Source organism: Rhinichthys klamathensis, unplaced genomic scaffold, assembly GCF_029890125.1.
Source record: "Rhinichthys klamathensis goyatoka isolate OS25496 unplaced genomic scaffold, OSU_Roscu_1.1 h1tg000115l_1, whole genome shotgun sequence".
Classification (NCBI taxonomy): domain Eukaryota; kingdom Metazoa; phylum Chordata; class Actinopteri; order Cypriniformes; family Leuciscidae; genus Rhinichthys; species Rhinichthys klamathensis.
This window is the reverse complement of record NW_026606652.1, coordinates 2879900-2951988: the sequence shown is the minus strand read 5'-3', so window position 1 is coordinate 2951988 and position 72089 is coordinate 2879900. Positions and strand designations below refer to the sequence as shown.

The 72089-nt window shown below is 41.6% G+C and overlaps 1 protein-coding gene across 2 annotated transcripts; it reads right to left on the bottom strand.

Moving 5' to 3' along the window:
- Positions 1–42664: 42664 nt before the first annotated feature.
- On the bottom strand, positions 42665–62182 carry LOC130088295 (uncharacterized). Of its 2 annotated transcripts, none has more exons than XM_056255014.1 (16): positions 61209–62182; positions 61042–61092; positions 55067–55167; positions 54799–54928; positions 54383–54432; positions 53672–53780; positions 53113–53271; positions 52890–53007; positions 52702–52763; positions 52462–52587; positions 51923–52002; positions 51680–51811; positions 51062–51258; positions 49044–49173; positions 46429–46613; positions 42665–42871 (listed from the first exon to the last, which is right to left on the bottom strand). In XM_056255014.1, the coding sequence occupies exons 1-16, from the start codon at positions 61984–61986 to the stop codon at positions 42685–42687; spliced, it is 2595 nt and encodes an 864-aa protein (XP_056110989.1). In that variant the 5' UTR covers positions 61987–62182; the 3' UTR covers positions 42665–42684. The 2 variants fall into 2 exon arrangements, with proteins under 2 accessions (XP_056110989.1, XP_056110990.1); XM_056255015.1 differs by having other exon boundaries at positions 53672–53777.
- Positions 62183–72089: the final 9907 nt, after the last annotated feature.

Sequence of the window (72089 nt, the reverse complement as noted above, 5' to 3'; positions counted from 1 at the left end):
CTTTCCCTGGTGGAGGGCCGGGGAAGAATCCTTATTCCCAGAAAGAACTGACTCTCCCGTCTCTGAGCACACAGAGTTCTCGGACGACACGGTGTGCCGCCCCCGGGCCGTGCACCCCTCGTCCTCCTCTGTCCCAGAGCCGGATGACAGTGCGCGCCGTCCCCGGACCGTGCCGCTCTCATCCTCCTCTGTCGCCAGACCCCTGGCAGAGCAGACCCCCGTGGAACATTCGTCCTTCCCTGGTCTCCTCTGTCAGGACGCGGCCTATGACTGTGCCCCCACACCGGGCCGCTATGCCGTCCACGTCCGGGCCCGTCATACCGCCTCGCTGCCCCACCAACGGGAAGTCTGTGGTTCGCGTGACCCCGCTGGGACAGTTCTTGGGAGCCTGGCTAGAGCTTCCCAACCTGTCCCGCTGGGTCGCACGAATGATCAGGCTCGGCTACGCGATTCAGTTCGCGCGGTCCGCTCCACTATGGTCGGTGGCAATGCCCCTATCATGAGAGCGGAGGTTGCTACCCTGCTGGTGAAGGGTGCGATCGAGACTGTCCCTCCAGCCGAAATGAGGTCCGGCTTCTACAGCGCGTACTTCATTGTCCCGAAGAAAATCGGTGGGTTACGGCCAATCCTGGACCTGCACGTGCTGAACCGCTCCCTTCACAGGATGCCGTTCAAGATGCTCACTGCCAAACGCATTTTCGAATGTGTGAGGCCCCAGGATTGGTTTGCAGCGATCGACCTGAAGGACGCCTACTTTCATGTCTCCTTTCTCCCTCGACACAGACTGTTCCTACGGTTTGCTTCGAGGGGCAGGCATATCAGTACGCGGCTCTCCCATTCGGGCTAGCCCTGTCTCCTCGCGTCTTCACGAAGGTCGTCGAGGCAGCCCTTGTTCCCCTTCGGGAACACGGGGTTCGCATCCTAAACTATCTCGACGACTGGCTGATCCTAGCTCACTCTCGAGACCAGGTTTGTGAACACAGGGACTTAGTGCTCCGGCACTTAGCCCGTCTGGGCCTTCGGGTCAACTGGGAGAAGAGCAAACTTTGAGGAAACTCTGAGGAAGAACCTACTTTCTCAGGGACGGGGCACCCTGTGGCACCCTCGTCCCGATCTCTGGAACCTCCACGTGTGGCTCCTGGACGGGACGAGGCAGGTTTGAGTACCCTACCACCAGCGGTGGTGGCTACCATCACTTCCGCTAGAGCAGTGGTTTTCAAACCCTGGGTCGCGACCCTCGAGTGGGTCGCGAGAATTAAAAAATGGGTCGCCAGTGATTTAAAAAAAAAAAAAAAAAAAAAAAAGTATTTCGTTTTTTAATAATATTAATATTAATAATAATAGCTTTGATTAGAAGTACACTAAAAAACATTCAAATTCATGCAAAATAAATAATCCACATGTCACCTGACTGGCTGACCGACCTACTCGTAGCCCTAGGCAACACAAAACAAAACAAAAAACCTTGTGCGCAGTGTTGTTGATATGCAGCCATTTTATTTTATTTTCCCATGAGATGATGAAAATATTCGGTACCGTGAAATTAATAGCCCGTAATGAATATATTTTATGCTGAACATGAGCAAACCAAAGTCAAAAACCATTTATGATTTTTTCACACGAAAAAGAGGGTCAGAGACCGAGACCCCTTTGCTAAATGAAGCAGCAGAAAACGCGGTCAACCATCAAACCCTGCCGCGAACAGCGGAGATCAGCAGGCAAGATAATGAAGGCGATGCATGTCAACAGAGTAGCAGTACTTTCCCAGCAAAGAAAAAGCAGAAACCCGGAGTAAGGCCATATAAAGATGATTTTTTGAAGTTTGGGTTTGTTAACTGTTCGGACGCAGTCCATGCAGCAATGCCAATGTGAGTAATATGCGGTGAAAAGTTGGCAAATGAAAGTTTGAAACCAGCGAAGTTGGAGAGACATTTAAGTACACGCCATGCAGATCTTGCAGACAAACCGTTATCTTTTTTTCAGAGGAAGTCTCAAGAAATTCAGTCATCAGCTCAGTTACTCAGCAGAAGTGTGACACACAATCACAAATTGCACTTGGCATCTTATAAAGTCTCATATCGTGTTGCCAAAGAAAAAGCGCCACATACAATTGCAGAGAGATTAATATTGCCTGCTGCACTGGACATAGTTAATACAGTTCTTGATGAAAAGGCATCTGAAAAGCTCAAATTAATTCCTCTTAGCGACAATACGGTGTCACGTCGAATTGTGGATATTGCCCAGAATTTAGAAGACCAGCTCATAGCGAGACTGAAGTCAGCGAGGGATTTTGCTATTCAGCTGGACGAGAGCACTGACGTTGCATCAAGCGCTACATTACTGGTTTATGTTCGGTACATTTGGCAAGGTGAATTTCTTGAAGATCTTCTGTGCTGCCTAACATTGCCTTCTAGCACTTCAGGAGCACACATTTTTGAACAATTAAATGCTTTCATGACAAAATGCGGTCTTGATTGGGCCAATTGCAAAGGCATCACCAGCGACGGCGCGGCCAACCTCACTGGCAAAAATAGCGGAGTTGTCAGAAGGATTAAGGATGCAGCAGGACAGAATATTGTTTGGTATTATTGTTTTATTCATCGTGAAGCTTTGGCATCAAAAGGAATCCCACCTGAGCTTGAAGTAGTGATGAGAGACACTGTCAAAGTTGTGAACTACATTAAAGGCAGTGCTCTTAATAGCCGTCTTTTCGAGGCCCTGTGTATTGAAATGGGAGCCGAGCACAAACATTTACTCTTCCATACAGACGTGAGATGGCTGTCGAAGGGCAGGGTGCTCAGCCGAGTGTACGAATTGAGGGATGAAATACAAGCTTTTCTTACTGATAAACTGTCACCTCTCGCAAGCTCATTCAGTGATGAGAAATGGCTTTTAACCCTGTCTTATCTTGCTGACATATTTTCTGTTCTAAACGAACTGAATCTAAAACTACAAGGACGGGATGACAACATTTTCAGACATTGCGAACAAATTCAGGCGTTCCAAAAATCACTCGAACTCTGGCAGCTGCGACTCAAAACCTCGAGCTACTATATGTTCCCGACAATGATGAAACGCATTGAAGAAAACGACGTGCCCAAGGAATCGGTCGCTGGCCTGACGCGTCTCATTCAGTCACATCTTGATGCACTGATGGGGAAATTTTCTCGGTACTTTCCCCAGGAGAAGTTCGATGAATTAAAAGACAAGCGATGGGTGAAAAATCCCTTTGACTTTGAAACTCCAGATTCAATTGCTGAACTGAATTTAACTCCTTGGGAAGAATCAGAAATGCTCCAACTAACCAGTGACAGCACTTTGAAAACCCGTCACAAAACAGAAAAATTGTCTTCGTTCTGGATTGGCCTCTTCACCGAGTACCCCATGCTGAGCAAAGCAAGCATTTCTTTGCTACTACCCTTCACCACTACATATATGTGTGAAACTGGATTCTCAGTTTTAACCAAAATGAAGACGAAACAACGAAACAAACTGAATGCTTGTCCTGACATGCGTGTTGCCCTCTCGTCCTGCGAACCGGCTTGGGACCAGATTATGCAGAATAAGCAGGCCCACCCTTCTCATTAATATATACACAAAACACGCACTCGTTCGCTCCATCCGCAACACACACACGTTCGCTCCATCCGCAACACACACACGTTCGCTCCATCCGCAACACACACACGTTCGCTCCATCCGCAACACACACACACGTTCGCTCCATCCGCAACACACACACACGTTCGCTCCATCGGCAGCAACAGACAAACACTCGTCGTTCCTTCCGCAACACACTCTCGTTCGCTCCATTGGTAGCAACACACACATTTCAGATCAATATATTTGTTTTCCTTAACACTAACTTTATTATCATTTGAATTATAAATATGTTTGCTTTTAAACTGTGTGATTTTGGTTGGGTGACAGTTGTAGGTTAAGTTTGACAAGACTTTACAGTTTGACAAAAGCACAATGTTCTGTTTTATTGCGAGTGCACAAATATAAATAAACACTTTGCAGTTTGAATGATGTCCTGTATGACAAAGTGAAAAAGTATGCTTTTGTTTCCAGTGCCGCGCCTCACACACACACACACCATTCCAGGCTTGACATCGCAGCCTATTCATTATAGCCAAAATAAAATATGATAATAAAATAGTCAACTAATATAAAAATCACACTGCTCTGTTAAATAGTCAGTAGTAGGCCTACAATTCGTAGCCTACTATTCAGCGTAAGCACCGCTCCACGTGATGTTTCCAAGCACATTTTTGCGCATGTGAAAAGGATGATTTTTTTCCTGTTGATATTGCAACGTGATTCTAATGAGAGAGTTACGTGAGCATAATGCCCCTTACTTTTAATTTCGCTTTAAATTATTTAGTTTTGGCTTGTTTAAAGTTATTGTTATTTTCTAATTCTTGTTCTGTTCTGTAGGCCTATATAATGAATATTACATTTAAAGAGTTTGTTGTGGAATATGTTTTGTGTATTTTTTAAGCATGCAGCAAACGATAGGCTATTAATTGGTTAACATTCCTGTATGTAGGCCTATAGCTTGATCAAATTATTTCAGAATCGACTTTGCGTTCCAATCGCGTCAAGGATCAGCAAGTGCACGTGCATCATCAAAAGTGGTTTAAAAAAGTGCTTTTTGTTCTGCGCACAAGCCTATGGGTCGCGTAAAAAAAAAAAAAAAAAAAAAAAAGGGTCCCTCTTGAAAAAGTTTGAAAACCACTGCGCTAGAGCGTCGTCCACGAGACACGTCTACGCATTGAAGTGGAACCTCTTCGTCAACTGGTGCTCTTCTCACCGAGTAGACCCCCGGAGATGTTCGATCAGCGTCGTGCTTTCCTTCCTTCAAGATGGGTTGGAGCGAAGGCTGTCTCCCTCCACCCTCAAGGTCTATGTCGCCGCTATTGCCGCACAGCATGATCTTATAGAAGGTAAGAAATCGGAGGGGAAGCACGACCTGATCGTCAGGTTCCTGAGAGGAGCGAGGAGACTGAATCCTCCTCGCCCTCCTCTCGTACCCTCTTGGGACCTCGCAGTGGTTCTATCTGCCCTGCGGTGTGCTCCCTTTGAGCCTTTGCAGTCAGTCGAGCTTAACTTCCTGTCTATGAAGACAGCGCTTCTGACTGCATTGGCCTCCATCAAGAGGGTAGGGGACCTGCACGCATTCTCCGTTGACGAAGCGTGCCTGGAATTCGGGCCGGCTTACTCTCACGTGATCCTGAGACCCCGGCCTGGATATGTGTCCAAGGTTCCTACCTCTCCCGTCCGGGACCAGGTGCTGAACCTGCAAGCGCTGCCCCCGGAGGAGGCAGGCCCAGCGTTGGCACTGCTCTGTCCAGTACGTGCTCTCCGCATCTATGTAGACAGAACGCAGTGTTTCAGGACCTCAGACCACCTCTTTGTCTGTTATGGTGGGAAGCTGAAGGGAAGGCTCTCTCCAAGAAAAGGTTGTCTCACTGGATAGTGGACGCCATTGCTTTGGCATACCAGCAGCAAGGTCGACCGTGCCCCCTTGGTGTGACCGCCCACTCCACCCGGAGTGTGGCGTCCTCTTGGGCTCTAGCGCATGGCGCCTCGCTAACAGACATCTGCAGAGCTGCAGGCTGGGCAACACCCAACACATTCGCCAGATTCTACAATCTCCGAGTGGAGCCAGTGTCCTCTCATGTACTCGCTTCAACCAGCTAGTACCGGACCCGCTCAGGTGTCTTCGCTTGCTCGCCATTCCACTCCACGGACTGGATACGTGCGATATTCTCCTCAGGTGAGCTTCCCCGAAAGCCCTGAGTTCCTCCAGCACTCCTGACGTCGGCGCCAGTGTCTTGCCTGCGCGTCGGCTAGGTGACTCCCGTGTGCATGGTCCCTCCTCTGAGCGACCCCCACATGTGTATTTCCACTGTAAGCCTCTCTGAGCATGTGTCTGTCCCTTGGCAAGCCACCTTGCCACCCCTGGGGTTGAAATATTCCACCTGCGGCTGGACACCCCAGTGTTCTCCATATGCATCCCTCTGGGTCATATGTGTATTCTCTAAGTCCCCCCCCCCCCCTCTGGGTTGGCAGTAATTGCATATTTCCTCTAAGCTATGGGATATGCTCCCAGTGTACCTTGGTATTCCTGTGCTAAATAGGAGTCCTTCGTCCGTGCTTGTCTCACGACAGGGATCTCAGATTTACGCAGGGCACTGGAAGACAGCCGAGAAGGTGGCGTGATTAGACTGGTATCCCCATTAGTCGTCATCCGACGGAACTCGGAGTGACAACGAAAGGGAACTTCTCGGTTATGGATGTAACCCTCGTTCCCTGAGTAGGGAACGGAGACGTTCCGTCTTCCTGCCACTTTCCGCTGTACCACGGGGATCGCCTGAGCTCAGTCTTGGCTCCTCAGCGAAGAAACATGTCTGCATTCTGCCGGGCTTCCTCCTTTTATACCCACGAGGTGGGGCGGAGTTGCGCCATGCAAATTCCGCAGACCCATGGCATTTCTTTGCCATTGGCTCGTTTTGTAGTACTCGAAGTCGATAGGCTTCCTAAGCGAAACCCCCATTCGTAGTCATCCATAACCGAGACGTTCTTCTCCCTCACTGTGTTATGGCTTTGCTATGTGGAGATAAATGTGCTGGTTACGTTCGTGAGACAGCTGATTAGTACTCTTGTCATTGACCGTAAAACAGTATGTTACAGGAATCACCAACCCGTCGATCGCGGTCGACAAGTCGATCTTGGAAGCATTAAGTCGATCGCGAAGAGTTTTCAAAATCAGAGAAAAAAAAGCCTATTGTGTGTATGTAGTAAATGGTGTCTAGGGGATGTGGAGACGCGCGCGCACCTTTGGGCTCATGCGCACGCGTCGAGTTTAAACAAGGCTTTACGCTTTAACCAGCTCAGCCACAGTAACAGCTCATAGCTAAACTTTTACTACCCTGTTAGAAAAAATATATAGTTGCATAGTTTCATGTGGTTCTTCTCCCTCGCTATATTATGGGTTTGCTATGTGGAGAGACATGTGCTGGTTACGTTTGTGAGACAATCAGCTGATTACTATTATTATATTATATATTAAGACCCTTGATCCACACCTGACTATGGCTTTGTAAACTTCATCCATTATGTGGTTTATAATGGACTGTGGTACAGAAACAGTGACAATGTTACACACTCTTGGCTTACTCTGGCTATTCTCTGCTGTCTCAGACGACGATATGTTTGTCCCGTTTTAGCCACCGTAGCTTCTTCGAAAGGGAGGGGTGAGCAGTGGGCTGAGCCATTAGTGCAACTCGCAACCAAATCGCTAGATACTGCTAAAAATCATACACTGCACCTTTAACATAATGCAGTTTTTTCCTTTTCAACATCGTGTTTGAAACTGGCACTCCCATGTTACCCTTGATCTGGACCCTAATCATCTGTAAGTCTTGTCTCCACTTTTTGAGACATTTATTTTGTGGCAATTAGGAGATAAGGATGACATTTTCATTAGATAATTATTCCTACAGGAAATTATCTTACAGGTAAGTTAAAATTGGCCTGTTACTTTTGACAAATTTTGACCTTTATTTCCATGTATAAATACTAATTAATGCATAACAAGATAACATCCAGATATAATTAGTGAATAATTATGGTCATCACAAATAGTTTAAATGGGAAAATAAGAAAGACTCAATAATTTTATTTATTTATTTATGTTGCACTATCCGATATTGCATGGATTTGTCATCATTTCAAATCAAAGTGATATGTATAATTTTACACAAATTTTAACATTAAATACCACTTGTTAAACCAATTAGAAACAAACAAGCAAAACACTTTTTGTAGTGTAAAGGATACATCTCAACAATGGTAACACACACATACAACATGATATTAAAGCATGACAGTGATGACAGTGTTTCTCAACCACTGCCATCAATATCTCCCTAAACCCATTTCTCACACTTTAGTTCCAGTGAGTAGTCATCTCAAACTGACTCTTAGTTGAAACAGTCCCAAACAATGCTGGGCAACCTGCAGTGCCACCGATTTTTTTTAAAGTACTATAACAGCTCTCTAATCAGACAAAATACTAAGTGCATCGTTAAGTTTCTGCAGGTTATGATGTTTTATTAATGTTTTATTATTCGGGAGTAACACGTTCAAATGATCGATCCAATCAGCATGAGAGGAAGACTATATGTGCGGTGCGCTGCCCACTCACCTACATTCCTCAACAGCTTTCGGCATCCCTGCACCACCCCGTCTCCTAACACTCGCCTGGTTACTATTCTAACCAGAGATACGGGGGAGCTCGGAGCCCTCTCTTTGGACAGCACGCCAAATACGCATACTTCTTTTACTCCATCTGATTATTTGTAAGTGTGAAATTGTGAAATTGCTATCATACCGGTTATTGACAACATGTAAACTCTTACAGGTCTCTCAGCTCTTAAATAGATAAATTAGAATTTGCCGATAGGTGCGTAGGGAAATGCTCATAGGGACTGAAGTCAAGCGGAGACGGATTGGCCAAGAGTCCTGTTTGTGGAGGAGTGTGTTTGCTATGAGTGGACCTCATGGTGAGCTGACCCTCTCACCCTCAGCCCACCAGCACAGTGCACAACCACCCACTCATTCATATCATTCTCTCACAATCACATACACACACACACAGATTTTTTATTTATTACACCATCATGTCAGTACTCCTCTTCAGTCCAAAGAGTCCACCTTTACTACTGTAAAAGATCTGTTTCTCACCCACTGCCATACATGATGCCGCCCTCACGGCATTAGGAACCAATAATATATATACAGTACATTAGTGTGTTGTGATTGTTCAACCACTTCGAGAAACAATTTCACCCTTTCGAAAACCATAAACCTATGGGAAAAAAAAACACATATAATGCAACACAACCAGGCCTCGCTCCATTTATTTTGTGTATGGCTTGGGTGGGAATTATTTAAATAAGGGATATTGTGACGTACGTTTCCGGAAAAAAACATAATACAATCAAGGAAGACTACAATCAAGGCATTTCAGGGAGTTGAGAAACATTGCTTACTGATAGAGAATAACTCCCATGCAATTAATTGATAAGCATGCAATGTAATAAGTTATATACAAATATAATGGAGTGATGGCCTTATAGAAGAGATTTCCACTCCTTTCCACTCAGGTCATCACCCACAGAACTTCAAAACTCCCATCGACCCAGGAGATTTGAAGGTGTGTAGGGTTGTCTAACCAGGTGTAGGAGTGTTAGAATGAGGGCTTGTTGTTCTGAGACTCTGTTCTGAGCTTCACATTGGGAAAGGAGGCAGACAGTCTATAATGAACACACTTTTGTCAGGAGGAGGAGGAGGCTCTCTTCTGGCTTAATAAAAGAGAGCAAGGATGTCGTTAGGATAACAATAATGATGCTGTCCCTTTCTGCCAATGACATTTGTGGCATTTAAAGGAGGAGATGCGGAAGAGAGTGAAAGGAGGGGGAAAAAAGGAAAACAACGGAAATGTAGCTTCTCTCGAGGCAAGTCTGCCTATCACTTTATAGAATGGGTGGATCATTATAAAAATGTAACTGACTTTTTTCCTACACAGGGCAATTAAAAAGCTTTCTCTGTCATATATTTATATGATAATTCATTTATTTTTGTCCTTAACTGAGAGCTAGGCACAGGGAGCATTTGTGCAGATGAAAGGTATTGTACGTGGAAAATTGGTTTTTGTGAAAGTGGGTCTATCTGACAAGCAACATCCACAGCAATTACCTAGGAACATTTTCAAACCTTTCAAAGGAGCTTAGAAAGTGGTGCAATGTCAAAATCCCAAAAGCTGAGTTCTGATTAAAGTTTGGAGCTCAGTCTGTTTCTGGTTTTGATGGAACCAAACATTTCAAGAGGAGGGGTAATGCGTTACATATCTCAAGTAATGAGTAAATTAACGTTACATTTTAGATTTACAACATAATATCATGTTTTGAGGTTTCCTGTATAAATACACTGTGCTGCTCGATTACAAAGCATCATGGTGTTGCATGCAAAATGGAACTTAAAAAATTAACTTGACGCATCACTTTCTCTAAAAAGAAACATTGTGACATAATTAGTACTTTTTATAATGAGAGTAACACAATACCTTAAACATATATTTTTTTTTTTTAAAGAAACACTCCCAAACACTAAGTGTTTTATCCCAAATCTGGTGTCCACATCAGCAACCAGTTGTTTTTAGAGCAGGACTGGTTAACCTTCTCAGAGCTAATTCTTAATGATTTCCTCTAAGCTTAACAACAAGTGTCACCTCAGTCTGACCTTTTCAGTTTTTATCAGCGCTAACATAATCACAGTGATGCTAATCAGGATAATGAGGTGTTAACATTAAAGGCAACATGCACGCTGCCCTTTTCTACCGTGTTCACAAGCAAATAATATAGACTCATGCAGCAGATACATGGAGATTCGAGCTGTTCGAGTTCAAGTTGCCGGAAAAAAAGCTCAGCATCTGACACACAAACAACAACACGTCTGCTTCTTCGTGTTTAACCACTTCCTTTAAGGTTTACCATCTTTGATGCTCTATTTGCTGCTTTGCTCATGAAATATAAAACACTTAGCTTTTTTTGATTGGCAGTAGAAGATTCATTAGAGCTGAATGTTCCATCTCTTCAAACACACCTTGCTAATTAGGCCTAAACTGCAAGAAAACATTTACGTGTATTCCATTCCTGCGAATATTACAAGAATAAACATCAGTGAACTGAGATTTGTTCAAGCTATATTTGGCTCCATTTGAGAAGTACGACTGAAAAGTCAATAAACAACGGTGCCAAAAGAAACCACAATAGACGGAGGTTACAAAATAGCACAAAGGTCTCCATGGAGATTGAGGTATTAACCCAAGGCGAAGGTATAGAGCGTAAAGATGAAAGCCATACACAGCTGCTGTATTTTTCTCCAGATATCTCCACAGGGGAGCACCTCTTGATTTGTGCCACGTAGGTTTTCATTAAACAGATTAGTTCATTTCTGTTTCCCAGCACCTCCGAATATCCATGTTCTGTGATCAGATAGCACAGCAATCACAATTACAATTAGCTTGATTAATCCTAAAAAAAAACTTTTTTTATAGATAAACAGTGAGCTACTAGGTTCATAACTATATTTTGATTGTACAGATACATTATAGATCAGAGTAAAAGATCAGAGTGATTGGCAAATGTCTGATCTACTAAGTTTCCCTTTCATTCCACATTTAGTCCAGCCTGGAAATTAAAGCCACCATGACTTATCCACTGAAAGTGTTTCTTCTAACAAAAGCTTTTTAGGGGGATGTTCATATATTTCCACCAATCACAATTCTGTGGGTATACAAACAACCTCATATCTTCCGATAATTCTTTTGGCATCTCTCCTCCACCTCTCTTTTTCACGGTTAGCGCCAAAAGGACTGAGACTTTCCAACCACAAGTCAAACAGTATCCACATCTGAACTTGGAACTTGAAAATTACATAAAAAGTTTTTTGAGACTCAAGTTGCAGCAAAGGTTAACCTTTTTTAACAATTTATGTGCATTAAAGGTGACTAAAAACATTCAAGAAATACTTTCCAGTGCTAAGCTCTTGTACACAACGCAAACCTTATGGATAAAAAAACACAGACATAATAAAGAAAGTAGCTATACAGTATACTGCCCCTGCTGGTAGATGTAACTACACTATCTGAACCCCCCAACAACTTGTATCTATTGACAGCCATTCAAAATTTGCCGGTAAAGACGGTAAAGATGGAACATTTCAAATTGCATACTTCCTGTGTAAGTCAAGCAACTGCCATTAAGATGAATGAGAATGCTATTGGATAACTTTCTCCAGGTATTATATACAGTACCTTCTTTGTATCAACAGCTGTGTATCAAATCCTGATGGATCAGCCATATCAAAAAGGTTTAGTTTCTTAGTGAAGGCCATCAATTTTACATGCTATATCCTGTGGTTTGTAGCATTGGGCCACTAATGAGCTGTGCATTTTTTTTTTTTTTTGGAGCGAATACAGTTGCTATGCTTTGGTGAGAAAACATCAGTATAGACTGCTGCAGAGCTTTGCTCTTCACCTTTACCATGCACAAAACCATATTAGCTTTTTAATTTTCTTCCACTTAAAAAACTGACTAATTACTACCCACTCCGCTTGTCATGTAGTAGATATTTTTTACCCACAGCGACTTACCAGCCACTAATTGCAACTTAACTCGGGGTTGAGTGCTTTGCTTGAGGGCACAGTTGTGATAGATCTCAGTAACCCTCCGTTTCATGGGTCACCCCTTCATGGGATCGAAAATTGGCCAAAGGAAACCTTATAATCCACTGTAACCAAACCCAATCCTGGGTAATTAAGATGTTACTGGAATAAAATACAGTGAACCGAACTGCATGCAGTAAGCTACATATTTCGGTCGACATCAAGGAAATTGACAAACTGCAGTATCCATATAGAAATCTATATGACATTAAAATCCGAGGCATGTAGGACACACATTAAATGATAAAGTGATTGCAGTGCCTTTGATGTCTTTTCAAACATTCCACAGAGAGAATCAATGAGGCACTGAAGTACATGATGGAAAATTGGCTGCAAAAAGAGAGGAAAGCTGGAATAGAAAAGGTTCTATTCTATCAGTAACAATGTGGATTTAATTAAAATTTGGATATGGCAGGTTACAGTATAATAATGAACGAGCAGAAATGTCCTATGGGTTCACAGCAGAGTCAAATGAATCAGACAGACCAATTTAATTCAAACGTTTTCACTCAGTTACTAATTATAGACGTGTGCATTTTTACCTCATAGGATATTTGGCATGCTTTTGCAATTAAAATTCCAATCTAAACATACTGCACATCTGTGGAAATCTACATGTTCATGACCACAATGACACTATAGCTAATGGCTCATGAAATGCGGTGAGTTTATACAGCATAACAAGCGTTATTCTTTGTTAAACTATAACATTTCATATCGCCACTGTCATTCTGGAGCAAAAACAATTTGCAAACGCTGGTGCCCGTTTGAATAAAAGCTGCAATGCATAAAAAATGTATAAGTAGTACTTAAAATGTGTGACCTATATTCTCCGTGCAAATAAATAAATAAGTGTGTCTGGGTGGAGAAGAATTCTTTCCAAACTGGGACACAAGAGAGCCTAATAGCATAATGAGAGAAGGATTTAGATCTTGCTCTGTAAAAGCATAATGGATCCTGATCCTGTTTTCTTCCTCTTCTGCTTGTCAGCCCCTTTCAGAGAGATTATGTCCAAATGTTCCTCTTCCCTGTTCCTGCCCTAAAACATGAGCCCCCCTGCAAAGTGAGGAATCCCCTTTCCGTTTGGATGGTGCATTGTCTCATATTCTGAGCCCAGGAATTTAAATTCCCGTCTGTTAAAGCTTTAGTTGAATGGGTGATTTCTGTATATCAAGCTTTTATCACAACACTGTTGGAGTCTCTTTGTATCTCAATTTCACTCTCTCATCACTGCTTTATTTACTCTGTCCATTCCTTCCTATATTGACTGTGTTTACATGCACACACTTACACCAGTTATTCGGGATTAGCCAACAGAGCAAAGCCAATAATTATTTTGTTATTGCCTATAAATGGCTGATATTAAAATGTTTACTACTTTGTCTTTAAAAAAGAAAAAGAAAACACAAACAAAACTAAAATATTAAACGTTTTTTAAAGCCACCAGTGAATTCACAAGTGAAAATACAGCATGAAAAAGCAGTATTCATTTTGAGATTTGCTAAAGATTAGATAACCCATAAGGTAGCCAACTAATATATTGTGGATGTCTATACATGTTTATGTCAAAAGGTTTTTTGACGTTTATCAGCATTTTGTTGTACATGTAAGCCTTCTCATACTCACACTCTTTCTGTTTTATTTACCCACCATCCCTGTTCACGTATTCACGTTGTCACACTGTCATCTCTATACTGTCAGGAGACAGGGAAAAATCTCTGGTCATTTTGCTTTGCCACACTGATCCTTTCTCACATAACCCTGAGGAAATTAATGAGATGCTGAGGAAAATGAAAGGGGGAAAAATACAAGGAGGACCGGACAAAAATGCTTAACTCACATGCACTGGCTTTAGCACAAGAGACGAAACCTATTACCAAACCAGTTGACTTCTGCGGAAGAAATGAATGACCTTTTGGGCAGACAAACGAGAGGCTTAACACAGCTTAGCATGGTGGCTATTGCAGTTGTAACCTTTTCACTTATCTGGTACCTCAAAGGCCATCATCTTGGCAAACTGACATCTGAAAGGAAAGTGGAGTGTGTATGGAGGGCCAGGTTTAGCAAAAGCAGGTCATCTGTTTCTTTTCCTCTTTTAATCAAATACACAGGATATTTGTTTTACTTTAAAATCCAACAACTATTCACATGAAGACATTCCTAAGGAATTATCAAAGATATTTATTGTGAAAGAAATCTCCCTCTTCACCCCTCCCCCTGTATCCAGTCCTTGTGAAGCGTCTCTCACCTTCAGGTTCCTCGCTGATTGTTGATTTCAACTGGCCTTCACTGGGAAGCCCCTTCACGGGTGAGAGTTTAAATAAGCCTGACAGGAGAAGCCAGCATTGGATCATATGGGTGAATGAGCTAATCAATATTTCACATCTCCAGGCGGTGGGCAGACGGACAATGAGTCTAGACAGGCCGGGCTCAAAAGGGAGTTCCTCAAAGGCAACTACAATGAAGACCAAACATGTTGGATTTTATTACTAGTTTCTGACCATTTGTGTTTTTCATTGTATCTTATCCAACATTATACATAATGTAGGCCTAAGCTTGATTTACTGATGGTTTGATGTAAAAAGTTGATGTTTTTTTCATGGAAACATACTAGAGGAGCTTTGTGTTGTCATGGCTTCATTTTAGCTACAAAAACTTTCACAGGTCACATGTTTTAGAGGATTGAACTCTATTCATATTGACACATGTCAAAAGTGCAGTGAGTTGAAACGGAGTTCATTGCTTCTCCACTGAACCATATGGAATTGGAGAAAGCCACTGGAATTGGTTAAGATCCTTAAAGAGATAGGCTGCGTCCGAAATCGCATATTCAAAATAAATACCTACTCAAGAGAGAAAAGTAATTACTTCACAACTGCTAAAGAAGTATATTCTATATACAATGAATGTGTGATGTAATCTGGACGTGCTACATTCGCCATGCTATCATTATCATGTGACCAACCAGCGTCAGTTGTGTCGCTTGACTGACATTCACAAATCCTCTCCCGTAGCCTCAAGGGATAGTAAAGTGTCCATTGTATGCACTGTTCAGAATTCATCGAAAGTAGTAGGTCATCCGGGTACTTTTTGCCTACACTTGTGTGAGTACTGTGAATTCGGACATAGGCCTACTTCTTTTGTCATATACTGTTTTTCACCTACTATATAGTAGGGTAGTATGAGACCCATAAATGTAAATTCTTTTACCATTTACTCACCTTCATGTTGTTCCAAAACGGTAAAAGGAGATTCCATACCCAGACAGCAACATAGTGTCAGCCCAGATCCGGCCCACATCTGGGCCATGTGGAATCCACATGTACCAGACGTGGGCCGGATCTGGGCCGACACTATGCTGCTGTCTGTGAGGTAACCATGGGCTGATAACCCCCCCTATATATATATATATATATATAACATAAAAAGTATCATAAAATAGGTCTATAAGACTTGAGGAACAGAGCTAAATTTATACCATCTTTTGCTTTTGCTCCGAACCCTCAAATCTCCTGCTATTTAAATATGCACATATTTAAATTTGGCACATTTTTCTTCAGCAAAGTATGTTTGGCTTCAGAAGACTAGAAATGACAGTTGGTCTACATTTATTATGTGTTATTTTTGTTGTTGTTTTCTTTTGTCATTTTTGTAGCTTAACAGCCTGTTGTCACCATGTACATTCATTTTATGCAAAAGAGCAATGTGAACATTTGATAATTAAGAATTATCAATAGTTAAAATTGTTGACAAAAAATTGTTCGGAAATTAACTAGGAGGTATGGAAAACTATGGAAGCTTGTTTCCGCCACTGAATAAAAATGATGCATGGAGCAATGATGCACAATTGCGAGATATGAAGTCAGAATTGTGAGAAATAAAGTCGCAATTGCGAGAAAAAAAGACAGAATTGAGACTTTTTATCCCACAATTCTGACTTTTTTTTCTCACAATTGCGAGTTTACATCTCGCAATTCTGACTTTATAACACATAATTGCGAGTTCTGATAAACATCTTTTCTCAGAATTGTGAGATATAAAATCGCAATTACGAGTTATCAGGCCAATTCTAATGAAAATAAAAAGACTAACTTTTTTCCCCTCAGAATAGTTTATATCTCACAATTCTGACTTTACAACACGCAATTTCGACTTTATATCATGCATTTCTGACTTAATAACACGCAGTAGCGACTTTATATCAATCAATTCTGACTTTATATCTCGCAATTCTGACTTTATAACACGCAATTGCGACTTTATTTCACGCAATTCTGACTTTACAACACGCAATTGCGACTTTATATCATGCATTTCTGACTTTATAACACGCAATTGCGACTTTAAATCACGCAATTCTGACTTTATATCTCGCAATTCTGAGAAATAAAGTCAGAATTGCGAGATGTAAACTCGCAATTGTGAGAAAAAAAGTCTGAATTGTGAGATAAAAAGTCGCAATTACCTTTTTTATTTTTCATTCTGTGGCGGAAACAAGCTTCCATAGAAAACAGTCAAAGATGTGGAAAGCAAATTTTCAAGAGGGGACATTAAAAATACAACCAATAATACTTGCCACTGAAGGGTGAAACAACTCTGAGGACATGATCTTGAGTAGTTGAAAAACAACACTATACAAAAAGTTGATACCCCCCCCCCCGTCACATCGATAGCCCACTAACCTTTGATGAAGTGCCCACTATCTCCCCGCATCTGCCATGATGGGGAAATGTACTCAAATCAGGCCAGGTCAAACCACATACTGAAGCAGTGCTGTAGGTAGCCATCAACCAAGCATGACAGGACTTCATTGAACAGAGCTAAAGTGCAAGCGCTATCTCTAGCCCCTTACAATTTTCTATTACAGAGTAATGTCAGGTTGAAAATTGGTCGACAGGAAGCTGTCGAAACACAAATGCTCTCCAAAGTGATACAGTCACTCAACAAACAGAGAAACATGTCATTTCTCCATTCAGCCACGCATCAGCGGTGACAGCGAGGTCTCCTTTGATAAATGGGGGTGTGAAAGAGGAGTCAGCATGAATAAATGGAATCATTCAGCGCCTGCAACACATCAGTATCCATTATCTCATAATTCATAGTATCACTTTCTGCAAACCTCAAAGCTGACATGTTTACAAGAGTACAGACCCCCAAAAACCTAATAAAATATAACAAATTTCACTCTTATTTTGGAATCTGCACTTCTTATAATTCAGTTTTAAAGGACACAGTAATGTCAAAAACAAAATCCCAGTGGCTTGAAAATGTGTCCAGTTAAATTATGAAGGACAAGCAGCTTAAATGGAATGTCACTTTTGCAGATGAAGTTGGTTCCAAGCCACATGAGGCACCAGCAAATTGGCAGACTTCAGTTACCCACTCTCCTTGCCAGCGTTCATGCTGCATTTCCGAAATACCCTGACAAGTGTCGTCCTTGAGTGACTTTCATGTGTGAATTTCTCCCCTTATCCAGGGGGTACAAATTTCTTCATGTTGGTTTGCCGAAGAGTTGCCATCTTTAATTGTGAAGACACTGGGCAAGGTTCCACCATCTCCGGGGGAAGATCAGTAAAGCTCAGGACCTCTTATTCCTCCCCTCCAGGTCTTCCTCAGGGAGTACAAAAGAGCCTAGACAGAAACAGACAGGGAACTCAGAGAGATGACAAATGTGTGTGGTAAAAACACTTATTATACTCAACCTTGAAATGATCTTTTAGTTCTCCTTTTCCCACTCTCCTGTGCAAGATGACAAGAACCCTTGCTGGTGGCTGAGATGGTTTCCTCAGAAAAGTTGGCGTTGTGTCAGGCGGCATCAGGTCTCCAGGGGCCTCGGATGTGCAGGAGCTGCGGACGTTTTCACGCTCCCTGACCGATTAACTTCTATTTACTAGCTTGTCTCACTGCATCAGGCATTGAGAGTTTGACTGCCATGAAGAGTCACAGTCTGTCTTTCTATTGCTGTCTGGTTCATAGAGGAAGATGATCTTGTCAAGGATGTTGCAGTCCATCAAGTGGCCATTTTGAAAAGAATAAACAGATGTTTTTTGTTAGACTATAAAACAAATTAAAAAGATGACCTTTCAGTTACGCAAGCTTATTGTGTTATGGGAAATAAAATCGAATGATTTTGAATAGTTTTTATTGGCATTTAATATACCTTGACTTGCTGTTTTATGATTTTACTTTCATGCGTTCCACCTATTTTACAGCTTGTGTTTTATTGTTTGAAATTCTTGTTGTTTTGTTGTTGTTTTTTTCCTTGTACAGCACTTTGGTCAACTTTGGTTTGTTTTTAAATTGTGCTTTATAAATAAACACTGTATTGTATTGTCGTTTTCAGAATTAAAACACAAAACATTGGCTAGTTTCTTTCTTTCTTTTTAAAGTTAATAATGTTTAAAATAGGTGGGGGGGGGGGGGGGGGGGGTATATTGTTCTCAAATAAACAGCTGGTAACTTTCCAAGATAAAATGTTTAAGGTGCAAGTTATTCATTTGAAAGTATATGAAACAGGATGACTAGGCTAATTGTCTTTACAATGGAGATTACGTCACTATATCGGTGGTTTTCTCTCTTTATCTAAAGACATGTCTAGAGAAAACCTTGTTTTCACATGTATGCTTAACGTCTTTTACTTAAAAGTGGGTCAAATTAATATTTCCAAGTGGGTTTTACGTGTGGCGCTTCAAATGCTTTAAGATTATTAAATTCAGTACTGCCCTCTGGTGGTAACCTACACCTTACAAAGGGTTTATCGCTAAAGTTAGGGAAAATGCTCAGAATCAAATCCATAAAAAGAAAATCACGTAGTTAGATGCTTTTTCATTTATTTATTTTCCTGAAGTGTTCCAATATTTGGATTATGTAAACTACCTGGTTAATGAAATTATGAATTAATAATTCATTATTGGTTCAAACTCCTTTGCATAATCTTTTTGTGGAACGTAAGCAAATCTCACAGCTCCTTTCCAGACAGAAATAATTCGTATCGTATTCGTCATGTATGTAAAGCTCCAAAAAGGACAAACAACACCATCAAGCAAAGTTTATACGACTCTTGACTTATGTTCCAAGTATATTCAAACTGGCAGACACATGCAGGAACCAATGGTTATCAATGTAGCTGGGGTTTAAAAAGTAAAGATAAAAAAATCATGTAGAAGTATTACTTTGTGCATTTTATAATGACCATCAAAACAGAAAATAAAGCAAGGGTTAGAAAAGTTTAAACACATGATTTGACATATCCAGCACTCTCAGAAATAAATAGCCAAAAGCTGTCACTGGGATAGTACCCTTTCAAAAGGTTTTAATAGGTAGCCTACTAATATGTAGCCTACACATTAGGTACCAATATGTACCTTTTAGGGATTAATATGCACTCTCAAAGGTGTACCCTTTGAAAGGGTACCCCCATGACAGCTTTTGTACCGTTTTTTTTTTTTTTACAGTGAATGTTAAAAAGCCCTCTAAGATATTTGAATGTGTCTTTACTTGTGAGGAAGCCGATCATCATACAACAACAACAACAAAGATTCTTCACCAATTGATTATGGTGTAATCAGTTTAGGATTAGTTAGGCTAGTAAAATGAGGACTAAAGAGGAGATTATGTGGAAAAACTGTGGTTACTCCCTCTGACCAGGCTAAGATTTACTAGGTGTTTTATGTGTCATCAGATCAGAATAGCCCTTCTTTCAAGTTTACCCTGCAGTTTTCACACCGCTCAGTTCTTTTAGTGCTCCGCTCGTTTTGGGTCTACCTCTCTCCCTCCTCCTTCCTCAATCTGCTTCTCTCCCAGTTTCAGTGGTATAGCCGGTGCCAGTAATTGTACAGTGTTTATAAATGAGCTGCTTGTTTAGAGTGTGGGAAGAATTTTTTATTATGTAAGAAAACCCAACACCAGCAAATTCAGGAGCCAGAGATCACCAGAGGCTTGAAAAGCCTTTGATCTTCATTTCTTTTCTTTTTTCTTTTCAATAGACAGAAAAACTCTACAAACTGAAAACATTATGACAAAACAGACTTTTTGCAATCTCTTCTCCTTAGAAAAGCACTTTATATCTATAGGTAACAACATAATGTTTACAAAATTAAATTGCACTGCCATTGCTGCAGTACTGATTTTGACAGGAAGATGGCAGTAGATGTTTTGTTAAACTACACTATCTCAGACTCCTGAAGTTGTTTGGAAGTCACGGGGTAAACACTAATCACTGTAAGGTCAAGACATAAACATCCTAAGGGACTTTCTCAAGCCTACTGCCTTGTAGTGTAAAATCTGCCGGTTTGAATGGAAAAGCCTCTTATTGTAAATGCTGGGGAAATGAAATTGGAAGCCTTGAGGATTTCCCTTCTTATTGGACCCAACTCCTTTTAATGAAACCTTTGCCCCTAATTTTGAGTGTGATTGACCTTCCTGCTATCTTGTCATGAGACTGATTCATCCAGAAATTTAAAGTGATCCATCACTGACTCATTGACTCACTACAATCTCCATGCATCATGGACATTTAAGCAATTGGTCTGATTCTGTTCAGTGGAGTCATGAACCTAGTATTTTTAAAGGGAACCAGTGTCAGTCCTAGCACTTCTTCTTAAAGGGATAGTTTACCCCACAATTAACATTTTGTCATTACATACCCTTGAGGCTCAAGTTGTTCCAAACCTGAATGAATTTCCTTCTTCTGTTGAACACAAAAGAAGATATTTTAAAGAATGTTGGTAACCAGACAGTTGACTGTAGTAGTACATAGTATTTTTTATGGAAGTCAATGACTACCGTCAACTGTCTGGTTGCCAAAATTCTTATTTTATGTTCAACAGAAGAAAGAAATTCATACAGGTTTGGAACAACTTGAGGGTGAGTAACCAATGACAAAATGTTAGCCATGAGCCATGATAGTGGCGTAATTTTATAGTTTACATTGGAACCGGGGTAAAATTCTAATAATATAAATTTTTATAATGAACCAAGCACTATTTATCCATTTTTATAATGCAACTGCACTTGGCTGCCAGTAATTGCCCTGTATTTTCATCTATGGAAAACAGCTAATTATTTTTTGATAACACTGATTTATTATATATATATATATATATATATATATATATAATATCCAATTGAATGGGCATGACGCCTTTGACTCTATAATTCTGCTATACATTTATGTTCATAGGTCCGTGAAAAAGCTGACTGACTGTGGTTACTTAGTGATACTTAGTGATATTCAGTCAGGTGAGAATTTCCAAAGAACATTTCACAGCTGGATGACCCCAAAGTGTTTTACAACTGACATAACTAGTTTGATGACACCACCTTCCCACAGGTGTTTAGAAATCTGAAGGCAACCTGTCAGAACTAGTTAGGCATTTACAAATCAAACTGTCCCACTTTTACTCCTCTCTGCTCATTGCATGTTACTCCGGATTTATTCCTTATTGCGAACCATCTTCCAGTCCACACGCAAAATGGAGTCGATTTCGGCCCTTTGGCCAGTCTCCACGTGTTTGAGGAGCATGTGCAGTCCTTGCCGATTGAGCCGCGCTCCTGCCTGCCAGCCAGACGGTCCCAGAGAGGCCAGATTTACGTGCCGAAAACTCCCCTCACTAACAGAAAAACTTTGGCTCTGACCCTTGACAATAAGCATACTCCCTGTCTCACCAAGTATGCGGTTCAAATCAGTCAACCCAGATGTCAAAGACAAACCAGTTCCTTTCAACTCTGTATTGCTATTCTGAGACATGTAGTCAGGAATACATGTGTAGCCTATCTTACACTTACAATAAATCATTTAGCAGATGCTTTTATAGAAATCGACTATAAAATGTGGACGAACACACAAAATTTGTTTACATCATCAGTATTTTATTTAAAATATTGCATAGGCTAAGCAATATCACATGAGTAATGGAAGTTATACGTGCTGCAAATTATTATTATTATTATTATGCAGGTTACATCATTACGGCAGTAGGTGGTGACAAGCAACCTTATAAGTGAGTAATTAAATCATTCACTAAACCGATGCATTCATAAAAGTGACAATGGGCCTGTACCAATACCCGCACTTGCTGGCACGGCCACTTGAGAGCGCTTGTAAGTGACAGGAAGTAAGTGCACAAGACTGGGAAGGAGTGCACAAGGTCTAAAAATGCCAGTGCACACTAAATACTCACTATCTGTAATATGGCTTCGGAGTGGCATTTGAGGTTAAGCGCATCTCATCATTTATCATGTTCAGGAACTCTATGCCCGGAAAACTTTACAGTGCAAGTTAAATGAATTATATATGACTCGATTCGGCAGTCTTTATTTCTTTGTCAGTCAGTCAGCCAGTCATTCCACCAATTCTTTTAGCAGCACTGAATCATTCAGGAGCAACTGACTGTCTTTATGAGTAAAGTCATGGAATTATTCATTCAACAATTTGTTAAAAAACGCCACGATCGTGTGTTGCTTGGAGACGCAACAGTAAATTTGCCGTTGGATACGGTTTCATTGGTGGACCAAAAATAGACAAAGTAACTATTGTGTCTAAAATGTTACTGATGTTGTTGGATACAACAGGGCTAAAGGCGCAAAAGCCACATTTGACTTCATTCTCTTTAAAATCATTTTAACCTCTTAACCAGCGCCCCATTTTTTGAGAATTTTCTGAAAATGACATACCCAAATACAAATGTCTGTAGCTCTTAAACCCTATGGTCCACATTCATAACTCTGATCTTTTTTTAAACTAGACACTTGAAACTTTGTTACCCAAGAGTCATTATTACTCAAAGTAGCATAGGAACAGAGTAAAACAAGGTAAAATTTACATGAATGTGACTCACGATTTCTTTTAATTAACTTCACTTAGGGAAAAAATGATCAGACTTTTATGTTAAGGGCCTGAAAACACCATAAAGATAAAATTGAATGTCTGACCATGTTTAGATTCAAATTTGAGGATGATACTCCCAAAAATGTAGTTTCTGTAAGCTTTTATTCAAGAAAAGTATAGGCGTCCTTTCCAAAATGCAATTTGGAGACTCCAAATGGACACCTGGCACCCAAACACTTTACATAGGGAGTAAACACTATAGGTCTGCAACAACAATTCAGAACTGTTATGCCCTTCAAACCACACAAGAAAAAAACGATTTCAGCACAACATTTGAACATTTTACCAAAATTATCTTTATTTTGAACAATTCTAATAGCAAAAACAGTGATTTCTCACTACATGTATAGACATTGCAGAAGTGTTCATTTTCCAACTAATGTATAAAATATATAAAAAGAAAAACATAAATGTTTTAGAACATTTGTAATTACAAACGTGGTTTTTACCCAAATAAATTGCAATAAACTGATACTTATAATGAATATCCTATTACTTCCTGTTGCTCTTCGTCATTTTCTGCAAAAAAACCTTCAAATCTCTTCTGTAGTCGACGATCCATGATACAGATGCTCAGATATAAGCTTTAGAGTAAATCCGTGCATTTATGCAAGCTCCATGTGTCAAAACATCGCGTTTATGTGTCTGTTTACATTCTGGTCGCTAACTATGTGTGTGCGTGCTGCGCGCGTGGCGAAAGCGCACATGTGAATGAAAACTTTGCGCAGTTGAATTTGACGAATGTGCTTGCATGAACTGTCTATCACTGCAATCGATTTTAGTTGGCTAATACTCCCATCAATCAAAACGTAGCTCAAAGGACATTGGATAGCATTATCCAGGCTTTTATCCAGTCGAAAGCCCAGCTGCGCGATGGACAGCGCGCTCAGCCTGTCAGGGACTCTCTTACTGTTTTGGTCTGTAACAGAGTCTGTGATTGAACGAGAGAGAAGTAGGATGTATCATTCGATCCGGAAGAGTCTAAACTGCGGGGGTGAGATGGCTTTTGAGTGTTGGAATATGGATTAGAATCGATATTTCTTTGAAAATGAACATGATGCGAACTCTATCTCGAAAACGCTCATGAAAACAAAGGAGGATATTTCATTTTTTTCCCCTATTTTTCGTTGTTTTGGATTAAAAAGTGGGATGCATTTTGAAGAGTGGACCCTTACATTGAAATGTATGCTGTTGTTTCTTGGATTCTTCCGAACTGATCTGAACCATACGAGATGAAAGATGAGTATAGCGGTTCATTTTGCTCATTTTCAAATGAGCAGTCCTTTTGCATTTTATTTAACCCTTTCCTCTCTGGTGTATTGATTGCAAAAACAAGTCTAGAACATGGTTCTTGAGTGTTTTAGCTTTCAAATGATGCATAGTTTATGATAGTCAGATGAATATTTGTTATAAAACAAAGCTTAAAAAAGGTAATAAAAGTATAGCCACGCCCTCGACGGCCCGCTCGCGGGCCGATGCGGGTTAAGAAGATAAACCACAAAATTATTACGAATTAGCCACCCTTTAATCACTCGTATCTCACTCGGTCGTGAGATAGCGTTGCTTTTGATGATACACGTGGATACTTGGCTGATCCTTGATGTGATCGGGGACAGCAATGCGAAGCTGATTCGGTGCTAATTTGATCTAATATTTAATGCTTTTAAACTGTTGTAGATTTATGTATTAAATGAGAATCGGTAAAATGATTGACTACATTTTGAGACAAAGGTCTTCTTAATGTTTTTCAGTTTTGTTCAAGGTAATTAGGCTACAGCAACAGTTTTTCAATAATGGAAGAATATGTAAAAGTACGGTATTTGGGGTAAAAGGCGCCCCTGCTATCGGGGCTAAAGGCACAATAATTAACAAGATAATAAACAGCTGACTGCCTTTTCCAGTTGTTGTTGATTAGATTCAGATGCTAAATATGATATATCAAGTTGGGTGTCCACCTTAGAGATAATCACAATATTTATAATGAAACATATTTAAAAATGTGATATTAATCATATCATATAATACAAAATATGTATTTGGTACTACTACTGTAAAGCTATATTAAATTATATATATTTTTAAATGTGTCTCTGCATCTTTAAAATAATTTTAGGTAACGCTTTAGATTACAGCCCGGAAAGTATTGGGTAATTAAAGCAATTTTACAGCGTAACCTTCGGTAATTATAGTGTACCTATAACGTACTAACAATATAAGTATAAGGGAACAATATTTTAAGTTTGGGGAATAAAGGGGTAACAACCATGAGAATTAAAAAATTATTAATATTGTTAGTATTATAGAACTAAGGCGTACTTATTCTACTATTATGATATAACAATCTTACATTTGTGATCAATTTAGCAAGAACATACACTGCGTACCTTTTTGAAATAATGGTGAAACAGTACATACTGCTTTATAAATAGATATAATAGATATGTACCCTGTAATTTTTAAAATGTAATCTTTTTAACAAAATTGCACTGAAAACGATACTCGGTTACTAACGTAACCTCGGTTCTCTCTAGAGAGGGAACGAGTATTGCGTAAGTTTAGCTTACGCTACGGGAAAGATTCATCTTCTCGAGATATTGAAGCCAAAAAATTATCCTTAATTTTGTATTCATTGTCAACGCAGCAGCTAGCAGACCTAGAGCAGGCCATCTCGCGTGCTCATTGGCTGCCCTGCTGGCATCTGCTGCAGCCTACCAGTGAGCCCCGCGTGACGTCACGCCCAATGAAGGGCGCTCGCGCCTTCATAGCGTCACAGCCCGCCAGAATGGGCGTGGCTTAGCGTATAAAAGAAGGGGCTGTAGGCTGACTTCCCTGGTTTTTCGACAACTGAAGCGAAGTCGCTCGTGGCGCGAGCACGGCCGGTTACGCAATACTCGTTCCCTCTCTAGAGAGAACCGAGGTTACGTTAGTAACCGAGTATCGTTCTCTTACGAGAGGTTCTCTCGTATTGCGTAAGTTTAGCTTACGCTACGGGAACACTTTGTCAACGCCGTGCGCGCCAAGCATCCACCATGAGACCCCGAACTTTCAGGGGAACCCTGTAAGGTGGAGAATAAGGTGGCCAGCCACGCGGGCCATCACTTGTACATACGCACACATAGGGAATACAGAGCAGCGCGCCGGTCTGTATAGGCACATGGCACACACCCTACTTAGTGCAGCTCAACCAGGAGAGCTGAGTCATGTGAGAGTGATCTGAGCAGGAGGTCTGGGCAGAATACACCTCTCTTTTAACTGACAACAGTTTAGCCTGCAAGGCAGGAACTTCTAGGTTATAAAACCTGACAGAGGTAGACGGGGAGCTCCAGCCCGCCGCTACACATATGTCATGGATAGAAATTCCACTGGACCATGCCCACGAAGAGGCCACGCCTCTCGTGGAATGAGCCCTGATGCCCAGAGGGCATTGCAGACCTTTTGACGCGTAAGCGGCTGCTATAGCGTCCACTATCCATCTGGACAGGCTCTGTTTCGAGGAGGCGAGACCCTTGGTGCGCCCACCGAACGAAACAAACAGCTGTTCCGAACGCCTGAATAAGGCGGAGCGCGTAATGTAAAACCTCAGCACTCTGACAGGGCAGAGGAGGTTCACATCACTTTCACTGTCAGATGCTGGCAGAGCTGAGAACGAGATAACTTGCGCTCTGAACGGAGTGCCCATCACTTTAGGAACGTAGCCACGTCTAGGTCTGAGGATGACTTTAGAGTCATACGGCCCGAACTCAAGACACGATGCGCTGACAGACAGCGCATGCAGGTCCCCCACACGTTTTACTGACGACAGTGCAGTCAGAAAGACGGTTTTCAGTGATAGATATTTCAACCCCACGGAGTTTAGTGGTTCGAAGGGAAAAGCTTTCAGGGCCTCTAGGACCAGTGAAAGATCCCACATGGGAACCGACGGGGGGCGCGGCGGGTTCATCCTCCTAGCTCCTCTAAGGAAGCGGATGACCAACTCATGTCTTCCTAATGACTGGCCGTGCGTCGATTCTGCGAACGCTGCCACGGCCCCCACGTATACTTTTGAGTGTGGATGGGGACCTTCCCTTATCCAACAGCTCTTGTAGGAAGGAGAGCAGATGCGCCACCCCGCATGTCCGCGGGTCCAGACCTCTGTCGGTGCACAATCCAGAGAACACCGACCATTTAGACGCGTAGAGCCTTCTCGTGGAAAGGGGCTCTAGACTGCGCGATCGTGTTCATTACTCCTTCTGGCAGGGCAACGAGTACCCGTTGATCAACCATGCGTGCAGAGACCAGCGCTCTGGATGGGGATGCCAGATCGTGCCGCGAGTCTGAGAGAGGAGATCTGCCCTCACCGGAATCGGCCACGGAGCTGTATGTGACAGCCGTGCTAGCTCCGGGAACCAAATCTGATTCTTCCAAAGCGGGGCTATGAGGAGCACCGAGTGGCGTGTTTCCCTGATTCTCTTGATCACCTGTGGTAACAGAGAGACCGGAGGGAAAGCATATAGCCGGAGGCTGGGCCAAACCTGGGCCAGCGCGTCATCGTCCTTCGAGAAGAACGTCGGGCATTGAGCGTTGTCTTTTGACGCAAATAGGTCGACTTCCGCCCTGCCGAATAGGCGCCACAGTTTCTGGACCGTTTGGGGGCCCAGGGACCATTCCCCTGGGGGAACGTTGTCCCTGGACAGTTTGTCTGGGCCGTCGTTCAAATGGCTAGGCACATGCGCCGCCCTCAGCGAGCGCAGGTGCATCTGAGACCAAATAAGGAGGCGTTCGGTCAGATTGCAGAGATTTCTGGATCTGACACCGCCCTGACGGTTTACATAGGATACCACAGACATGTTGTCCGAGCGGACAATAACATGTTGGTCCTGTATGAATGGGAGGAAGCGCTTCAGCGCATTCTCGACCGCTATCATCTCCAGACAGTTTATGTGAAAACACCTCTCTTGGTCTGACCACTGGCCGAAGACCGGTCTGCCCTCGAACAGCGCGCCCCAACCCCAGTTGGACGCGTCTGTCGAAATGACTTTCCGATAAGAGATGGTTCCCATCATCACTCCCAGCTGGTACCAGTCGGCCACTAACCAGGGCTGCAGAGCCGCTATGCAGGTCTGAGTCACTCTGATTTTCTGACCGCCAGAAACCCAAGCTCGGCGGGACGGGCGAGCATTCAACCAGCGTTGGAGCGGGCGCATGCGCAGTAGGCCCAGCTGGAGCACCGCTGCAGCTGCAGCTGATGCCATACAGCCCAGCATCCTTTAAAATGTTTTCAAAGGGAGAAAGCTGTCCTTCTGGAAAGACGCGGCTAGGTGGCGAACACGGAGCGCGCGCTGTGCCGATAGACGAGCCGACATGGTCACCGAGTCCAGTTCTATTCCTAAAAAGGAAATTGACTGGCTGGGTAGTAATGAGCTCTTGGTCCAGTTGACCGTGAGACCCAAGCTTTCTAGGTGACTGAGAAGCACTGTTCTGTGAGATAGCAGCTCTGTCTCTGACTGTGCCAAAATCAGCCAATCGTCCAGATAGTTCATTATTCGCAGCCCCTGACTTCTCAGGGGGGCGAGCGCCGCGTCCATGCACTTCGTAAATGCACGGGGTGCTAGAGACAGGCCGAACGGCAGGACGGTGTATTGATATACCTGACCGTCGAAGGCGAATCTCAAAAATTGCCTGTGACGGGGTATTATCTGAATCTGAAAATAGGCATCCTTCAGATCTAGAGAAATAAACCAGTCCCTCGGGCGAACGTGCGCGAGGTTTTTCCTGGTCGTAAGCATTTTGAACAGTCTTTTCACAAGCACTTTGTTCAAATGTCTCAGATCTAGGATAGGTCTGAAGGCTCCGTCCTTCTTGGGTACGAGAAAATAACGGCTGTAAAAGCCTGACTCGCTCAGAGAAGGCGGCACCTTTTCTATAGCCCCTTTGCACAGCAGCTTTGCTATGTCTGCGTGAAGTAGGTGTGCTACTTCCGCATTCACTATCGTCGCGGTCCGGGCTCGAAAGCGCTGGGGATGGCGAATGAATTGAAGTGTATAGCCCTGCTTATTGTGCTCAGAACCCATTCTGAAATCCCTGGGATAGTTTCCCACGCAGCTATGTGAGCCGCTAGGGGGCGAATGGCCTCCGGGTTCAGATCGCCGCCATTTGCGGGCTTGTGAAACTGAGCCGGAGCCGAAAGCGCGGCGCACGCGCTCTCGGTTCTGGGCGATGGCTTCTCGCTGAAAGCCGAGACCGTCTGATTTATGTGAGGTGTCCCAATCATAAGGGATGGGGAGCATTTTATTCTCACTTTTTGACGCGCAAGCAGCGCTTTGGGTGGAAAAGCTTTCTGTAAGCGTGAGCGCGTGTGCGCGGGCACGAGACTTACAAGTGTATTTGACGCCCCGATCATAACGGATGGGGAGCGTCTTATCAATGCCCTGCGTTTTGTGATAACATTTAATCGCGCGGGCGGCGCCCGGGGGGAGGTGTGTGTCAGTAAGCGTGAACGCTCTCCGGCGGGCACGAGACTTACATTCATAACCTGTTTTATTGACCGTGTAACAGAGCGGGCACAGAGCAGAGTGGGCACAGACCTGTGGACACATTCCTTATATTCAACACTCGAGCGGCCTTTCTGCGCTTTATGAGAGTGTGCTCTGTGAGTGACACGAGATTTGATGTGCTTGTGTGTAGGGGTGAACACTGGGGCGTGGGCACTTTCACTACACTTAAAACACCAACGGCGTGAGCCGGACCAGATATTATACTCTTTTGAGATTTTCTCTGGGTCGCCGTGAAAACGGCGTATGTGTGCAGGCGAGAGGGCAAATGAGCAGGCTCGTTGGCTGCTAAATGGACCACTGCAGTAGCCTGATTGAAGGGGACTGACAGGGAAATAAACTTGAATACGGCGGCTCGCTGAGGAGAGCCGCATAAATTTTATCTGCTGCGGGAGCCGGAATTGAACACGGGTCTCTGGGGCAAAAGCTTAAGGTTTAGCCCCTGAGCCACAGGGGAAACAACATAAGCTTCAGTTGGCGCGATCAGATAAAAGAGAGAAAAGAGAGTCATCACAGTTTTCGTGTGCGTGTCGGCATTGTCTGCAGGCGTGCGTGTTATAACAGGCTCTCTACTGCAGTATAGACATTACCAGCCGCTCGAACTAGGAGGAGCTGGAAAATGTTTGAGAAAAAAGAGGGGGTTTTTCAGGCCTCGGCGGGACAAAAAAACCACACTCTCTCCTTCTTTCGCCGGTGACGCATGCGCTCGGGGGCGCGTGCTCGCTCTCTGTACGTAAGAAAGCTGGTCGCGAGCTCAGAGAGGAGAGCTGCATAATTTTTTTCTGCTGCGAGAGCCGGGAATCGAACACGGGTCTCTGGCGCGAAAGCTTAGGGTTTAACCAGTGAGCCACAGGGGAAACATCGTAAGCTTAAGTTGGCGCGAGCAAATAAGAGAGAGAGCGTCATCACAGTTTTCGTGTGCGTGTCGGCATTGTCTGCAGGCGTGCGTGTTATAACAGGCTCTCTACTGCAGTATAGACATTACCAGCCGCTCGAACTAGGAGGAGCTGGAAAATGTTTGAGAAAAAGAGGGGGTTTGTCAGGCCTCGGCGGGACAAAAAACCACACTCTCTCCTTCCTTCGCCGGTGACGCCTGCGCTCGGGGGCGCGCGCTCGCTTTCTGTTCGTAAGAAAGCTGGTCGCGAGCTCATAGAGGAGAGCTGCATACATTTTTTCTGCTGCGAGAGCCGGGATCGAACACCGGCTCCGGCTGCCTTTGGGAACGGCGCTTATCACTGCGCGGTCCCACAAAGGGCGGAGTGACTGCTTCTATGGTGGGCGCGGTAGCTTCCTTGTAACGTAAAGGAAGCTAGCCGCGGTTAGAACAGCAGTCCCTTGTGGCGTGTCCCTCGACCTCATCCTCAGACGCGACGGCAGTGAGGCTCGTGAGGGGCAGCTGCGCGTCGGTGAAGGGAAGCGGGGAAGGTGAACAGCGAGGCTCGAGGGAGGCTTTCCGGCGAGCGCGTCGCTGTGGCTACAGGCTCCGGCTGCCTTTGGGAACGGCGCTTATCACTGCGCGGTCCCACAAAGGGCGGAGTGACTGCTTCTATGGTGGGCGCGGTAGCTTCCTTGTAACGTAAAGGAAGCTAGCCGCGGTTAGAACAGCAGTCCCTTGTGGCGTGTCCCTCAACCTCATCCTCAGACGCGACGGCAGTGAGGCTCGTGAGCGGCAGCTGCGCGTCGGTGAAGAGAGGCAGGGAAGGCGAGAGCGAGGCTTGAGGGAGATTCTCCGGCGAGCGCGTCGCAGTGGCCACAGGTTCCGGCTGTCTCCGGGGCCCTACACGAGCCGCAGGAAATGCGAGGCATCTTTAAAAAGACACTCGCGCTCTTTTAGGAGTAAGCTAGAAGAGAATACAACAGAGTAAAAAGGATACGTCGCCGGATAGCCAGGGCTTAATTTGAGCCCGAACACGCCGGAACATTTTCCGGCACCTCCGACGTTGGATCCGGAACCTTTTTTTATTGGATCCGGCACCTCCTGTGTCACTATGGCAAATTAATAATTACTGTTTGTGTAGTGTTCAATGTTGTTATCTGTCTTGTTAGTCTTTATTCCCCATTGAAGTTCCACAAAAATCTTGTGTTTGCAGTTTCGATGCGTTTTTGAGGTGAATTTTCAGGGTAAAGTGAGTCGCACACCGGACGAGAAGCGCAGCGCCGCGTCGCGCAGCGCCACGTCTTTAAAATTCTAACACATTATTCTCTACACACACCGGCAGCACCATTCGGCGTTGTTAATGTAAATACTGTTTGACTTCACCCTGTGCTGCATGCAATATACATTTAGTTTTACATTTATTTACAGAAATCAGTTGCTTGAATTAAAATTGCTGATGTTATCGGATTTTCAGGTGAGATTCTCGTTATTTCGACATAATAACAGGGGTTTTTCCAGCATTTAATTTTTTTGGCGGTCACCAAAACAATTTTTTGTCCCGCCAAAGCCTTTTTTGATCGGTGAGTGATGTAGAATAGAATGACTGCTGCGCTTGACAGGGCGCATAACGAGCAGAGAGAGAGCGCGTCCCGGCCGCGCGCGCGCACTCTCACGTCTTCAAACAACACGAGCGCTGTTTTGCTCTCTCTCGCGCGCGCGCATATTAATCAAAATCAATTGACACGATAGTAAAAGGTCGGAAGATCGCAGTTTCACGTAGAGCATTTGGAGATTTTTTCTCCTGAATTACCGCGGTGTGTGAATTGTGCAAAAAAAAAAAAAAACACGTTGCCTTATTATCTTCTCTAAAAAGCGTTCCGCCCATTCAGCTGACATAAACCACATTTCAATAACCGAAAAAACCTATCCAGTGATTAAATGTTTTCTGTATTGACGCAAATCTTGTCCTAAACTGCCGAGATAATCACACAAGCGTGCCGTGGCTGGACGTCCACTAATGACACGTCCGATAGGCCTACGCAAACGAATGACTCATTTTAACTATTTACTTTAATGAATAGTTTAAACAACTGACCTGTCCAACACTGAACTCACGAGACCTCTGAATCGGTGTATAAAAAATCGGTAGGCTAACCTAACCTAACTATAGATTAGTTAACATTTAGCTTGTAACAAACTGCACTTCTACAGCATTGTTAATGTCAATGTCAATATTTAGAGAGTCTGTATATATGGCCCACTATGTGTTGTTGTAGCCATTAAATAAGCGCATTTTGTTTAATTTTTGTAAAAATATTATAATGTTATTTTTTTTACATGCTGATTATGAAAATTGAACAGCATTAGTAAGATGCGCCCCTCATATCAGCACCTGCTTTAAAATTATCTGGCGCCGCCCCTGCTCGAGTTGTCCTAGACGCGACTCGGCGCTTCTCGTCCGTTGTGCGACCCCCTTGCTGCTTGTGAAAAGTTTTTTTTTGTTTGTTTTTTTACATTTTGCACCCATGTAGTGCATGTTCTGAAATTAAAATAAACATTGCCCTGATACACACACATCGTTGTTAAGGGTTTTTTTTTAGTCAGAGAACGAAGAGAGAGCTACGTAGCTATTTATTTATTTTCGTTTCCTCCAACCCCCGTTTTGAGTCGCCGGATCCACCCCCCCTCTACGCTCCGGGACCTCCCACTTTACAAATTAACCACTGCGGATAGCGTAGCTCGCACGGATGGCTGAAGGTGGCGAAGACGGCCGGCTTCCTCCCACACAGCAGGAGACTCCTAAGCGGATCCGCGTTCAAGTCGCCAAACCCGCGTAACTGTCACATTCGTTTTGGGGCCGCCCAGAGGATCAGCTCCGCCTCCGGGAGGCGCCGTAAATTCTACTGTCAAACAACGGATCCAGTGCGGACCCATGTCGGATCCTAGGACGCGGACGCGCCTTTACTGTAACGGTTGAACTACAGCACACCAAGAGCCGATCATCAGTCGAGACTTTCTTTGCTGGGACACGGTTGCGCTGAACCCTCTTTTGAGTAAGTAAGTTATTTATATATGTATATAAGTTATATATTGCGACATTGACTGTAAACATTGTTTTTTTTATCATCATGTAAATGATTGTAATGTCGTTGTTTGAAATTATTGACAACTTTAACATGTTCACTCGTGGATAATGATTTAGCGCTAGCTTCTAGCTAGCTGTGCATTACATAGTTTAACAACAAATCAAAACGCTAAGTGAACATTATTAGCTAACGTTATGTTTATCATGTTGGTTTTAAAACAGTATCGTTAATACAGCGTGTCGGAGCAGCGTCTCCTGCAGCGGGGAGTCACAGGCAGAGGGTCCCTGCAGCGTTCGCTAACGTTAGCTTCTTGTCTGGGGACTGATAGCAGTAAACACTAAATTCATCAAATTCATAAATAAATTTATTTTCCAATAAACTGTAACGTTAGCTGTCATATTTCACGGTAACGCTACCCACGTGAGTGCGGATTTCAACGCTGTTTGTCACTTTGCCTATAGGCAAATATATTATAATATATTATATACACTATAAATAAGTTTGACAAGTAGTAGGCCTAGCAGCTACTCGCCCTGTTGTTAATTTGGTTGCCATGACTTCGCGTGGGACGACGTCCTGTCAGTTGCTCGAGAGGGAGGGGATGACAGCTTATTTGACACATAAAAGTCTTATTCCGTATTGAACTGATCCGGAACGCACTTTGTTCCGTATTTTTGAGAATCAATTTCAGTGCAAATCCATGACAGACACATATAGCTTCTAAAATATAAATGTCAGACAGACTATGAATGAACGAAGACCTGCTATAATGGAAAATTCGGGGACCTGGCGCCCCCTTGGCTGGCTCTGACGTGTAATGACGTAGAGTTGGCTCATTGGTCGCACGCAGCTCGCACGTCAGAGGCGCCCGCGCCATTGGTTGTGCTGTTGCCGCTGCTTTCCACTGCACACGACAGATCGCATACGATTGTCGTATTTCGCCTCCTAGTGTCAGTCGAACGGAACTTTGAAATTGGTCGTGAAGCAACCGTTAAGTTACCCTCGGATATTCACAATGGTTAAATTAATGATTTTTAATGAATGTGCTGTAATGCATGCATGAATATCCACACAAAACAAATGACCCTCAATACATCTAAAATAAAAACATTGTAGATTTTATAGAGCTAATCGATATAATTATTGATTTAATAATTTTTTTTTTAAATCTGCCATAATTATTAATAACCGTCATTTGACAGAAATAGCGTTTACAGAATAAAAATGATGCACTTGTTTATACAAAAACAGGTAATTGGTGAAATGTGCTGTCAGTTATTAAAATTGCATATTACATGTGCATCAGACACCTGTGTGTGTTTACAGGGGATTCACGAGAGAGACGGACATTTTGCAGGCCATGCAGCAGTGAAGAAATGGACCAAAACAGTGGATCTCTTCCTCTATGATCTAGTTCTTGTTCCTTTGCACCTTGACTTGCACTGGGCTTTGGCTGTAAGTAATTTATGAATAGTAATGCCTTTGTAACACATTGTTTCCATATTTATACTGTATGATTAAAAGTGTAAAAATTTTATATTTACCTTTACACTATTTTTTTTTACCTTTGACCTCCATTGCTTATCACCAGGTAATTTATTTCCAGTGCTATGACTCCATGGTCAGAGACATGATGAGATCTGCCAGATATTGTTGTGAGTTATGTCCAATTAGAACTTTGGTTTTAACCTGAAACGGCTTTGAAGGCATGTATGCATGTCTCGTGTGATTATTTAACAGGAAATACCTCATGGAGGAGAACAAAATCAAAAAAGCCTGCTGCTTTGAGGCTTCCAGATGGACCATCGGCCGAATAAGAACCAACGTATGCATGCCCTCATATAATAAGTTATACAAATATTCTTTAAACTGTGCCCTTTTGTTTACCGTTATACTTACTTGGAATTTTGTTTCTAGGCAATTCCCAAACAGCCAAATGGAAATGACTGTGGTGCTTTTATCTGCAAATATGCAGACTTCCTTTCTCAAGGAAAGCCACTTACTTTCAGACCGGTACATGACCAAGCTAAGCTACAATATTTATATTTCTCACAAACCTGATTCTTAACACTTGTTTGACTTTATGGTAACACTTTAGAATACTGTTTCTTACTTACTGCATAACTAATAAGGAATTAGGTCATTCTTTATTAACGCTTAAGTCACTACTGTTAACTACTAAGGAAGATGTGTTAACTAATCAGTATGTAATATAATTTTATGATTGTGTTAATATCTGTCTGTTTGATTACAGGTGCTGTGAGAAAAAACTCGGTGACGCGGTCAGCCACAGATGCGGAGGTCACCAAGCATGCTATCCTCCATCCACACAAACTGAGTAATAGGAGAAATGATTACATTAAACCATCTTTTTATTGAACTTCTTGTTGTTCACCAGTTATTCATTTTCTGATATTTTAGCTGTACATAGTGCTGTATTTCATTGAAGTTGTAGCCTAATAGATCAAATATGTTATGTTTACACCGACCTAGGCCTATAAAGCACTAAATTAGGTTTTGACCACAAAATGAATGTAGATTAGCCTGGCCCACATAGGCTACTTAACAAACCAGAATAGGTTATAACCTATAACTTTCCATAAATGTAAATTTTATATTTCCATTGAGTAGTGATTACTTTTGTACAGTAAATTGATGTCTTGTATCGAAACTTTTATGTTAGGCCTATTTACAATATTGTTAGGTTAAAAATACAAGGCGATGCAGATTTAAGCTTAGGTCTATATTGCTGTAGTAGCCTACTAGCCTAGGCTAGCCCTATAGTTTTTGGTTTTATCCTATAGTTTAGTTTATCCTATTTTATCCTACAGCAAGAACAGAAGGGATTTTAAAAATTAGATAAACGGGTCCAAAACGGACCCGGGCCAGATGAGCCAGAATTTTATGAGTCCGTTGCGGGTCCGCGGCGGATGTATGTATCAATTTGCGGGTCCCAAACGGACCCGCCGCAGAGGTAAGGTTTTAATGGCGGATGCGGAGCGGATGCAACGCGGAGCCACTGCGGGTCCGCGATCCGCCTCCGTTGCGGATCCGTCACTGCGAGCAAGTGGACGCCGATACGGGTCCGTTTCGCGGGTCCGTTCCGGAAGCCGCGATACCTCCGCGGCAGATCCGCCGCGGAGTCCTTTTGCTGTGTGGGCTCAGCGCTGTCCTAAGCTGGCTGTTCGACGGCGGCGGTGGCTTCTCTCTGATCCAGCGATGCGGAGAGCTCGCTGAAGAGTCGAAAAATCAGGGAAGTCAGCCTACAGCCCCTTCTTTTATACGCTAAGCCACGCCCATTCTGGCGGGCTGTGACGCTATGAAGGCGCGAGCGCCCTTCATTGGGCGTGACGTCACGCGGGGCTCACTGGGGCTGCAGCAGATGCCAGCAGGGCAGCCAATGAGCACGCGAGATGGCCTGCTCTAGGTCTGCTAGCTGCTGCGTTGACAATGAATACAAAATTAAGGATAATTTTTTGGCTTCAATATCTCGAGAAGATGAATCTTTCCCGTAGCGTAAGCTAAACTTACGCAATACTCGTTCCCTCTCTAGAGAGAACCGAGGTTACGTTAGTAACCGAGTATCGTTTTCAGTGCAATTTTGTTAAAAAGATTACATTTTAAAAATTACAGGGTACATATCTATTATATCTATTTATAAAGCCTATACAGTATGTACTGTTTCACCATTATTTCAAAAAGGTACGCAGTGTATGTTCTTGCTAAATTGATCACAAATGTAAGATTGTTATATCATAATAGTAGAATAAGTACCCCTTAGTTCTATAATACTAACAATATTAATAATTTTTTAATTCTCATGGTTGTTACCTTTATTCCCCAAACTTAAAATATTGTTCCCTTATACTTATATTGTTAGTACGTTATAGGTACACTATAATTACCGAAGGTTACGCTGTAAAATTGCTTTAATTACCCAATACTTTCCGGGCTGTAATCTAAAGCGTTACCAAAAATTATTTTAAAGATGCAGAGACACATTTAAAAATATATATAATTTAATATAGCTTTACAGTAGTAGTACCAAATACATATTTTGTATTATATGATATGATTAATATCACATTTTTAAATATGTTTCATTATAAATATTGTGATTATCTCTAAGGTGGACACCCAACTTGATATATCATATTTAGCATCTGAATCTAATCAACAACAACTGGAAAAGGCAGTCAGCTGTTTATTATCTTGTTAATAATAAGTTGGTTGTTATTACTATCTCCTGGTTGTTACCCCTTTATTCCCCAAACTTTACATATTGTTCCCTTATACTTACATGCAAGTACTCTATAGGTACACTATAATTACCGAAAGTTACTCTGTAAATTCCTCTTAATTACACAGTACTTTCCGGGCTGTAATCTAAAGCGTTACCTAATTTTTTTATTACAGTGTATTTATTGTACAAAAAGGAATTATTTTATTTATCAAAATAAACTGAATACAGTACAAACTTTGATCAAGTGATTGTTTCGAACTAATATTAACGTAGACATGATTAAAAACATATTATTTTAGCTAAAGTATTTGTATAAATAATATATGTCTTTTGCCCCATGCTGGTGAGCCTTTTACCCCGTGTGGGTTAAAAGGCCCACCTTGACACCTCATACATTTATAAGATTTTTAAACAAACAAACAAACAAACAAACAAACAAACAAACAAACAAACAAACAAACAAACCACTTTTATGATTTATTTTCACACAAAATCGGTTGCTCTATCAATGTTTAATAAAAACACATATTTTTTCTGCAATCATACACTATGGGGCTCATTTTTCTTAGGGAGTACCTTTAGCCCCGTTGTACCCATTAATCAACTGGGCAGCTGTCGATAAACTGATATTAAGGTAGGTAGAGATTACAAAGAGTTCTGTCTGAATAGACATCTCAGACTAACCATAGAGCGGAGGAAGGTCACTGGGTGCCAGATATTTCTTCATAATAGCCAGTAAATGCCAAGTTTGTTTGTATTATATTTTTGTACAGGGAGTAATCCACTTCAGTGAATTTTCAACCTACAGACCTTTATTGGGCCTGCATAGGGATTTGAAGCAGGAAACCAGAGCTAATGCCTACACTAACTTCAAACACATGCCAGGAGCTCTTTAAATGTCGGGTGGGCAGGAGTGGGGCTCGTGTTATGGGGGCAGATGGGAGAGAGATGAACCTGGAAGTGCTGAGTTCAGAGAGAGAGACAGATGTCTGCTTCTGCTTATCTGGAAGGCTGTAGTTGGTCATATCTACAATCCTAAAACAGAACAGACGCCCAGGGGTGTTACTGTACGATTCAAGGGTCAGCCAACAAGCGCAATGCAAGAGTGCACAACTAGAACATCTTCCTCCTATAAGTACCGACCCAAAAATTCATATATGCTAAAACAGCATATGTTGTTAATAACAGACTCCTTTCCATCATCTTTAGTGACCCATTTTGGCCGCTATGTGAGTCTATCCAGTGATGTTTGGAGTAAATGGAGACAAGATTGTCATAGCAGGTCATTATGGAACTTGGCAGATATCGAAATGTCTAAATGTCCTTGCCTTGAATGACTCATTCGGATGTAAAGAGGGAGTGAAAGGATAGAAGGCTAAATTGTGTGTACTTGGATCGATTGTCTGCAGCTGTTTAACTCTGTACACACACCATAAGGTCGAAATGCTCTGGGTTTATATTTAAATATCAACTGACACTAACAACACACATCACATGCATTACAAGGATAAACGTGTCCATGTTAAACGATACGTCAATGGCCCTGCAGACTGAACTGATATAGTCTTTGAATGGGGTACACACATATACCATGTCCTTTGGACGTATTGCACTGGCTGTTAAGTTGAAGTACAGACTGCCAGAAAGCCTCGAAAAGCCACAGCCACCCTCACTTTGCTTCAACACCCACCAAAAAAACAGCTCAGAAATGCAGAACTGCCCCCTCCATTTGTTAAAGAGAAACTTTTCCCCCCTTAAGGAGGCCAAAGTATTTTTACTGGCTTCAGATCCTACCAGAATGCATATATGGAGGTTTATGGCCAGAGGGACGGCGATCCCTCAGAAATGCGCTATACGTCTGTATGTGGCAAATGTTTCTGCTCCATAAACTTTAGCAGCTATGTCTGACAGTCAGTGCACTGGAGCAATGCCTGCTGTGATGATGGGAATATTCATGCTGTGGCATCCTCACGTCTTCCATACACAGATGACAGGTCTGGACGCATTTCAAGAACTGCAGTGTAAGAAAAATAAGATACAGCGCAATTAGTACAGTGCTCATTTGAACATGTGTTAAATGAACACATTTTAAAATAATTAAAAAATAAACATATTTAATTAAAAAAAATGTGGGGGAAAAAATAAAATGAACAGATCATCTGTTAAGGGCAAATTAAAAAAGAAAAAATTATGATCAAGTTTATAACATCCAAAATAATTTGCTCATGATTCATTAACACATTTTCTTGTTTGTTATGGTTGATCTGCACTGTCACTCAGCACATTCTGTTCATACTGCAGCTTTTATCTTGATGATCAAGAGATTAATAATAATTTTAGGCTTTGGGCCATATGTGTCTTTTTTTAGTTACCAGACTTGTTTTTTGTCAAAGGGAAAAAAACGCATGAATCAGAAACATGTTTTGCCCTCAAGCGATGAGAGAACTGTTTTCACTTCTGTAATATTTATCAACTGACACATATATTCAATATTTCTTGCCACAATTTCTTTTAGTAGCACTTTAGAATACTGTTCAGTCGTTAATGAGTAGCTACACATGAACAAACGCGTATCGCTTAGTTGAATGAGGTAGTTCACTATTAGCTCATCACTATTTTTTTCATTCCTCCCTGAGGACTTCTAAGAACTACTATACAGGCTCATAATTAATGTAAATAATGCATCATTTATCATTAATTCTAAAGTAAAGATCATGGTAACCCACTAGTAATGACTCAAGTATTACCAAATCCTTCAGAAGGAATTTCTAATTATTTGGAACAGCATTTTAAAGTGAAAAGCATGATAACTCGGTAGTAATGACTGAAGTCATTGTAAGCTTTTGATGTTTTTGTAAGGTTATTGATTAGCTAATAGTGACCTACTTCATTCAACTGAGCACTAGTATACTTACTAATTAGTTAATCAGAGTATCTAGAATGTTAATATTGCTTTACTCATGTGTTCCTGTGTAGTTATTCATGAATGGCAGAACAGTGTTACCTTTCTTTTTTTTTTTTTTTTTTCATGCATTTTTTTATTCTTGTACAACTAGTTATAATTTCTGTATTATTATATATCAATCTTCACTACCTTATTCTTATGATTGGTTTTATTTTGGTGCGTTGGTTGTTTTCCTTTATCAAAAAGAAAATAAAGAAAGAGCATTTTTAGGAGACATGTCACGACTAGAGAGGGTGGGGAAGGGCGTAGGCTATTGAGAATCCCACAATGTCTTTCTTTCCTTGCCAGCAGCACTGTTTATGAAAGTGTGTTTGGATTGCCCTCCCTTGTGTGAACAGTTTGTGCAGCTAAATCATGTTTTATCTTTATCGTATAAAGTTTGGATGGACACTTCCTGTTGATTGTTTAATACTTACCATGTGCCAGTACACCAAAGGCTTATTTGTTTGCTGACAGATATGACCGTTTTGATGAATGTATTAGTTGTACCTTAGATTAGTGTTTATGCAATGTACATTTCAGCTGCCTATGAGAAAAACTGACTCTGTGAACACAGTCTGAACAATGGCAAATGAATCATGCACTGTACTTGAACATACTTACGCACAGTGTAATTCACTTCCACTATGTCAGTAATAGCAGAATTCCTTTCCTCAAGACTTTCTTCAACTCCCACAGTTAGATTCACATGACCACATAATTCCACCACAAAGGTCAAGGGGTCACGGGTCAGGTCACCTCCCTCCATTTGCGGGTCCCACTTGCCAGTTAGAATGCCCAGTCTCTTTATTAATAGGCTTACAATGAAACCCACAAGGTTGAACCACAAGACCGGATATATGCGGTCCACAGAGGCATCAAGATGTGAGGCTAAAAAAGCACATCTGTCACACTTTGTGTGTGTGTGTGTGTGTGTGGCTCTCCTTTAACATAGATTTAGCCTAAATCTACTAAAAACACTTCAAAAATGTCAGGTCAGAGTATAGATTGAGCCCTTCCCGACAGCATATTCCATACCTGAACAATTCTCTTCTGTTTTTCCAAGAGAGAAGTAGGAAAAAACATATATTATTTTTTCTTTTGTTCTCAGATTTCTGTGAAATAATCTATGGTTGCTGCTTGCAGGTATTGCATATTGTAATACACTTTAATCCGACCTCTTCATAAAGCTTATAATTGACAAATTCATTAAAAAAAAAAAAAAAAACCTTTAACATTGTGTTAATACAAGCAAGTGGTTCATTTGTTTTTACTACATGAGGCATTTTCATGGAAATAAATATTTAGCTATTTTCTAAAAGTTTAGCTTTGATATCTATATTCTCATTAATGTCAGTCTTACAGGAAGTTTCCCTGCCTTCCATTTCACCACAGCTGCCTGTACAAAGTGAAAGTTTTGACAATGATTTATTTTGCTAACTTGACCTTCATGGATGAATGCAATTTAGAATTCAAAATGCCTTTTTCCCATGCAATTGCCATTTTTATGAGCGATTTTTTTGACTGACCCACCCATTATTTGAGACTATGGCTATTACATTACTATCAACCCGAAACCATGAAGTCATACCCTCCCAAAAATGAAACTGCCCCGAAATGACCCAGAAAATGTAAGGCAGGGTAAACATATAAACCTCTTCTAGACAAGACAAATGTCATTACGTTAATAAGTGGGATAAAACATCAGATATGATTGTGTCAGATGTGTCTGACTGTGTTTCTGCAGAAAGACAGGAAAGAAAGTGTTAGCAAAGACAGTGTTTCTGCTTATCGACAAGAAGTCTGCGTTTAGTTGGTTTAGATTGCTTGGTGTTTCTGCAGCACTTGCATGTCCTGGTGATCATTCAGGCCAGAAGGGTCTTCCTGTGGAAGCTCCTGGGCCAGTTGGCGTAGGACAATGATGTGGGCAATGTGTGTCTTGAGCAGCAACTCCAGCTCGTCCTCACTGCTCCCCAAGACGCTCACTCCGTTTACTTCCACCAGCCTGAAACAGAGACACACACCTCAGAAAAAGAACACTGATGGCATTGCTAACAGGGACGTAACGTAACTGTTTTTTAAGGGGTAATTTGGTTCCATTGGAAAGATAAGGCAAAACAGTCTACCAACTTAGTAGTTGTGTAACAAATATGTAGTTCGATTAATGATATGGGAGACCATGGTGTCATGGTCCAGTTGCAATAAAGTTGAGAAAGGATCAATTTGCAGCAGTGTGGATATTTATTTAGAGGGAGGGTATGCAATTTCGGAGCGGCTAGCGATAGTAAGCTAGCTTTGAAAGCATTAGATCCCACCTTCCCTTCTGAGTGTCTCCCCAAGTCCCGCATCGTCCAAAACACATGAGACGCCGTTAAATTACATCATGTCTCAAAAGCACATAACATTAAAATAATAACGAACATAAACACCTTACAGAGTTTGTAACAGTCAAATCTGTGTACATGTTTTTTTGTTTTTTGTTGGTTGGTGTTGTAATTGTACTAAACACCTTGAGGGGGCAACAATGAGTAATGCTCTCAGACATAAAACAGGTGTAGAGAGTAGAAGCAGTAGATTGGTAATGGAGGAATAAGCATGCCTTGTGTATCCAAACGATCAATAGTCCTGATTGGGAAACTAAGAGTTTGATGCTCAATCGGAAGTAAGCATTGTTTATTTTCTTATGTTGACTGGTTAATGTATGAATATTTATTTTCCTAATGTAATGATTTTGTTTTGTAGAAGGACTTCACATTCTGTGGGGTTTGTCCTTGTGTCGCTTATGCCTGGTTGGGTTTGTTTGAAACTCTATGAAGTGAGTTTAGAAGCCATATGTCTTACTGCTGCGGATCCTGAAATTGGATTATACCCGCACGGTTGTGGATCATGAAGATGACTTATACCAACTATGTGATTTTGGATCAGCAATAAGGTTGACACTGGGAAGATGTGGGATTTGTATTCTTGGAACTGAGCTTTTATGGACATTGAGTTATATAGTATGGTCAATGAACTTTCAACGTGATTATCCTTGGCATCATCACCTTCGTCATCATCATCATCATATAAAAACAGATAAGACTTTCATTTCTATGTAACTGGTTATTGAGTGAAAAAAAACCTGTAAGATCTTTTGTGTGTCCTTGAGAGAGTTATGAAAGATAAAAGAAAAATGCAATGAATGAGAAGTATTTATTTATTATTTTCTGTAGGCCTATGTCACAGATTGTTTAAGATTGGTATTAAACATTGCCTGTGTACCTCAAACAACATATAGTTAGTGGAACCTACCCTATAAAAAAAAAAACAGATTTATAACTATTTCTCTTGTGAGGTTAAGGAAGCAGTTATAAGTTCTTACTTGTTCCACCTGACTGCTGAAGTTTTTTGGTCCCGAGACTTCCACAGACAATATATGTATATTTTTTAATATTGATATCAGGATGTGAATAGAGTTTCAACCAAAATAACTAAATTATATGTTCCAAAGAAGACATATGAGTTTCAAAGGCTACATACAATATACAATCCAATATTATCCCCACAAAGTTGCCAATATCCCAAATACTTGTCCTCGTGAGGAAATGTTTTGGTCCCCATGAGGAAAACAGTTTATCAATCATACTAAGAGATGGGTTTTTTTTTTGAACATCTAAAAATGCAGAAAGTTTTCTGTGATGGGTGGGATTAGGGGTTATAATATATTGTACACGTGAAAACGTGTGTGTGTGTGTGTAAGCAGCTTCTTATAACTAATATTGCAATAATATTTAAATGCATTATGGAATTTGCATTGCAGAAAACTAAATAAGAGGTAAAAAAAAAAAAAAAAATAGTAGTAACCCCAATTTCGGGGTCAGGGTTTCTAATAAATTTTAAGAACACACCACGCGTGAAATTAAATCTCCAGAATCTTAATGGATCACATGAAAAACAGATTTTAAGCCTGTTTAATTTTGTGCACTCATTAGATTTTACTTAAAGCACTGTGTTTCTGAAAATAGAACAGTGACGTTAGCCTTTATGTTTATTTACTGACTGTGAAAATAATCTTGCCAGAGGTTTGGCAATTAGCTACCAAACACATGCAGTTACTCAGATTCCCCTCTTCTAGAGGGTGCATATGCTAATTTTTATTATGTTTTTCCTCCCCCCTCCCTCTGGTCCTCATCCTCCACTTAAAGAGTTAGTTCACCCAAAAATGAAAATTCTGTCAGTATTTACTCACCCTCATGTTGTTCCAACCCCGTAAGACCTTTGTTCATCTTCGGACCACGAATTAAGATATTTTTGATGAAATCTGACAGCTGGATCACTCCTCCATACTAGTCCATAGGCTTCTTCAGGGATTGAACTTGCCGGCCTCGAAAAGTTATTAAAGACATCGTTAAAATAGTCCAAGTGACTACAGTGGCTCAATCTTAAGTTTATCAAGCGACGAGAATACTTTTTGTGCGCAAAAACAAACAAAAATAACGACTTTATTTCAACTATTCATTTCCTTCTCTTTGGGCCTCGAGTCAGTTAACGTAGTGTGATTCCGTAGAGCTACGTCACACGTAGGCTCACTATTGGCCGACGCTGGTCATGTGCGTGATGCGTGTGACGTCCAACAACAGAAGCGTACGCTATTACACTAGTGAACTGACTCGAGGCCCACAGAGAAGGAAATGAATAGTTGAAATAAAGTCGTTATTTTTGTTTGTTTTTGCGCACAAAAAGTATTCTCGTCGCTTGATAAACTTAAGATTGAGCCACTGTAGTCACTTGGACTATTTTAACGATGTCTTTAATAACTTGCCGGCATGTTCAATCCCTGAAGAAGCCTATGGACTATGGAGGAGTGATCCAGCTCTCAAATTTCATCAAAAATATCTTAATTCGTGTTCCGAAGATGAACGAAGGTCTTACGGGGTTGGAACAACATGAGGGTGAGTAAATACTGACAGAATTTTCATTTTTGGGTGAACTAACCATTAATTATGACTTGTATTTTATTTGTGTTTATGTACATGTGTTTGCATGTATAAGGTTATAAAGTTCTGCAAAACCCAGCTCAAAAATGTAATGTTTAAACTAGGTATTATTCATGTTTGTATCTGCTCCTTGTGCATAGCCACCCACATTTTACATTTCTGTGTTTTCCTGTTATGCTCCCTGTCTCCTACAAATTTCCATAGCAACAGGGGAAAAACACAAGAGCTGATGGAACCTCTGTGATCCTCTATGCTCTTAAAGGCTGGAAAATTTGGGATGTTTCTTGGCATATTTTATGAAAGGCCAATTAGAGGCTTAATTCATCAAAACATCCATTACACTGAACTGACCTCTTTGATCTCACATTCTTTCGCATTTCAGTTGTTTTAGGACTATGACCCAAAGGTTATACTTGGTGGAAATCATTTAAAGAAATAGACGGCACAAAAATGCTGTTCCAATTTCCATTTTAGGGTGAACTGTTCCTTTAAATGTTTCAATAACATTTTGGTGCAGGTAAAAGAAAGCTTGAAGACATGCTAAAAAATTATTCAAACATTCTTAAAATATTTTAATATCAATTACCTGTCATTCCGACAGAGACTAGTACCCTCAGTGTGTACCACCATCAATCCCTGGCCCTCTACCCAGTGTGCAGAGAAACCATAATGACCGTCTGAGTCTGCTTTCACTTGGGTGGCCACCAGCATGACAGGAGACTGCAAAGAGACTAGCTGAGTCAGAGTAGGGCTCTTTCTTTCAGCTTTCTCCTGCAGGAAAAGAAGAAGAAGAAAACTGCTGAAACGGCATCAATGAATATCTGGTTGCTCTCCTCAATGAGATACTGCTCTCATTTTATAGATAGAGTTTTATGGATCTGTCCTTGAAAAGATGTGAAGTGTTAAAGCTGACAGCCTCTCTGATCTGATTGTTTCAAGAAAATGGGCTTGATTATTTGTGGAGTAAGCAGAATTTTAAGTAACGTTTTTGTCACACAGGTGAATTAAGAACATTTTCTTAAATATTTCTTGCCAAGCATGAAACTGTATTTTGTATATATATATTTACAAAAATATATATTTTATCCTTATAATAATGCCATTTTTAGCTGTTTCCCCCCCTTGCATTTAAATGCATATAGGGGCCAAAACGTGTCATGACTAATGATTTCATCACTGGTATACATGCATGATCACATGAATCCACCCCCCCCTAACCAATAGCTGAGACAGAGACTGAATACAGGAAGTGAGTGAATAGATAGATGCAAAGCGATCAGGTTTCTGTGAACACGCAGCAGAAAAGTCGAGGTGAGGGCTCGAGTCTCCTGGCGTGTGAAAGCCCTGCGGCCAACACTACTGAGCCTCTCCCCAGACATGGGCACCAGACGGATCGCTCACACAGGAAACCCCCCTGCAGAAATGCTTAGGAGCCCTGATCACCCCACTGTTTGGATTCCCTAGGGCAGGACGCATAGCTCAGGCCTCACTCAATTATTCAAGAGAAGCAGCAAAAGGGCAGGTACTTAAGAATTAATCATTTCAGTCCACTTTCATTTGCTCGTAATGTCGTCCACCCTTCATACTAACCTAGTGATGGAGTGAGGTGAGGGAATGGATACTGGACACAGAGCAAACAGAAACTAGAGAGCAAGCTGAACAATGGAAATACAGATTATAACTTGGCAACTGTCTTTTAAACCGTAGATGTTTGGGAAGAACAAGAACAATTGGTTGAGAAACGGGCACACCTTCAGAAATCCCCTAACTCTTATGAGATGGGAGAGGAAGTCGTGCCAAGCCCCGGATTGTAGGATTGTGTTTCGCATGAGAAAGGATTTCGGACTCAGTTAGAAAAGTGTGGCTGGTATTAATGATATAAGTGAGGCACTGTCAGTTACAATAAAGGATTCGCAGGGCCCTGGAAGGTAGTGTTGCATGCAGTAAAATGGCAACCTCAAGATGGACTATAAATCCCAAACAGAGCCAAAAGCTGCCACAACTATTAGCCACTGGGCCTTTTAGCCGCCAGTGCAGCTCAACACGGTGACCACCAAGACTTCGGAAAGAGGGAACAATCAAAGTGAGCCCAACTACTGGGAGCTCTCGTGCTTGGCCACAATCTAAGTATCTCCACAACCTTTTCCCACCAGAATAGTGAAACCTAATCTGGGTCTGCAACCACTACTGCATCTCTGGCCTGAAGGGGAATGAAATGTAATTCAATTTAAATAAAAAAGGGAAGGTTAGAAAAGGTTTGGGCCATATTATTTAGAGGGGTTTTTCCCTCAAATCCCTGAATTTCTGCTCTAGACCCCACATTTGCCGCCATGTGTTATTTTTTGCTCTATTTTAACAACTCCTCCCTCCCTCTTCCTGTCTTTTTTTGATGCACTGCAGTCGCAACGGATTGCAGAGATTAGAGGCGATGATGAAATATTTCCTTATTGTCAGATAATCTAGGGAAAATAAATGTCAGACTGCTCCTTATTAGGGCCAAGGCTTGTATTAGTTCCCAGACTGCTCTGTGGCCTGACCTGCCCCTTTCCCTTGATTAGGTCATATGATAAACATTAGCGGCACTACCTCTTTCCCACCAACTCAGCACCTAAAGACTGTGGCCTGAGGGCGGCAACGTGACACGCTCTTTTCTTACAAAGTCCCGGTCGGCATGTGTCCTTTCATGGCACCTCGTTAGGTCTCTACCGATGAGATGAAAGAGCCGCTTTAAAGGAGAATGAAGGTGGGAAAGAATCACCGGTATGGCCACAACACGGATAGTTTTACACTAGTGTTTGGTGTCATCCTGGCTTTTGAAAAAACGAGTGGTGTTGGTGGCAATGGCTCACTGTTGTGGTGACCGTCATTGTGAAACGCCATGGGAAGCAAATTAATGATAAAGTTTTAAAGATGGCAACATAAAAAAAGAATTACACATTATGAGAAAAGCTTCAGGACTTCATGCCGATTAACTGCATTCATTTTTTTTCCAAGTGTTTTTGTATGTCCAACAAAGTGCTTGCATATTGGGAAAAGCCAAGACTGTAATGCTCACATTAGTACCATATGTTCAGCCTCATTAAAATGTGGTCTAAAATAATAACTACTGGCCTGCGTTCATATGTCAGCACTATATCATTTCATACTGCAAAAGGAAACTCTGAAAACCTTGAGAAACCAGATCGGGGGTGCCAGTCTCACCTTGGCCTGGGTCTTCTCCAGAACTTCACGCAGGTGAGCCACCTGCCGATTTAGGTGGACCAGTGTGATCTCGTCTTTAAACACCTGGCAATTCCCCCTCATCTTCTCCAGTAGTCGGACCTCTGAAGGCCTGGGGAGTAAACAAACACAAGCTGCTCCCTTCAGCTCTCTTAAAGGCACACTGTGTAATTTTTAGCGGCATTTAGTGGTGAGGTTGTGAATTGCAACCAACATAATTTACGGTGGCCGACAGGTGGCAGACAGCAGAGAGTAGTCAGTTAAGCAATAAGGTTTCTATACAAAGATAAATTAAGAAATTAGTTTTACTTGATTATTCAGTAAAACGATATGTTATTGCGAATATTATTGTTACTTTTTCATCATTGTGTCAGTGTTTTATTCACTGACTTTAGCAAGCTTCTTTGCACGAAGAACAACATAGTGACGAAACGTGTTTGTCTATTTAAGGCCACTGTAGAAACATGTCTGCGCAAAATGGCTATTTCACTGTAAGGGGACCCGCGGTGTATGTAGATAGAAATGGCTCATTCTAAGGTAATACAAACATAATGGTTCATTATGTAAAGTCTTTATACACCACTGAAAACATAGTTATGTATATGATATTGCATTTCTGTCAACAGATCCTCCTAAATATTACACAATGCACCTTTAAAGGAACAGTTCATCTAAAAATATAAACTACCATTATGGCTTCAGAAGACTTGAAGTATAACGAACAACTTATATGGACCACTTTTATGATACTTTTTAAGCTGTTTTTATGATTATTATTATTTGGACTTTGACGGTATCTCATTAACTTTAACTAAATAGGAAAGAGTGGACATCATCCTATATTTCACAGAAAAAATGAAAGTCATACAAAATAAATTATGGAAATTTTCATTTTTAGAGAACTATTCCTTTGTCTTGGATCAGGAAGCTGATCTGAACAGATTTCCAATGTTCTGTCACTTTATATCAAAGATTAGGCTTTTTATTATTGTGTGGCTCAATCTTAAATAAATGTAAGTGGTCTAAACCTCTTATGTTCACAGACTCAAATATCTTAGATTAATGTCATCCAAAAACCCTGATACTTGAAAGATTTGTTTGCATTTTTCCTGGGGAAATGGCCAAGCACATGAAGGACACAACGAAACAAAAAACAATAAGCCTTCAAGTTAAGTGGCTTATCAGGTAATTAATGAGGACTTGGACATATTGATTTATGATGATATTTTCTAACACCCTTATCCATTCCTGCTTTCAATCTGTCCAGCTCGAAAAGATGTCAGAATAAATCAAAGGCCGTAAATCGGAGAAAAAGCAGGAAACTACTGGGTGAGACCCACACTGGCTTTTTCCTCAAACACCCTCTCTTTATTTGCACACCTCATAAATTAAACAGGTATGTATTCCTGTTTTGCAACAGTAACTATTTGCACATGATAAGGCTGATCTTTATCAAACAATCTGTTTTTGTGTTCCAATGAAAAAATAACATCATGAAACATCATAAGGGCGAGTAAATGATGAAACTTTCTTTCCTACATTGTCAGAACCAAGCAGATATTTAATATGTTAAGCAAGTACATTAAACGCTTGCATAATGGTCCAATCATGAGGCAGACCGGGCAGCAGTTTTCTCTGCACTTTAGGAAATTAGGAAAGATCTGTGGACTACCCATTACCATCATCCAATGCAACTTTCAGCACTGACGCCACAGAAAAATAAACTGTAACAGACTGTAAACAGAGCATCAAAAATCACAGGATGTTCAGTCTCAACAAGGAAATTACACTGAGGGCAACCAAAACCAGCTCTGATCATCAGTTCTTCCAGCCTCTCCTTCTGAAAGACGCAACACATCATTATCCATAAAGACCGATGCATTAATGAACAGTTTTTTTCCCTCTCCAATTCCATGTGATAATCCCATATAATTACTCAACTGCTCTGCATTAACCTCCAGCACATTCTATTCTATTTTACAATGAGAGGATATACTTACTTATTCTTCTGCACTGGTGCTGTGTTAAGATTGTCCCTGAGTGTTTGAAGGCTCTGTCTCTTCCTCTTCAGACTGTCCTGGGCTTCACTGAGATGCCTCTTCACTTCCAAGCTGTCTGTTTGCACTGCATCCATGTCCCCCTCCATCTTCTTCAGCTCTGAACAGAAGGCCACCAGTCCATGGTAAAGCTCCTGAACCTGGTAATAATACAGACATAGATCAATTAAAAGCAATAGAGGAGAACAGGGTTAGTTGTCACATTTTTCCCCTCAAGGCAGGTTTATTTTTGAAAGTCTATTTCTGTGAAAGAAAATACCTCTGTTACGGATACAGTACACTGTTTTTGCCAAGGGAAAAAGACACACAACCCTGCTCCAAAAGTGTACTTGATACTGAAATTTTAGTTTTAGGATAAAATTCACAAGTATTATTCTTATTCATGAGAGTTTTGAACAACTAGAGAAAATAAGCATTTGGTTACTGGACTTTTGACTCAAAAACAGGATAGTTCATGGTGTGACAACTAACCCCAGTCTTCATTTGAATAAAATGGTGAAAAAGAAGAAGACTTTTCTGGTTTTATTTATTTCCTCCAACAGGACAACAGAGAATATTTACCTGTATGATGACGTTTTGAAGGGAGGCCACCTGTTGGTTAAGCTCTCGAATCTTGCCGGTGTTGTTTAGCAGATTCTTGCTCTGAATATCGTCAGCGGTACAAACGTTATTTGGGGAACCAGGACCGTCTTTCTGTGTTTTGAGAGGCAAAAGTTTAAAAAGTTTATTTTGACCTAAGTTATGTTTGTGTGTTTTCATTTAATCCATTGAAATACTCAGCTTAAAACATGCAATTCTGTCTACCTTCCTACATAAGTGAAGCTCCATTAGTCTTGTTTCTGAGCCAGGCAAATCTCCAATCGGCTGCTCAGGGGAGAACTCATCTGAAAAACGTGGAAAAATAGAGACGGTATGTAAAAGTAAATTCACTGTGTAAATTCCAGAGCACTTACAAGCCACAAGCCATATATGATTCTCTCCAAATGCAAGACTAAATGCCTGATCTTTTCCAAAGAAGACAAAAGAAAAAGCCCTAAAAATAATACAATAAATTGAGCGTAAGTCAATTTATTTTGTGGATGTGTGCATAATCCCCAAGGACACACTAATGGCACATATAAATCAGTATATTAAAATCTTTTTTTACTGCAAATAATATACAAGTATTTGCATTAACTTGATAGTCTAACACCAAGTGTTGGTGTCATCTGTGATATTGTATAAATTAACAACAATTTGTAAAATGTCTCCAATAAGTTCTTTTGGCTAAAAAGTAGATCCTCATACATATAAAAAGACGACATTTGTAAATATTTTATTCCGTTTGGCTTTTATATACGGACCTTCATTGCTTCTCATTTTAAAGTGATCTTTGTCTTCATTAATTCCCAGCATCCTCAGGCAGGACTCCATTACTTTTCCCACACTTGTGTCTTTGGGTGTCCTTAAGTGAACAGTACGTTCTGATGCTAAATCAAAATAGCAGACAGATATAGGCAATTGTCAAAACCTTGAAATTAATTGTAAAAATATATATATTTTGAACTATAAGATGGGATAAAATTGCATAGGCAGAATAGTACCATTGACTGTGATTTCAATGAGATGTGAGTTCTTCTGAAATCTAGCATTTTGCTCTTTCTGTCTGTGAAAGAGAACATGACACATATTCAGGTCAACCTCTAAATACTGTTATGTACATAATTCCATTTTGGTAACAAGTTGTGATTACACATAATTTTACATTCTACAGAGAGGAAGGACGCACTACCTGAATTTGAATGAGCATCGGTTCATATTGATGCTGCTTACTTGAGGAGAAGATTTTGACTTGGTCATGGACACCAAAGCCGCTGTGAATTTCTCAACATTGTGTGGACCAAACCTTTCTTTTACGGGAAAGAAAACAAGTTCAGGTTTGCTTCCACAAAATTACAGACAAAAGTACTGGGATGTGAACTCAAACAGTTCACGTTATGGTTGTGCAATGGTACCCAGGAGGGAGTTGAGTCTTTGGGTGGTGGCGTTCGGTGGGTGTAACTCATGGTAGATGGCAGACAGCAGCCTCTCTCTCTCCTCCAGATTGGACAATTGAAGGATTTCAAGGGTGTGGAGATCAATAGAAGCGATTTGAGATCCACTGAACTCTGCCTCTGTAGGTTTTGATCCACCCAAAGCCACAACATTATTATTAACATCTCTTCAAAATGTTGCTTCTGATAAATAACACTAATGGATCTCTAAAATAGATCTTTATTGGTTTGAATGTTCAACAAATAGGCACTGCAAATCATTAGCTAGAAATGGTAAAAGTCTCTGTGGTGTTGTATTAGCTAGTAAATGTTGTTTTTCCATCTCTTTTTAAGTTGATGCATGGAAATACTTCTTAATATGATGCAATAACTTAAAAGTGCAAATGAGTAATACATAATCTAAATTCTAAACAGTTATTGGTTTGTGGTCTAAGCATTTGTCTCTTTGAATGTTTGGGGAATTAAAACATTTAAAAGGGGTGGGAAAATGACAAAAACAAATGTGCTAACTGCACTTTACCTCTAATGAAGGGCAGGCATTTCTGTAGACCAATATTACTAAACCACTGGCATACCTCCTCCGTGTTCAGCCCTGCTAAAGTTTTGGCACTGTACCCATTAGAATCCTGCTGAACACAGACAGATACAGACAAACTCACAATACATGATACAAATGACTTTTAATGTATGCATGCAGACACATTCATCAACTTGAAATAACAGTTCATGAACATACTTCTGCAGAGCATTAACACAATGGAAGACGTATCCACACAAAAAAGACCAAGTTAGAACATTCCACCATAAAAGACAGAAAATAGGACTTTAAGAGTTGTTTTCTTTAACCATGGAGAATTTTCGGTGCTCTCATGAAACGCTGCATGAGTGTACTTGTGTATACACTAAAGCTGTGGATACTCTGACTACATTAAAATGTGGGTTATTTTTATGCGCAACAGCATATAGCTTTACAAAATGGCTGTAGTTTGCAATTCTCATCTAGAAAAAGCCACGTCAATGGTGTTAAAATATGAGTGTATGTTCACAATTATGTAGGAATAAAAAATCTGCTATTGTATGCCTCTTTTGACTTAGAGCCTAAAATCATGAGACAACTTACACAATGTTATCATGAAAATAACTGCATTATCATCAACACCAAAAAGCAAAAAAACGTTTCCAGAATATTTTTCTCAATCTTGCACATAAAAACAGCAAAAAATGCCAATACCTTCACTGCACTTTCTCCGGTGTGGTCCATTGACTGGGGAATGTAGGATGCTGGGAAGAGAAAAATAACATGATCACTGCCATGCTGAAAAGACTAGCTTTAATTTTTATGCTAGTGTATGGTTAGTGCTAGTTTGGGGTCTTGATTTTGGACCAGCACTGGCATACTATTCAACCAGCAAAACTTGTTGCTCGTGAAGCTTATCGACCAAAAAAGACTTTCTGGTTACCCTAGTTAAAAGGCCAAGTGGGAATCATCTAAAACACAATACATAGAGTTTCTTTTTCAGCAGGGTACTCATTTTCAGACCCGTCATTTTCATATGAGTCATCTAAACAATAAATACAATGGGAGAGCATCATACCCTTTGTCATCCAAGTAATGGCTTACAATACAAAGTCACATCACGTCTTTACCAACAGTTATCCTTCTTTGACGTGGGGATTCATCATCTTCAAGAATTTCATTTTGCCCTTGGCATGTGGAGTGAAAGGTGTGACATCTCGACACTGTATTGTCCAAACTACAGTACCTAGTGGCTAGTTTCTGTGACAGGATGACAAAAAAAGAGCATTTGTACATGTTTAGTGCCTTTTAAATGTATTCTGTGTGAAGTATGGATTACATTAATGTCTATTAATTAATAAACGTTTCATTTACAAAGGTAATCCCCAGTGATTTTACCTTTTGGTGTGTTAGCATGCTTATCTTACTGCTCAGCGGTAGTAGCCTCAACTCTTCCTTTAGCAACTCATGGCTGCTGGCATCCTTGTTGCTCAGGTCATCTAAATGAGTAAAACAACACATCAACAAGATGTCAGCACTATTAGCAGATGATTCCTGAGCTGATGGGAAATAACTTTTGGATCCGGAGAAGCCCTAACTCTGTCTGGGTCATTGAGTCCATCTCTGGGAAACAAAACAAGTAGAACTTCAAGCTAACATGGGAAAAATTGGTCCCAAACTCAAGTCTGGACACTCCAGAACACCATATTTGGTGTATTGTGCTCCGTGGAACACACTTGAAAGCTTGGTTGGAATTTGTGTCAAATTAATAATGTCAGCCGGAAACAGCTACTTAATCTCTGTATGCTAGTGCTAATACTTGAGCTAATAATGTTAAGGAAGGAATGAAGGCATTTCTTTTCGTATACGGGCTCCGTAGCATCAGTCATCAATAATTTATCATAAGCTTTGTCTGCGCGCTCTGTAAATAAATGCAAACACACAGCAAACCACACTGGAATACTGTGGGATGTTGCAAAACTGGGTTGACAGTGAAAAGGACAAGTGAGGGACTGTCTGGCCAGTGGCATAGTTTAGTGAACAGTGACATGCTATGTTTTCCCACAGACAGCAGACATTCTAACATTCCCATAACCGCAATGCTTTTTAAACCCCCTCCCCTTCCTTCATAAAAAAAGCAGGAAAAACAAACAAGTGCTGGGAATTGACACACTGAAATGATGGTCTTAAGTCCTATCAAAAGCCCACTGTCTGATCCCTGGTGATTCTGCATAATAGGGAATAGTATTTGGCATCGGTGCCAGGTTTGTACATTGCCTGAGGAATACTACTGGTGTCTTTTATAAAGTGAAATATTAAACATGTAGTAAAACATGGTGGAGCGGCTGACCATAGAAATCTATAGATTTGTCAGTATTGCAATACTCATATTAATTACTTTAATCAAACTGGTTCTCAAACAGAATATGGACAGAAGAATCTAGAGTATCTCAGCCCAACAGGACAGCGTTGAGTGAACAAGAATGTTTAAAAAGCAGTTGAAAATGAGAACACCATTAGGTGACAAAGCAAGTAATAGCACAAAAAATCCTGAAAAAAAAAGCATCCTGGTTTCCATTAAAATATTTAGCAGCACAAATGCCTAGTTCTGTCATGAAACTCTAGATGGCGCAGGCTATTAACCCAAATTGATGATATTCACAGCGTTAACTACTTGACACAAGCTGATTGGTTCATGTCACATCTGCAGCCAATGAGCTTGCTGCTGAACATTTAAATGGCTGGTTAAACATGTAGAAATACTCTATAGCAGTTTGCAGCATGCTTTCCGAGTCTAAAACCCTCCACCTTCCCCAGCTCCACCTGTATAGACCTACAATGGATAATTGATATATGCTATTTGTGCAGCAGCAGTATGTCTACATACTCACAGCAGCGTATTGGCGTATGTATTGGCGCAACGCATTCTCATCCCAAGGCGTCACTAAATGACAATTTTGACCATGCTTCAATATTCGACGCTTTAGGCACCCTTTAGCGTCAGTTACATGACGCGATCCTAGGGCGTCATCTTACTGACGCTTTACCTTTAGGATCGCGTCATGTAACTGACGCTAAAGGGTGCCTAAAGCGTCGAATATTGAAGCATGGTCAAAATGATTCCCAAGGCGTCAGTTTGATGACGCCTTGGGATGAGAATGGGCTGGCAGTAGCAGCAATAATCAACAGCAGCCGCAATTCAGCAGCAGCAGCGTAGCAGATCTATTTCGCCAAGACCCCAAATACATTAACATGGTCATATCCATTACCATGCAAAAAATATACAGAGAGTTGTCATGATAGAAGTGTTTTCAACACTTATAATGAAATGTAATGTTTCTGGAGTACCAAATCAGCATATAAGAATGATTTCTGAAGAATCATGAAATATGTTCAACATAATTATCTCTAAAGACATCACAGATAAACTGAGCACACACAACAATAACTACTCTCTGTATATCTGGATTTCTTTACTGGCAGACCTCAGAAATTCGGAATAGGCAATAACTGGTCCGGCACCATCATACTGAGCATTAGAGCCCCACAGGGCTGTTGTTCACCCTGATGACTCACGAATGTACTGCCAAACACAGTACAAACCACATCATCAAGTTTGAGGATGACATTGCAGCGGTGGGCCTCATCAGCGACAATGAGTCATCATACAGAAAGGAGCTGGAGCATCTAGTAGACTGCTGTCCAAACAACAATTTCTCTCAAATGTTGACAAAATAAACGGAGACTTCGACTCCACAAAGTCCCGCACTGACCACCTCCCAAAGCACATCAATGGTTCTCCAATAGAGATAGTCAGGATTGAGACGTTTCTGGGTTTGCACATCACTTGCACCACTCCAAGAAAGCATAGCACTCTCTGTGCGGTGACTGATGAGGGCAAACTCCCCCCACCCATCCTCACCACATTCTACAGAGAAACAATTGTAAGCATCCTAACAACATGGTTTGGAAATTGCAATGATTTAGACCACAAGGCCCTGCAATGCCTTGTAAAAACAGCTGAGAGAATTATTGGAAGCTCACTCTCTCCAATATCAGACATTTACCACAAACGGTGTGTGAACAAGACCCAGAGCATCACATAAGACCCCAAATGTCCCTCCAATGAACTCTCTGTCCCCTTAAAAAAAGGCTTACGTGAGTGTGGGGCCAACACAGAGAGACTTTGCAACATACTGACTTCCTCCTCAAGGAGAAAGAACTGCTGCACTGAGACCAACTGATAAAACTACAATTAGTGATGCACAAAAATTTCTGGGGAAAAGAAGATTTTTTTCACTACTTTTCACAACAATGTTTTTCTACTGCCAGCCCTCACCACACCTTAATTATTATAATCATAATTGCTACTGTTATCAGTGCATTATTTACATAGGACTTTCAAGAGTAACCAATCCATTTGCATGCTGTTTGCACAGTTATTCATCATGTGCAAAACGTTCACAAAGCAAACACAATTTGACAGATTTCACAAGCAACTTGGTATTCTTCATTTGGGATCTCAGCAAATCAGGGCCATTCTTTTATTATTTAGCCATGATCATTTGATAATGTATGCAGGCATTGATTTTAAATAAATATACATTTATCATCACTGACTTCTGAATGCAGTAAGACTGTGATTGTAGTTGTGCCAGGCAAGCAGGGTTGATTTTGTGGATAAGAAGCGATTTTGGGCTAAAGGTCATTCAGAAATGAGTTTCATTAACATGTAAACTCAACTCAAATACTTTGTTTGGTGGAAACTCAATTTGGAAAAGTCATGAATCAGACACGTCAACCTCAATTTAATCTTTTGCAGTAAACTACTAGCAAGCAATAACACATGTTAGCATGCTATTTGTTAAAATTGTTTGTACTTTCACGCATGGCGTTTCCAGTACAAGCACAAGGACAAAAAAATTGTACATTGGAAGTCTTCAACATAATGGTAATATCTAACATATCAGAAACATAAAAGAACACTGAATACTATAACTTGTCGCCATTTATTAATCTTGCTCAAAAATTAATAAGATATCACTTAATTTCATATATTTACACTCCCGGCCTATCCAGTCCAGTCCCATGCAAAGCATGCCTCAAAATAGAAATCCTTTGCCCAGTTTCACTTAATGCCCACAAAAATGATGTTTGTAGTCCCAACACAAATGTATTTCACACAACTAAAATTAAATTGTGACAATGTTTAAGAACTGTTCTGCAATACCTCAAAAAAGGTACACTGAACAACCAGCTTGTTTTTTTTTGTTCTTGTTGATTGATTTGCACTGCAAACTTGATGAAATTATATTTAATTTCATACTTCTATATGGCTGTAATGACAATAAATGTAATTTGACCAGCAAGAGGAAGGGAGTGTGTCTTCAATCAAGTGTGATTCAGTCGTGAGATTAAATTGACCTTTAAATTGACATTCAGAATTGGTTCAACTTCATGGACTGTGTGAAACTGTCCTTTTTAAACAAACAAGATACTTTCAGAAAATACAAAAGCACAAAAGATAATGATTTCAAATGGGAGAAAGTGAGACAGTGTTTAGTCCCCAGACAGAGCTAAAATGGTCTAGCAAATGACAGGAGGCTTTCAGAAACTGGACCACTTCACACGGTCGGTGAAGTCGGCCCTCTGACAGCCTCTGGTCGTTCTAGACAGTGAACAGGAAGAGGATATGTGCAGAGCCTATCCCGAGACTGCAGAGAAAACTCAGTAAAGCCAAGGACTTAACACAGGTCAAGATCTGAGGGAGCCAAAACCAGATCTCGCTGCAAGAGAATAACATGCATATGTGCTGCAGTCCAACACATTCTCCTCCCTGCAAAAAGCCAGTAAATTGCAAACTGGATTAATGGAATACCACATGGCCGAAGGAGGTAGAGGTACAGATATTCAGAGGATCTGAGCGAGAGATGCCTTTGGGATCGTGGGAAGTATCTAGGTCTTTCCGCCCTGCCAGCTGTTTCCCTAGTTTCCACAGGGCCCCCAATATACTGTGGACCAGTCTGAAACACAGCACCAGAGAATACAGTGTCCTCCAAACCAAGCTCGCTGAACTTTCAGAAGAGTGAATTATGAACAAACACATTCAAGTGTTAATCGATTTAGGGCTTTACTGTAAAGCACACCTGTGTGTTGTCAGCATTTATAAACAAATGTCAATACTGTACTAACAAATAGAAGTATAACAGACATTGAGACAGACTCGTTCATAGAAGATCTGAGCAACTTCTCCAAATGCCTGGAGCAACCGTGTGAAGGTTTTCGACTGGAATACAATGCTTGGGAACAGGTCATATGGCTTCACGCTTGGGATAAATGTGTACAAAGGCCATCCCTCACCACAGCACAGACACCATTGTCCTAAAAAGATTACCCCTTGGTCACAAAACAGCACCTCAGTGGGTGTCGTTTCTCTAGACCAAACAATAAACACCTTAGTTTTCGGGAAGGAGCAACAGCTCACTTCTCTAAAGGGTCTAAATATTTTTGCTGTGAGGAGTTGCTTTGTGCATGATGAGACCTGCACAGTGGCATGTCCACCCACACCCTCTGAACTGTGCCCTTTCTGCTGAAAACCACACCTGGATGAGGACATGAGTAAAATTGTCAAAAAAGAATGAGTCATGAGAGGCAAGATTTCAGCATTTCAGACAAATACGTCAACGATGAACTATTCAGACCGTTTCAGATTTCTGCCACATTTTAAAAATGGCTAAGCAGTAATTAAAGGTTTCATACTATAGTTGTGTTACATACCAACGTCTAAATATTTGTAGACGTGTATGCGCCATAATTCTTATGTGATTAGGTTAAAATACTCAACATTTATGATTCCTTCTCTTTCTGGTGATATGGTACATTCCACAAATACAGTGCACTGTAGTTTTTGCTATTGATCCTATTTAAATATTAATAGTTGATTCATTGTATTAAAAAAATGCACTCTATTTTTAATATTAACTAGTTATAATTGCACAATTGTTACAGGTTTTTATATTTATGTTTTTATATTTATGTTAAGCTTTTCAGTCTTGTACCTTATTCGTAAAAAGTGCCATATAAGACAGCAGAAATATTTGTCAAGCTGCAACAATCAATAATACTTTGATGTCAGTTTTGGCAACAGTAAAACATAAAAAAAATAAAAAAAATATTGACTGTTTATAGAACTATATACTATATATAGAACAAAAATACTATATATTACTATATATTATAGTACTAACAAAAATGCACATGACCTTTTCAGATGTTAAATTTAGAAGTGACTCTTCAAAACTATTTCACTCCAGTTTTCACTACAGGCACCGAAGACTGCTGTGAAGATTCATCACAAATAAAAACAGACTCACCCAGATTATGTTCAGTAAACTGCAGCAAACTGATTCCAGTATTGAGGCTTCCTAACAATGCAAACAAACAAGTAACTATTTCAGAATGTATCATGGTAAGAGCAAAACTACACTTCAGTCTTGTACACACGTGCCAGTGGACTCATCGCACTGCTGACGCCTCTTACTTTTCCGTGGGTATTCAGGAAGTGGGGGTACTTGAAAGGAGCTGCGCAGGAAGTGAATTGTAGACTTGTCCACGCTGTTCTTCTTGGTCGTGTCTTCCTCTTGAGGCTCCACCTGTGGATGTTCTTGAGTTTTGGTCTCACGGTTACCTTCAAACTCCACGTCTTGGTCTACATCTTCCTCCCTTTCCTGCTCTCCTGTAGCAGCACTGCCGATACTGTCCACTCCTTCACTGCCTGAAGTTTGCTGCAGACTTTCTTCTTCCGAGTTTATGTCGAAGAACTGGTCGTCATCTATTACGTCGGAAGGTGTCGGAGGTATGAGGTTAATGACTGGTGGTGTGAGAAGACCACCATCTTCAACATTAATGCTGCCAGAACCATACAGAAGAGAGTCAACAGCAGAGTCATCCTCATTGTTCTGGATCACTCTGCACTGAAATGGTAAAGAGGAAAGTGGTGCAAGCTTCTTCTTTAGCGCTGCTCTTTGGCACACGGACACAGAACTAGCAGAGCGGCCAATGGTGATCTGTTGAGGTGGCCCGTAGCGCTTAACTTCAGCAAGGCTAAATCCAGGGTTGTCTATTCCCAAATCTTCAACAACGACATGGACGTTCTCCTCATCCACGACAGGCTTGGGATTTTGTGGCTTTTCCTGATTGTACTCCAAGCAGTCGTTTTCAACAGTCCGAAAGCAAGAGCAACACAGGAACCTTTCTACAATGTCGATGATGTTTTCTTGTCTGGAATGTCGGTTATCCACATGCTTTGCCATGTCCATCGCTACTTCCTCCCCATTCCCTGACCCTCTCAATCCCAGAAGAAACTAAAAGTCTGAGGATCAGAAGCAGAAAAGCATGGCTTTTTCACCTCTATCACCTAAACCTTCATCGAAAGGAAAACAGACCCCCTCAAAGCATCAATATGCAAGACCCTCTCACCGAAACCCTTCCGAGCAATAAAAAATAAATCCTCTGTAGGTTGTTGCTTAGCAGTGGCCTGAAAGAGAATAGGATGAGGCTTTATGCTTTGGCTTCGATGAATACTTGAGATGAATGCTAGTTTCAATTAAAGGCCTTTCATATGGAAAGTACTAAGGACACGGCTCTGTCCTCAAAGAGATGTGTGAATAAAATTAAGAGCATAGCTGACCTTTTTTTTGTTGTTGTTAATTTTTTGAAAAATTACAGTTCATTTAGAAAGAGCAGTATGTGGTACTAGATAACAAATTGTACTAGTTTGGGTATATCTGTGAAATCTGTTCTTTCTTGTTTGGTCTGTTGTTCCACTTACACAGTTGCTGTGCTATGCTAAGCTATGCTGCTAATGCTAAGCTTTCTGGTACACCTGAACTGGTCACTAAGAATGAACATAATTTGCCTGGTTATAATGCTATTTTCCTTCATTTGATCATTGTTTAATTCATTATTAAGGATATAAATGTAATACAGTGCAAAAGTGACATCTGACCCTGGGAGTGAAAGATTCATAATTTGAAATACACTACCGTTTAAAGGTTTGGGGTCAGTGAAATGTTCAATTAAAAAAAAAAAAAAAAAAATTAAAATAAACGCTGTTCTTTTGAACTTTCTAATCATCAAAGAATAAAATAATGAATAAATGTATCACAGTTTCCACAAAAATATGAAGCAGCACACCAACTGTTTTCACCATTGATGATAATAAGAAATGTTTCTTGAGCACCAAATCAGCATATTAGAATGATTTCTGAAGAATTGTGTGAAACTGAAGACTGGAGCAATGATGCTGAAAAAAAAGAGAAAGTATTGCTGTTAGAGGAGTCCTTTTGTATAACCTTTATATTTTAGGGCCAATCAAATGCATGCAAGCAGAAATCATAATGTTTTAATTATCATTAATGCATTTGAGCACAGTCGGAGCAGAAAGAACTGTCAGCACTGTATCAAGGACTCCATGCTGAAGAAAAGGTCACCATGTTCCAGTACTTTTTAAAGAGCCAGTTGTTAAGCCTGTTGATCAAAGGCTCCACTGATATTTATATATGTTTTTAAACAAAAACATTTGTGCACAATAAGGGATGACATGGTGGGCTGCAGTAACTGTGTTGCATGACTAGCATCCATCACAACTATACGCCAAGACAGAATAATCGGCATTGTATTGTACATTGTCTGCTGATTTTGGGGGGTGATCTGTGGGATTCTGCAGAACTTATTTAAAAATGGTAAGCAGAGCTGAGAAAAGGTTAATATACTCCAACTGGTAGCTGGGGGGGAATTAGCCAAAATGTTTGATAAACAAACATATAAGGGGGGTAAGGGTTGCACAGAGGAGTTTTCATGTAAGATTCCGTGTAAGTCTAGTCGTAACCAAAGAGCGTGAAATGACACTTTACTGACAAATGGGATTATTTTACTATATTATTTTACTATAACCTGATGAAAACCACACAACAGACAACTGCTATCCATGTACTGGAGTGCATTTCATGATTTCAACTCTTTATAATCCTGACTGAAAAAAAAAAAAAAAAAATTTACATGTACACTGAAAACTATCTTACAATGTATTACATTTCTGAGAAACAATTGCACAGTGGCTCATGTGCGTCATTCCCTTCTTTTTGGCAGGTACAGTAGCTGTTGCTTTTCCAGGCTCATAAAAAAAGCAACTGGCACATAAATGTTTCTAATCAGTGAAGCAGGTCACAAGGAACAAGATTTGCAATTCATTCATCAAAATATAATTCACATAAAATAAAATACGCATCATGTTCTGTTTTTTACAGTACAATTACATTTTCATTGCAATGCCCATTACATGATAAATGATCCTGTAATGAAATTTCAGACAAAATAAAAAAAGATGACAATAAAATTAAAATAAAAGCTGTGAAGCAATTTCTCTACATTGTGTCCTTTCTGGTAGCACAAACATTTACTTGAGCCATCTTGCAGTTAAATCTAAATCAAGCAGCTGCTTTCACAATAATACCAATTACGTTGCTATTAGGGAAACATGGCATTTGTTTGACTGCAGCTATCTTTCAGGATCCCACAGTCAACATAGGCTGAGTGTGTTCCTTCAAGGCTGCAGTAGCTCTTAAACATTTAATGGGTTTGAGCATTTTTAAAGACTTTGAGTAAAAAGCCTGAATTCTCCCCACTCCCCCTCCTCTTCAGCTTCCAAAATCCAGTACACACATTAACATCCCAGACTGGGGTCTCAGTCCAGGAAACACCTCTGACGGACCTCTAACAGTCTGTCAAACTCATTTAAATTACCAAATTGTAGTGCCTCTGTATATTCAGTTCACATTATGTATATTTAAGCTGTATCTGTGAAAGGTAAGAAGGTGGAGGATTCCCTATGGTTGCCACAGAGTGTCACTAGAGTGCAGACGTTCTGCTATCAGAGAAGGGGGCAGGAGAGGGAGAGGCGGGCTTTGCAACTTGGTATTCCAAGGTTTTGGGTCGTGTTACTGAAAAACCACACAAATGCTTTTCATTTACCACTCGGCAAAACAGATACGGCATGATACCTTGATCAAATATTTGTAGGAATACCAATTTTCCCCTTCATTTCTTTTACACGATATTCAAAGGCCATTTGAGAACGGCTGCAAACCAAATGCTCTCTTCCTCTGTCAAACATTTTCATCCAAAAGCTTTTGCCAAAGAGCTCTTATTTCAAATTTCGCAAAGATGTTTTGCACTAATTTGAGCTAATGTAACACATGGCGCACTAAAATAATGAAATAAAGTTAATATTTTTTAAGGGGGTGGCTATACATCTTATATAATGAGATTCTCTTAGGCACTGGTCCTAAATACATGCAATAAATACATTCTTTATGACAAACGACTCGAGGAGAGGGTTTCTATCCCCCTTGTACTGTTTCCCAACTTTTCTCTTTCGAAGCATGTTTTCTTTTGGTTTTGACTGCACTCGCCACCACAGAGAGGAGGAGAGAGAGAGAGAGGTAGATCCGGGAGAGGGCCCAGACTCCGAGCCAAAAACAACAGTGAGTTTCAGCACTGTCAGAAAGGGCTCCTCGCTAAAGAAAGCTGCAGCACGGTTTTTAACACTCTCCAACATATTGAACATTTCCTGTGTTGCTTGTGTTTCCCCGGGCCACTCTCCTGTTCACTGTCACAGAGCAAGCTGCTCTGTATAGCCACGCCCCCTTTGGGTTTAGCAAATCTAATTGGTTGAGACTAATTCATATATTTACAGTCAGGTTCTTTCACCACCTTCCCAGGCCTCCACATAGGCAACGGATCCTCAATTGGCATTTTTCCTAGGAATTCGCCTGAATAACAACCATCTGTATTGGAGCAAATTATTACCAGTTTACATTAATTATAATCAACTGATGATTATACATAACATTAGTTTAAGGGGCCTCTACTACACGGTGTCAGGGTTGCTGCAGGTAGCTGAGGACGAGGAACCAGGATTTCTATGCAATAGTTTATTTACAAACTCAAATAACAAAAACAACAAGAACGCAGGAAAATGCCAGGAACTCAGTGGAAACACAACCATAGATTGACGACGATCGACAAACACTCAGGGAAAACACAGGGCTTAAATACACATGGAATAATAGAATAATTAACAGAACACAGGTGATAAAACTGAACACAAACGAGGAGCGGGAAAACTTAACAGGACTAAACCAAAAACCACAAAGACAGGGGGAAACAAGATCTCTAAAACATAACTAAACACATTGAAAATATGACAATCGTGACAGTACCCCCCCCTCTCCGAAGGCGCGACCTCGCGCCGTACAACATCCAAAGGGGTGGGAGGGTGGGCGCCCTGGAGGCTGACGAGGGCATGGTGAAGCAGGGACGGGAAGCCTCCAGGGCGGAGCTGGTAGCTTGGGGAACCGGGGTGGAACCGGCTGTGGACGTGGCCATGGCGGAGCTGGATGTGGGCGTGGCCAGGGCGGAGCTGGACGTGGGCGTGGCCACGGCGGAGCTGGACGTGGGCGTGGCCACGGCGGAGCAGGACGTGGGCGTGGCCAGGGCGGAGCAGACGAACCCTCGGGCGTCCAGGGCGGAGCTGTCGGACCCTCGGGCGTCCAGGGCGGAGCTGTCGGACCCTCGGGCGTCCAGGGCGGAGCTGTGGGACCCTCGGGCGTCCAGGGCGGTGCAGGCTCTTCAGGTGGCCACGGCGGTGAAGACCCTTCAGGTGGCCACGGCGGTGAAGACCCTTCAGGTGGCCACGGCGGTGAAGACCCTTCAGGTGGCCACGGTGGTGAAGACCCTTCAGGTGGCCACGGCGGTGAAGACCCTTCAGGTGGCCACGGCGGTGAAGACCCTTCAGGTGGCCACGGCGGTGAAGACCCTTCAGGTGGCCACGGCGGTGAAGACCCTTCGGGTGGCCATGGTGGTAAGGACCCTTCGGGTGGCCATGGTGGTGAGGACCCTTCGGGTGGCCACGGTGGTGAGGACCCTTCGGGTGGCCACGGCGGTGTTATTTTTCCGGGCCTCCGTGGATCCTTGGCCGGCCACGGCGAAGGCGTATAGCCCCCCCCCAAAATTTTCTTGGGGAGAAGGACAGGTTCAGGAACGGAAACAGACTTGACCTCAACGGGCGCTGGGTCAACGGGGTCTGGGTCAACGGGCTCTGGGTCTGGGTCAACGGGCTCTGGGTCTGGGTCAACGGGCTCTGGGTCTGGGTCAACGGGCTCTGGGTCTGGGTCAACGGGCTCTGGGTCTGGGCCAACGGGCTCTGGGTCTGGGTCAACGGGCTCTGGGTCTGGGTCAACGGGCTCTGGCGCTGGGTCAACGGGCTCTGGCGCTGGGTCAACGGGCTCTGGCGCTGGGTCAACGGGCTCTGGCGCTGGGTCAACGGGCTCTGGCGCTGGGTCAACGGGCTCGGGCTCTGGCGCTGGGTCAACGGGCTCTGGCTCTGGGTCAACGGGCTCTGGGAATGCAGGACTGGACGGAACCAGCATTTCAGGGAACTCATGGGGCTGAGCTGATGTGCATGCAGCCCACACACACAGAATCGCTGCAGACATCACAATCAGCGCTGTGTCTTCTTGTGTGGACTCACGTGTGGCATGAACAGTCTCTGGCGGGCAGACGACGGGCTCAGGCTCTGGAGGACAGGCGACGGGCTCAGGCTCTGGCGGGCAGGCGACGGGCTCAGGCTCTGGCGGGCAGGCGACGGGCTCAGGCTCTGGCGGGCAGGCGACGGGCTCAGGCTCTGGCGGGCAGGCGACGGGCTCAGGCTCTGGCGGGCAGGCGACGGGCTCAGGCTCTGGCGGGCAGGCGACGGGCTCTGGAACTGGACTTATTGGATTTGGCATGGGCTGGAGTGGGAGATCTTCTACCACGTATTGGGATCCACACGCCCACAGTGTGTGGTCCACAAACTCCAGAAATGACAAATTTAGATTTTTTACTAAAATTATCTGGGCAAGCGGGTCCTTTAATCCACCCCAGAAACTTTGTGTCAATTCCTCCTCATCCCATCTCACATCATCATACAGGCCCATATAAAGTCCTGCATATTCTTCCAGGGAGCGTTCCTCTTGGAAGAGGATAGGTGTGTGAATGGGGTCCACCTCCTTGTTCTTCCTCTGTTTACGTCTCCTCTGGCTCATCTTCTTTTTAATGGTCGATCGTTCTGTCAGGGTTGCTGCAGGTAGCTGAGGACGAGGAACCAGGATTTCTATGCAATAGTTTATTTACAAACTCAAATAACAAAAACAACAAGAACGCAGGAAAATGCCAGGAACTCAGTGGAAACACAACCATAGATTGACGACGATCGACAAACCCTCAGGGAAAACACAGGGCTTAAATACACATGGAATAATAGAATAATTAACAGAACACAGGTGATAAAACTGAACACAAACGAGGAGCGGGAAAACTTAACAGGACTAAACCAAAAACCACAAAGACAGGGGGAAACAAGATCTCTAAAACATAACTAAACACATTGAAAATATGACAATCGTGACACACGGCACTGCTTTCAACTAAAAACGAAAAACTTTGTATGTGTTTTGGCCGTTCATTTACACAACAATGGCGTTTTAAGGGCTGCCTCAATCGCAAAAACCTTTCAGTGCACTGGAACCCTAAAAAAAATTCCACAGTGCACCTCAAAAACCAGGGATCATCGATGCTCACTATGCTCCCTTACGGAAATTATGTCACATCTAAAGCGCAAAACGCACATGCCAACTCAATAATGACACGCGATCGAAGATTTGAAAAGACAAGGCATTTTTTATATTTTTATATTTCATAAACATCGCTGGTCGTGAACACGTCTAGTTAACATTTCTAATTAATACTCGGCTGAAATGTTGTAAGGATATGTAACAGGACAGTGGGTCTCATTTACTAATAATTGCATGGATTATTATTTTGCATTTGTACACACAAGAGAACTTCTCACGATAAAAACATCCGCCTAATTAACAACACGTTCGTGCGCAAATTAATTTGTTCTTAACGTCGTTCTGTTGTTAGTGAATTTTTTGTATAGAGAGTACCCAGCTAGAAATTTTAGGTTCCCAGAACGTTCTGAGAATGTCCCCGCTGGTGTCAAGGACGTTGCCTGGTAACGTTCCCAGACAGACACGATGTGGAGTTCTTTAAAGGGTTTGGGGACGTTATTTGGAGGACCTTCAGGGAACATTCAGGATGTTCTGGGAACGTTTAGAGGACAATATTTAATTCAGAAATCCAATGTTCCCAGAACATTCTGAGAACGTCCCCGCTGGTGTCAAGGACGCCGCCTGGTAACGTTCCCACAACGTTCCCAGACAGACACGATGTGGAGTTCTTTAAAGGGTTTGGGGACGTTATTTGGAGGACCTTCAGGGAACATTCAGGATGTTCTGGGAACGTTTAGAGGACAATATTTAATTCAGAAATCCAATGTTCCCAGAACATTCTGAGAACGTCCCCGCTGGTGTCAAGGACGTCGCCTGGTAACGTTCCCACAACGTTCCCAGACGGACACGATGTGGAGTTCTTTAAAGGGTTTGGGGACGTTATTTGGAGGACCTTCAGGGAACATTCAGGATGTTCTGGGAACGTTTAGAGGACAATATTTAATTCAGAAATCCAATGTTTCCAAAACATTCTGAGAACGTCCCGCTGGTGTCAGGAACGTCGCTTGGTAATTGTAATGATGCAGCGGACGAGGAGAGATCCATTTGCAGGCTTTATTAAATAAAAGGGTCAGACAGGCAAGGGTCGAATACCAGCGATATAAGCAGAGCAGAATACACACAATCAGAGTCGAAGAACAGGCAAAGGGTCGGGGCAGGCGGCGAAACAATCAGAATACAGAGTCCAGGCAGAGAGTAAGGCAGGCAGCAGACAACGAGAGGTAAGGTCCAGATAAAGTCGTAACAGGTAAACAAACACAGGGTACAAACGCTCAGAATAGTTCACTGGGAAAGCAATACTTTGCACCGAGTGAATGTGAAAACCAGGTATTAAGACACAGGTGAATGAAATGAGTGCTGATGAATCCGGGCAGTGAGTTATGGGAAATGTAGTTTGTGAGGAAGTGATCATAGTCTATTGTGGAGCGCCCTCTGGTGGCTCTCGAGGGCACTCCAGCTGGTGATCGTTACAGTAATGTTCCCACAACGTTCCCAGACAGTCACGATGTGGAGTTCTTTAAAGGGTTTGGGGACGTTATTTGGAGGACCTTCAGGGAACATTCAGGACGTTCTGGGAATGTTTAGAAGACCATATTTAATTCAGAAATCCAATGTTTCCAAAACATTCTGAGAACGTCCTGCAGAACTTTTAGGGACCAACTTAGAATATTATTTTTTTGTCCTATTAAGGTCTTCTGTTATATTTAAAGAATAAGAAGCTGATGCTTCTCCGCTTCAACCTGATCTGCAGGCTCTGTGTGTGTGACAGGAGTTTTTTTTTTATATACTGTGTAAATTTTGCTGCCATTGTTGCTGAGCTTAAAACGTCTGCATTCTTGATTTTATAATAACAATTGTAAAAGACTGTTTTACATCAACGAGCCAAATAGCGGGATCACCACAACTTTTTTCCCATGGAAAAGTGGTGTAGCCTTTACCAAATAATAGGAAAAAATGAAAATAAAAGAAAAGAGACAAAAGTAATACAAACATATTCTAAAGACCCTCGCATTGAACTTTATGCTGCTTAGATTTCGTGAAGAGACTGTGCAGGCTATGTAAACAAGAGTTAAAATAAGCAAATTGGAATAGGCCTAGCGCTCACGTTAGCTTGTTTATCTAAAAAAAAAAGCCAATATAGCCTGACCATCTACGCGAGAATGGTTCATTAAAATAACATGATAATCACATTGGCTTTTTCTGGCTTGCTGTCGGTGAAGAAAACAGGAAAAAGACCGCCGCCAGGTGTCCTCCGAGAAGAGTCCAGCCCGGAGACAAACCAGATAAACGTGACAGAAGTTGACGGAAGTTGAACCTCGGTTCGTCCCACGTCACCGCGCACAAAACGTGATGTATATGAGAATGTTCTCATTAAGTTAGTCACAAAACGTTCTCATATGGTCAACAGAGAACCATATGGGAACCTCCTTATTATGTCCTCTTTGTAATGTTGCTATGTGACCATAGAATAACCAATATGGAACGTTCCCCTAAAGTCACATAAAGAACGTCATTGTATGACCAACTTAGACCCATATGAGAACGTTTTGATTACGTCCTCTTTGTAACGTTGTTATGTGACCATAAGATTACCATTACGGAACGTCTCCCTAAAGTCCTATAAGGAACGTTATAATAGGACCAACTTAGACCCATATGAGAACGTTTTGATTACGTCTTCTTTGTAACGTTGTTATGTGATCATAAGATTACCATTACGGAACGTCCCCCTAAAGTCCTATAAGGAACGTTATAATGGGACCAACTTAGACCCATATGAGAACGTTTTGTTTACGTCCTCTTTGTAACGTTGTTATGTGACCATAAGATTACCATTACGGAACGTCCCCCTAAAGTCATTTAAGGAACGTTGAACTGCAGTACTTTCATTACCAAAAGAGGACGTTTCAGGAACGTCCCTAATGTTCTGTAAAGGTTCGGAATGTTCGTCACCTTTAGAGAACTTTTAGGAAACGTTACCCATGGTCGGGGGAACGTCACCTTCTACCTGGGTATGCATTGACGTCACTTTCCCTGCCGAAAAACGCCCTCTCAGCTGGACTGAGTGGCAAAAGACCTGGATGACTGGATTTAGAGGAAACTGCGAAAAAGAGAATAAAACAAACGATTATCAGTTTCAACTAAAGGTTGGACTCGATATATTGTTCCTTACAACTTACCAAAGATCCAGTGATCCATGGATATTGACATGGAGCCAGGAATTGTGTTTCCTGACATTTATATGTGCCTGATTTTGACGCCGGGAAATACATAAAGCAAATTTGCCTGTGAACGCCTTATATATATCAAAATACAAAATACAATATGATCACTTATATCAATGTTATATATACACTCACCGGCCACTTTATTAGGTACACCTGTCCAACTGCTCGTTAACACTTAATTTCTAAGCAGCCAATCACATGGCGGCAACTCAGTGCATTTAGGCATGTAGACATGGTCAAGACAATCTCCTGCAGTTCAAACCGAGCATCAGTATGGGGAAGAAAGGTGATTTGAGTGACTTTGAACGTGGCATGATTGTTGGTGCCAGAAGGGCTGGTCTGAGTATTTCAGAAACTGCTAATCTACTGGGATTTTCACGCACAACCATCTCTAGGGTTTACAGAGAATGGTCCGAAAAAGAAAAAACATCCAGTGAGCGGCAGTTCTGTGGGCGGAAATGCCTTGTTGATGCCAGAGGTCAGAGGAGAATGGCCAGACTGGTTCGAGCTGATAGAAGGGCA

What these genes read in the sequence shown, in the direction of transcription:
- LOC130088295 (XM_056255014.1), bottom strand. Translation starts at nt 61,986, where the DNA reads ATGGACATGGCAAAGCATGTGGATAACCGACATTCCAGACAAGAAAAC. An exon ending in AAGACTCAACTCCCTCCTGG is followed by an intron (nt 53,008 to 53,112) that starts GTACCATTGCAC and finishes TTCCCGTAAAAG; the next exon opens with AAAGGTTTGGTCCACACAAT. An exon ending in AGTCTCTGTCGGAATGACAG is followed by an intron (nt 42,872 to 46,428) that starts GTAATTGATATT and finishes TCTCTGTTTCAG; the next exon opens with GCTGGTGGAAGTAAACGGAG.